The following is a 72,089-nucleotide window of genomic DNA, read 5'->3' as shown; positions in this document are numbered from 1 at the left end:
CAAAGGCAATCAACATTTTTTGGTGGAAATCTTGAGAGACTTAAGTTGCCTAGTCTTCACTGTACAAATAAATGCCACTTGTCCTGTAATTTTCATCATGGGATATAAATATGTTCGGTTTTATATGTTCTCAAAGATGAGGGCTCCAATTTCTATGAGTCCAGCATTTCTTTTCGGTGGTATCACTCATGGCCGCATCCTGTAATGCATTTAGACATGGTGGGGAGTGCTTTAGTCCATGAACAATACCGAGGCAGTCTCTAACTTGGTCACGTGCAGGTATAAACACGGAATCTAATTTCTTTGATTTGCTTTTTTTCAGTAACAAGTCTTCCTAACATATCAACGTATTTCTTCCTGCATGAATAGCAGTATAAGTAAATGAAGAAATTCACGGTAATTTTGATACAAAGGAATCTGCGGGGAATGATGAGGGCATCCATTGACCTGCCCTCTGCCTCTTGCTTTCTGTAGCACATCCCGTACCCTGTTCTCCGACCCATTGCTTTGTGCCTGAGACCGCAATAATGGTTGTACAGTGTCAGGCCAGAAGCCCACCTACCTCCAAGTCTCTTCTCTGACAATGGTGCCGAAGCAGACACATAAGGGAGAGTGAAGAAAAGGGCAAGCATCTAATAATACTTCTCCTAATCTCTAATGATTTTCAGGTTGGGGATTTCCTGAGCCAGAAAACGTATCATTACCTTTGGAAAGTGGGCCATTTGCCCCAGACAAGTGGTTTGTCATATGATTGTCCCATGCATTGGGCTGGCACCATTTAGAGAGCATTTTGATCAACGCAGATTCTTGCCTCAAACTAGAATGCTCATTTGAGTGCTGAATATTTATCGTTGTTGTGAGTTTTCCTGTTTGTGGCCTTCTCATTTAATGATGAGTGCTGCAGATGGCTTATAAATTGAGACATATTTTAAACTAAGCATGAAGCTGGTTGTGTAACCTCAGCTGCCTTGGGATTTGTACTGGGGAAAAAAAAAAGAAAAGAATTTCCCTGCAAGTACTCAACAGACAATCACTACTTGCTGAATGAAGGCATGGATGTCATTTTACATCAGCTATACTTGCTTACATTCCTTGTGGCTGGAGGCAGAATTTAAGAAGCCATTGGATATGGCTGATAGAAGGAGGTAATAAAACAGCACAGAAGGAAGAAAGAAATGCAAACTTAAACAGATAACAGCATCACTCTAAAATGAGCTCTTCCTAAGGTCTGTGTTTTTAGGGGGAAGAAAGTGCTTACCTTCTGCATTATATTTTCTGCTGCCAAAACAGGAAAAAAAAAGAGAAAGATAGCAGTGTAGTTGTAGGTTAATCCTAAAAAAATCAAAGGAAAATTTACACTGTGAGATTCTCAGGATGTGATTGACCAGTGCATTTTCCCTGCTGTGTAGCTTCTTTCATGGCAGAGGGGAATCTGATGGGCAGAGGAAACATTTTTAAGAGCTACTATGCAGCCCCTGACCTCCTTTGTAAAGACCTCCAGTTTGTTCCTCTAAGTGTCGATTGCTTGCTGGTGTTCAATAGCAGAATTTTGTGATAAGACTTTTTACCATCCACAAATGAGTAGAGGATCTGCATCATTCTGACAAATGATGGCCTAATTCATGTCATGACCTCATCGTGTCATGGCTGTATTGCATTGTGTGCAGTAGTGGGAATAATACCAGCAAGGTCAAGGAATTTCAGTCTGGTGGAAAAGGGTGCAGACTACCTTCTCAGTGATCCGGCAGCTCCTGCAATTGCATTTCACTTGCTGACCTAGCTTTACATCAACTTTTAAACAAGATTGTGTCATAACCCTGTAGCTGGCTTGGGCCTAAGCTAAGTACCAGATGGCTGCAAGGAGGGTGGTTCTCAGAGCTGCTCTGCTGGTGTCACTGTCAAATATGTTCTCAACTGGGAATGTTTTCTTCTAAAATTTTTTCAAGAGGTGGGCTGCAATTCTGGGCAAACTCCCTGTGAACTGTCATGCACCTTCTCCTGGGCAGGATGAATTCTTTAGACCTTTCCTTTCTATAACAAAACCCCAGAATAATGTGTCTTTTCAAAAAACTCTCAGAGAAGGGTTTCAAGAAGAAAATTTTTCCATTATAGTGAGACAGTCAGGGTTACTTAGCACTATGTGTTTAGTGTCAGTTGAGGGTACCACCTGGTCTCTAGCTGTCTCTCCAGAGGGGTGAAGACCTTTCATGGGTCCTGTGCTGTATCTGCTAGGTCTGTGGGGAAGTCTTAGATGCTCCAGTGCAGCTGAATTGGTGCAGGTGAAAGTAGCCCTCAGCTGCATCCACTTGTCCCAAGGTGGGACGCAAACGTGCCCACGCTTTACACACGGTGGAAGGTGGTCAGATCCAGCAGTGGCGAGTACAGTGCGAGCACCAACACAGGGGGAGCACAAAGCTGCCCCTGCCCGGTTCTGTGGCCCAGCTGCAGGATGCCTGCAGAAACCAGGCAGAGGGCTGCCAGCAGGCCAGACCTAAATACGACACCAGTGAAAGTTTTACCTAAATAAGAACTGAACTAAAAAAGAAGTGTAAAGTCATTATGGCTTAGATCACTACAGCCTCATTCTTGAATATCCTCTGGCTGCCTTTTGCTGTTTTGGCAGTGCCAAGCTGCTGCAGCCGAGGACAAGCAGCTGTAGTAGGTTACAAATGCTTTTATATTTCTGGAAGAAGCAGAGTGCTGGTGAGGCAGGCTGGTTCAGTGCTGTGTATTGATTTTCACCAACGCAAAGTGGGTGTAAAACACTGCCTGATGGATCTTGGCCTCTCTCTTGCTACGCGGATGGGTAACGCCCCAGGGAGGCTGGGGGTTTAACGGAGCTGTTTTAACAAAGCTCCTAACAGAGGGAATAACTTTGCCCTCACCAGGCTTTCAGACTGGTCCTCACTTTCTCTTTCACAAGGCATGTGCTGTGGAGGATGGTGGAACCCCATATCCAGTGTGGCTTCTGACTGAAAGTACAGTTTACAAAAGCATTTCTAACTGGTTGACAAAACCCAGTCCCCTAAAACCCAACCACCAAATGCTGCCTGAGCAGAAAGAGGCGTTACAGCATGGGCTGATTTGTTTGCATGTAGAGAACACAATGCTGGTGGCAGCTGCTTTCTCATCCCAGGAACCAATTTAGCATCCCTTTCCCCATATGACTCAGACAATAAATTACACTTTAATCTAAATCTTGTACATCATTCCTACTACAATAGCTGGACAATTTCCTCATTTCTTTTTTCAGCATCTCCCTTGGATCCTCTTTATCAGCTATATTGTTTCATATTAAATAAGTTATTTGGTTTACCAGGTAAGGTGTTTATGCTCAGCATGAAAATGAGCAATACACAGGTACTCTCCTGAACATTATTTCCCTGTCAACAGACAGAGCAGATAACCTAAGGTGCAGGTTTACCTAAAAGAAAGAACAAAGATGATGTGAGGAAGTATCCTACTTGGAGGGAGTAATTTCCTGACTATGCTGCCCATTCTTCACTCATCTGCTTTCAGGCAGCCAAACATGCATCTGAAGTCCCTGTGAAGAGGCATGCCAGACAGAGGGGATGAGGAAAGGGAGAGAGGATTTTAATCACCCACCAGCTGAGTTGGGCCCACAGCCTAACTGTGGCACGAGTCCCTGCTGCAATAAGATTATTTATGGACAGGAGCATGTCTTCATCAGGGGATCTTACAATGTCCAGCTCTTGAATATCCTCTAGCATGCTGATCAAAGGATGCTACAGATCATGGAGATGAGGGCTCACCTTGAAGTCACTGAACGAAGTTAGACAAAGCAAGCACTTGAATACCATATTTCCACAATTCAAGTGAATTTTCCAGATTTTGAACTATTACTTGCTCTAGTGAGTCTGAAAAGAATTCCAGTTTGGACCAGAGGCCATTGTCATCAAAGCTGGTCTGTACATTCACACTGAAAGTTTATATGAACAATAAACATTGCAATGAAAAACAGCGAAGGCAGAAAATTCTCAGTAGGCTCTTATGGGATTGATAGCCTCTGCAAAATCCCAGTGACCTGAGAAGCAGATGTTTTGATTCTCCACCAGGAGGGTGAAATGAAATTTTGATTTGAGTCTGGCTGCCATTTGTCTGTGTTCACCTTAGCTGTTGTACATCATATGATGGTGATGCTCTTGGGGCATCCAGAACACCAGAGTTCCTCTCACAGGAGGCTCTGAAATGACTCAATTACAGTTAATGGGATTCCTGTTAGGAATCTTGAAATGTTTAGTTTGGATCAGAAACTGTAGAATTTTTTTTTCAGCATGCTGCATTCATAGAATCATAGAATCTTTGGGTTGGAAAGGACCTTTTAAAGTCATCTAGTACAACCCCCTGCAATGAGCGGAGACATCTTCAACTAGATCAGGTTGCTCAGAGCCCCGTCCAACCTGACCTGGAATGTTGCCAGGGATGGGGCATCTACCACCCCTCTGGGCAACCTGTGCCAGTGTTTCACTACCCTCAACGTGAAAAATTGCTTCCTAATGTCTAGTTTAAATTTGACCTCTTTTAGTTTAAAACCATTACACCTTGTCCTATTGCAGCAGGCCCTGCTAAAAACTCCGTTCCTATCTTTCTTAGAAGCTGCCTCTAAGTACTGGCAGGCTGCAATAAGGTCTTCCCGGAGCCTTCTCTTCTCTAGGCTGAACAACCCCAACTCTCTCAGCCTTTCGTCACAGGGGAGGTGTTCCATCCCTCTGAGCATTTGTGTGGCCTCCTCTGGATCCTCTCCAACAGGTCCATGTCTTTCCTGTGCTGAGGGCTCCAGAGCTGGACGCAGTACTGCACGTGGGGTCTCACCGGAGTGGAGCAGAGGGGCAGAATCCCCTCCCTCGACCCGCTGGCGACTCTGACTTTGATGCAGCCCAGGGTACGGTTGGTCTTCTGGGCTGCGAGTGCACATTGCTGGCTCATGTCCAGCTTTTTGTCCACCAGTATCCCCAAGTACTTCTCAGCAGGGCTGCTCTCGATCCCTTCATCCCCCAGCCTGTATTGATACCAGGGGTTGCCCTGCCCCAGGTGCAGGACACATTTCCATTTCCTGGTGTTATTTTCTGTATTTCCTATTGTTGACATTTGTGTTTAATACAATCATAAAGTTTCAAAGCTTAAATAAAGTGACATGAAAACAAATATACATAAATAAGAGCTGGTCACTGCCTGTCTTGGATCACTGGCTGGTAGGAGGTGCCACAGAACACAATAGACCATCCATGTGTGGCCATAGCAGGTGAAATGGGCATGGCATGGCAGCAGCGCTGACCAAGCAGTGCAAGTAGTGAAGTGGTCTTGTCAATGTGAGCAATTCAGATTATTCCTGGATACTTTATTGTCTTTAAAGCATTAATCTTAACCAAGTTAGACAAGAACGCATATTCTTTCATAGTTCTTTTCATACTGCTGTGTATGATTTTCACTTTCAACTTGAGAGACACAAGTTGATTTATATGACCGCTGTCTCACTGAGATTTTTTTGTAGCGCTTTCCAGGAAAATTTCATATTTGTGTTGCAAGAGAAAGAGCAGAGACCTGACTGAGGCCTGTAAGAGTGAAAGCTAGAAATAAGAAGCCATAGGGGATTTTTTTCTTTCCTTTTATATGAATTCCTGTACATTTATGTATGGGTTTCAGTAGAGATAGTCTTAATAAGCAGTCCCCAAAAGGAGCATGACGGTTGTCATGCCTGATTTCTCCATGAAGCTAGGACTGTCTGTTGTTTCCTCTTCATTTCTCTTCCTCTGGATCATCTTCAGCTCTCCTAGGGCCTCTCCCACCTTCTTCATGGGTCACCAGCAGATCCTTCCCTCTGGGGTCTCCCTCCCTTCACCCCATCCTACATTTTCATCTGTTTTCTCTCACGCACTCCCAGATGACTCATGGCTGACTTGCAGTTACCCTGGTTGAACTCCCTGGATGTGTGTCCCAGCCTCCCTCGCCGCTCGCTGCGGGCAGGTTTGCGGATAGCCCTGAGTGTGAGTCAGCCTGCTCCATGACGGGCGAGCCCACGTTGCCAGCCACCTCGCAGCCTGTCAGTGCCCCGTCAGGCAACATGTGTGAGTAAGAGGGGCTTTTGAGATGGATTGATTAATGTCCTGTGTTTTTAAAATCAATTTGAGTCCAGCTAGAGAGTCTATGCCACAATTACCCTCTTCCTCCTTGCTGCTTATATGGCACACCTGCTTTTTATATTAAATTGCAAACTCTTGAGGGAGGAAAGTTCTTTTTTTTACTCAGTGTATAGTGCCTAGTACAGCTATGGGGATGTTTCATGGGGATTTTGTCTGCTACTGCAATATAATGATTAAATAACAGTGAAAGGAATCTCTGGGGCTAATGCATCTGCCTAAAATCTGGATTTTCACTTGGAATTACATTGTTTCATGCCTAAATCCAGGCTTTTCTGTGCTTGCATAATACCATTTCATGACAAGAAAACTGCACAGCAGCAACCTAAAGGGTATCGATCACTCCAGGAAATTTGAAGAAAAGCAGCAAACTTAGAAAAAACATAATTAAGTTGTTTTTCCCCAGCACTGAATGCAAAATGCTGAGTAAACAATATGGGGAGCTCTGGAAACATGAGTCAAAAAGCATGGTGTCCAGGCCTGTCCATATTAGTATCTGATGTGAACAGCACTGGGGTCTAGAGACTGGGTCTAGAGAAGATAGGTGTTTTCTTCTGCCTGACGATCTAAACAGACAGTGGTTGAGTTGTCTATCATTTACAGCTGTGTGAGGCAAAAAGGTAGTTGTCACCCAGTTTCATAGCTACAGTGCTGAGCATTGCTCCCTAACATGGATATGTGACTGGTCCTTTTCCTCCAGAGGTGGAAAGCTTGGGCACATCTTTGTGGAGCACAGAGCTCTCGGCTTGCTTTGCTTGTGACCAGCTGGTTTACGCTTTGCAGCCTTTACTGCTATAACAGCTTTTTTGTCTCCTTCTTCAGAAGCAAATTATACTTTATTTCAGGTATAGCTTCATGGTAGTTACATGTGTAAATTCATTGTTTTGTTTTTTCTGAAAGTGAGATAATGCCCGGTTTCTGGTTAATTTTTGTCTTTCTCCCCTGCTGCTTCTCTTTCTCCCTCTCTTGGGGGTTAATAAAAGTGGGAAGACCTGAAAACAACTCGACCCAAATTTCTTCTTCTAAATGGGCAAGGTCCTAGGGATATACTTGTGTGCTTGTCTCCCAGCCACCTCATTATGAACACACCAGCTACCAGACTTCTGCAGGATTGCACTTCAATGGCAAAGTCTCCAGTGTTGGCCATGGAGAAAGGCAGTCGTTTCCTAGTGGTTCAATGTCTCTTTTTCAAGTGCTTTCCTCTGTACTTGAGTAATGATAGTTGAACAACAGCCCACTAACAAGAGGGGGATAGTGAGGGAACCCTCTTAAGTATGATATTGGGGAAGTACCAGACCTACACCACCCACATGTACACATGTACACTATTTACAAAGCAGGTATCACACAACCTGGAGAACAGAAGGACCAATTTGTCCATAGAGGCTGCATTATTTAATACATGTCACTGGAAAACTGACCTGAAATGGAGACAAAAGTTCATTCATATTTGTTGTAACCACCTTCTGGAAGATTGGCTTTGCTTCTCTCCAAAAAGATGATATGCCCTCAGTGAGCAAACGTCAGGGTTCAGTTACCTGTAAACTCCTTGGAGCCCATAGCAGGCTTCGACTATATTTAATTTATTTGTCACTCTCTTTAGCAACTGAATGGAGGAACATGTCAGATATTGCCCAGTTTCACAGTTAATGGCTTGAACTAGTTTCCAAGGTAAATATTGGACAGCTTCTAGCTCTTGGTATTTTTCCATCTCTCCCCCTATCTCTTTCTCAATCTCTACAACAGTAAATCAACTCAGGGGTGGAGGGGGCTGTGAACTCCTTCACTTCAACATGCTGTGCTCTGAACGACTTACCTGGAGTCATGGGGCTTTGATGGGATCAGATGCCTTGCATGAATGAAGTCACCCTTAGTCCTAAATGCTTGCAGTACATTCCTACATTGACTGCGTCATATGAAATAGTCTTCAGGTTGCTCAGGATACCTGATTTTGTGAGGTAACTTAAAGGAATCTGGGGATTGTTTTCCAACCTCTGCTGTGTTGTGAGTTTGAAAAGTCATTTTCTTCTTTCCACCTTTTTCTTCTCTGAGTATTTTAGTGTGATCAGTAACACATCTGTGCTACCTGCGATAGCCTGTAGTAATTCTAGGTGTCGTGTTTTCAGAGTGGTTCTACTGATTTCCTCAGTTCCCTGGCCCAACACCTTTGAGGGAGCATTGATGAAACTTTTTCCCACCATTTGGGCATAAAATGTCCACCTCAAATAGGGTCTGCAAATAGCTACGATTTCTGGTGTCCTAAAGTAATGGTCCATGCTTTCTGCCTTGGTTCCTGAGGGCTTGGCTCTCTTCTAAGGCTTGATCAACTTCAGTGGAGGTAAACCAGAACAATATCGTGGAGGATTTCACATCAAGTTTTTTATGTCTTTGTTTCTCCAATGATACAAACTGTATTAGAGATAGTGTGTGGGGCAGACACATCAGATAACCTTTAGTATTTGGGTTAAGAAAGGAAATTCATGTGAGCAGCAGCACACACCCTCGGGAGCACTGCTGCACAGTGCATTGGTGCACCCTTGTTTTCACTTGCCCTGCTGGAACAAGGAAAGCAAAGCACTCTATTACATGAAGTAAGATGACAGTGTTTGCAAATAAAGCAATTTCTGAGCAGTTGAGAAAAAGCACGTCAGCAACAGTTCCTCTGAATGAATAATCCGATCTGAATTTTGTGATATTATAAAATGATAAAGTGACTTTGTACTTTGTTCTCTTTCACTGAAATGAAACAATACATTTTCATTCCAGTCTTCTGTCTTTTAATGGTGTATTTTTTCATACTCTGAGCTGAGATAAATTTCCTTTGATACCACAGAACAGATGATAAAGTTAAAAAAATCCAAAGTCTTGTAGTTAAAAGACTCAGGTGAATTAAAAAAGAAATAAGGCTTAAATCAGCTGAATTAAATTACCCCTTGGTTGTGAAATTACCTCTGAGTTGTGTGTCAGAGGATTTGGCTCCTGTTTCTCATGAACATTTATTTGTGTTTTTCAGCCCTAATAAGTTACTTTGCACTTGCTAATACTGCAGTTTCATCTGAGTTTTGCAGATGGGCTGCTCTCCTTTGTGAGGCAGGTACGTGCTGTCTTCAGTTTACTGATGATTAAGTGGAGGCAGAGAGTAGCTGAAGGTCATGGAGAGGGTGAGCCAGGGCAAATCCACTAAGCAAACGTAGGACACTCTGCCTTGTCTAACCTGTAACAGCTTGACAAGCAAGTGAGCTCACTTCCACGGGGTCCTAAGTGGGGCTTGTAGGTCAGGGCGGTAGGTTTATGTATTTTTCATAAGATTTATCAGTAGATTTGGGTACAGTATGAGCACATTGCTGGATGTTAACCCATTTCTTGATTCCAGAGAGGTTTCAGGCTTCAAAAGCAGCATCTGAAGAGGCAGGATGTATTTTTATTTGCCTTAAAAAGAACAGCCAGCATGACATAATCCCCTTCAGTTAGGCAGGCCCTGATCTTTGCAGTGGAGGGGGAGGGAATACACTGGCCCCTAATCTGGATGTGAATAACATAAGTGATCAAAAGAGAAAGATCTCCAGCAGGAAACGAATAGTGGGGTTGCAGAAGGGAAGCCTCTTGCTTCGGCTTCATGGGGAAGAAAGAAGGGAAATCTGCAGGAGTCATGAGAAACCAAAGCGTGAAATACTCACAGGGAACAAATGCTGGGTAGCTTTAACAACCATTTTAGCAGGGTCAGAGAAGAATAAAAGGACTTATTGAATTCACTTGCTGAGACAGAGTTCACACAGTGCTCATTTGGCTGGCAGAATGGAAAATGGCAGCAATCCTGGGAGTTAAAGAACAACCCTTGGGCTGCAGACACATGATTATGTGCCAATGAAGAATACAGTGAATTAGGGACAGCAGGACAGAAGCAGCTCTACTTTGGTGTCATATTTTGCCTTGTTCTTAATTCTGAATGTTCTGGTTGGTTTTGGAAACATCTAAAATTTGCTATAAAAACATGGTAGTTCCCTCCTCACTTCCAAGTCACACTTCTGTGGGAGCTGGCATACCTATGTTGCCTGAAAACATCTTGAAGGGTAGTAACAAGATGCAGAGGGAGATTGAGGTTCCATTCATGCAAGAGCATTTTTTTCCAAGGCTACCGAAATATCTTCAAAGCAAGAAGCTGTTTCAGTTCAAAGAGTTATCCAACATTTGCTCATCCTTGCCACTTTTCATTCACCAAACAACTGCCATCATGGTTTTTATTTAGGGCAGGAAATCTCCTGGCATCACAGGGCCTGTACAACAATAGTGCCCTGTCTTAATGCCGGCTGTGTTTTTTCCTTAAAGTCTTCTTGACAAAACATCACTATTGGCTGCAAATATTGGAGGAACCATAGGTATGAGACCCTTTTTCTTTAGTGAACACCAAATTATCATGGCCTTCATTCAGGGGCTCAAAGAGCGTTGCCAGAAATCGATATAACTTTCCACTAAGCTCTTCATTGTAGATGGTTGTAGCACAACCCCACTTGGCTCACACACCATGGTCCTCTGAACATGGAGACTGTCTTGCTGAGTTTCCCTTAAAGAACCTGTATTGGAGCTGAGTCAGGCATGTGGAGCTGGAGCTCCATCATGGTCGTGTGTGGGAGCCCTGCCCCTTTTTTTTTCTGTGGTAAATGATCTTGGGATGGAGGCTGATCAATAAGCACTGTATGTAGACCACAAATGATTGCTGGGGTGTATGAAGGCAGCCTGACTTCTTTTTTGGAGGCTTTACTGTATCTCCTTATGAACATACTCAGTGCAAGTAAATTATACTGCCATACTGTGTTTAGACTTGTTAGATCTATCTGGACCCAAATCTAGCCAGCACTAGCCCGATGCCCTCTCTCTGGGGAGCTGTGCTTCTGCCAGGCTTGTGGCCATGCCCTGGAGGAGGCCACAGGATGGGGAGGGGGCAGGGAGGGGTTGGGTTTCAGAACTTGGCAGTATCTTGGCAAGAACAGTTTACAGGGAATCTTACTTAATAAGCACCCTGAAACCTGGTCTGTCTGGGTAAAACTTGATTCTCTAGTGAGAAAATTCCTTGCTGAATATGACAGGACATTCTTCTGTCCCCTGCTCTGAACTGACCCTGCTTCCAGCTCTGTGGAAAATCTGTCAACAAGGCAACAAGGACAGATGTTTGAATCTTGCTGAACTTCAGCTCCTGTGTCTTCAAATAAGTGAAAATACCTTAATTCTTAATTACTTGAAGCCTCTGGGTTGGACTCATTTGAACTGTGTTCAGAATGAAAGCCTGAGGTATTGGAGAAACTGCCCAGAGTCTTCCAGGAAATAAGACAGGAGGGCTGAAGAATAACAGGGTAATACACATGTAAAGGCACATTTGGATCCATGTTAGAGCAGAAGGTAAAGATCTCCAGTTACTTAAGCCAGTGATTATCAGCAGATTTCAGGTACCTCAAATATCTGTGGATAATCAAGACTCTGTTTTGCTGTCATACCCAAGACAGGGAAATGGAGCCACTTAGAAGGTTGCTGCAATAAAAATAATTGTCTTCCAGAGTTCAGAGAAGACATGGCTTGACAGTCCTTAGTTTTACCTGCTGGCACGTGTGTGTGATATTGAATTATTGCACGTATTGAGTGTGAGCTGTATTCAGGCCAATTCTCACCAAACTTCTGAATGCAGGTTCATACAGGTTAAGTCTATTCAGCATAATTTTTGACCAGGTCCTAGGACTTCATAGCTAGGCACCTCTCGCTTCATTTTCCCTCTAAAAGAAGACATGTTTTACTGAGTCAGGCGGCTTGGCCTTTTTTTCTAATAAGCAAACAGGCTGCCTTTCATCATTCACAACTCAAATTATATTCTCCTTGTAGTACTGTGGGGCATTATAGCAAAGTCAATAAGGGCTTTTGTTGCTAACAATGAAACCAACCAAAGCTTATCACTGGCTTTAATAAGAGCATGATAAGGTCAGTGTTGGGGGCGTAAAGTCTCCATAGGATCTGTCATATTGTACTGAAGTTTTTTAGCATCTGCTAACCTTAATTGATTTGCATACAGGACAACAGACTGACTACGATGTTCTGAGATGCCATATTGTCAAGCCCTGCCAGTTTTCTGGACATTGCACTAGAAATGTCTCTTCTTGTTTGCGCATCTTTCATCATGAAAGACCAAGCTGTCTAGAAACAAGCCAGCCAAGTTCAAGCTGTGATCTCTTCTGCCAGGCTAGTGCCCAGCAATTCTATTAATTATGTCTATTCTGGCTAGGGAAAAAAGGGCCAAACAAATGAACTTAAACAACACATGGGGGGGGAGTAATTGTATAACCATTTCTTTAGTTCAGAGCTACCCAGCTCCCTGACATTAGTTGTGTGTTAGCAGATGTGGTTTTGTGAAACATCTGCTTACTGAACAGGGGCAAGATATTTTTAAGTGTTTTAACAGCTTTTCCCCACAAGAAACAGAGTTCCATAGCAAATACAATTCCATATAAAATGACTTACATAGCAGACGGAAAGACTGAGGTAAAAAAGAGCATCTGTGGTGCTCTTCTGTGAATGGCAAGCTTTCTGGTCACCCAGGTCTGGCAGATTTTGTTCTCCACATCACCTTGAAAAGATCACCTTGATTCTTTTCCCTTTCCCAACAGTGGTCCTCCCTTCTAATTGTCCTTGTCTGCCTGTTAGATGAGAGCATGTAGCACCCAAATGCAATGCTCAGTGGCATTGTATGGCCACCATATTTCCTATTAGCAGTCCTGTTGGCGACAGGAGAAGCTTTAACAGCAGTTTCACTGAATGGATTTTTTCAAAGTGATGAAGGGATCTTGAAAGGATTACAAACTCCATTTATGATGTTGGGAACTGCCACTTTTTGGTCTAGGAATATCATCAGAAATCTTGCAGGTTTTGGTAAGATGCAGCCATTCTATAGCATTGCAACAGTATCAGCCCCTGCCAAGTCCAGAAGAAAATCACCATCCAAGCCACTTGGTAGATGAAATGTCATGTAAGATTCAAATTTACCAGAGTTTCAGGTTAGATTATTTGTTAGGCTTACAGCAAATGGCTCCAAAGCTCAGAATGAGTTACAGCATCATGTTGTATGTGGCTTTATCTATCCATGGAATTAAAAACATTTTACAAAAGCTAATTGCTGCCATCCCAATTACAAATGAAGAAGTGGAGACATTAAGAAACTTGCCAAGGGTAACAAAACTAGTCACTGGGAAGAGCTGGAAACAGGGCCTGGAACCCAGGAGCTGGGTGTTACTCAATGTCCTGGGCCACACCACCTCCTGGCAGTTGAGAGGTGAAACCCTAGCTCCTCTGAAGCTGTGGAGGTTTGACAACTGACTTCAGTGAAGCCGAAATACAATCCCATAGGATTATTCTTCCTTTGTTCAAATTATCCAGACTTCTTGAGACAGTCAATCTGTCTGGACTCTTTAAATGTCACAGAGGCTTTGGTCCTTCCTCTGTACTGGGGCATATTTCCTTCAGAAGAAAGCCCAGGCTGGGCAGAGTGATGCACTCCACCTCAGCTGTGATGTGGCCTGCAGGCTGTACCTGCTCCACAGACTAACTCCATTATATACACTGAACAAAAAACACCATTAAATAAACTTACATAAATGTGTATATTTTTAAATACATTAATGGCTTGATTTGTCCTCTGGTAATTTTTTTAACAATATGAAACAAAAATAAGTGGGAGTGAAACTGAGGAAAGTTTCCATTGCTATATTGTGTCGATCAGTGAGTATTGCAGCAGATACGAATGCCAAGGAAACAAATACACAACCATAGCTGGGGATGCAAATAAGCTTCTATTAACTGGAGCTCTGAAGATCAGAGCAGCCTGTATTTCTTGGACCATGTTCCACTCACTTTATTCCTTGAGGATTATAACTGAAAGTATCAAAAGAATTGAAGATCTGGAAGCAACTATCTACTCATTTGTTTATTCAGTGCAGGAATATGTTTGCATTAGGCAACCATCCAAAAGCAACTTCTTCTATTAAAAGGGAATGGGTCACAGCAGGACACTTAGAAACGGATTTACTTCAGTAGCAGGCTGCAAACACCCATTATTTCGTAAATGAATGAGATTTTTACTTTCTCATGTATTACTTAAAAGAAATAAAACACAAGCAAGAGAAATCTTAAATATGTGGAAAAATCAGAGAGGAGAACAGATACATTTTCATTAAATGCAAGTATTAAGTACTGTGATAGTGCCAAGTGAGCACAGAAACTAAACAAGCTGTCTCCTGTATTTAAAGAGCAATGAGAAAGCAAGTTAGTCAAATAAGACAAAAGTAATGCTTTGTATTTCCATGGCTCAAAGGGAGGAATGACCTTTCCAAGATCTTACAGAGCTGAAAGCCACCACCCTCATTCATCCTGAATTGCAACTTGTTCATGTATCCATGCTTCTGAGCTTGGTGGAACTGTTTGTGGAGTTACATGTCCAGAGCTTTGTGGAGGAGTGGGAGAAAGTTCTCAACAAGTCCATCCCTGAAGGGCATTTGAAATTTAGCTTTTGTACCAACTGAATTAACACAGTCACAGCCTGTGGAAAGGAAACAGACACTGAGATTAGGTTTAAGTTGCCCGATGTGCAAACTTGCCCTGTTGCTTTTTATTTCTTCCAGGTTAAAGCCAGCACATGGACCGTTTGCATGAGCTGGCTGGTGGGCAGTACTGTGTAAAGTCATGATAAACTGATTGTGGGTCGGAGTCTGAAGGACGGGGTGTTAGGTACAGCAACAGAGCAGCATCAGGATTTTGCTGTCTCTCTTTGAGACAGTTTTCCCTTTAAGGTCATTTTGGCCAGTTTATATAATGTATAATAGAGGTTTTTGATCCTGCAGAATTGAAAACGAGTGTGCTAATCTGGAACGTAATTGACAGTCTTTCAAAAGGATGCTTAAATCATGCAGTTGCTTTTGAAGGAGGGCTCTGTTCTGTGATACTACCCACGTTGGTCAAAAATTCTTCTGAGAGGATGTCATTCTCTGTTATATTCTCTGCACGTAGAGATTGATAGAAGCAGAAACAATAAGAGAAGGACATTAGGAAAGTTTCAGATTTAAATTCTGTTTTAACTGTTGTTAGAAGGTTGTGTCAGGTCTTATTTCCATATTCAGCACTGGCTTGCTTAAACAGAGTGAAATGTGCAGTTTCTCAAGTATTATACATGCTCATCTCTTATTTGCTCTTTGGGAAAGATGTGGAATTCTTATATGAATAACAGATAAGTGAGACCATATGTGGTATAATAGGTTGTATTCCTATTATGTTGCTCTTGGCACCTCTCATATCCTCTGAGTAAGTATAAAACGTGTTTCCCTCTTCCCCCTCCTCACAAGAGCATAGACTCAGTTCTGCATTTGCCATTGTGCTGACTTCTTATGTATCAAAAAAATCCAGTTGCAAGCCTATCCTCAAGAGTGTGTGTACCTCTTAAAAAGTGATTAATTTTAACATGGCTCACTAGGGTGTTTAGAGAAAGAGAGATGTCATGGTGTCTGGCCCTTTTGCTTGCTGGAAAGGCCAAGCATAAATGCATTTGGGACAGAGAAATATGAGTGCATAAATACAAATCTGTTTATATTTTTAACAACCTGCATTTTGAAGAAGTGTTAAGCTTGTGGGGTGGATCTGGAGATCTTCATCTGAAATCATGTTGAGGGTTCCAGTTTAATTGGTGAAAAATCAGTACATTTAAGAACAAATTAACAGTAATACAAATAATAAAGACAAATTCACATGGGATCAGAGGCATAAAACTGATGCATTACATTGTGGGCAAAACTTTAAAGAAATTTGCATGTAACCAGAACTGGGAGTGGACTTTGAGGGCCACAACTGGGAAGTAACTTGTGTTGTTTTCTGTCTTTCTCAGTGAATAAAACAACAGTATTTTCTAATGGAACTTGAAAGAACTGAAACAGCCAAGCTCCAGGATGTAGGGTACTATCTTAAGGATTGCATCTAATCCACAGCCACTGAAAAATGTTATGATCTTCAGAAGACCTTACTGAAAAATTACGTTTGTTCTCCACAAACATAATTTTTACTGGGAAGGAGGAGGTGGGGTGGGGTGGAAAGGAAGGGGGAAAATCTGGTTTCCATTGGAAATATTTTTAAATGGAAATTTCCAACCACTTCTATAGTTAACGAGGAAATAGAACATTTTGTTGCAAAGATTTCATTGGGAAACAATTTCCGTTTTTCATCAAAAAGCTTTCCAGCCCAATTTTTCCAAGCAGCTTTAGTTGTCTCATGTAGCGGCTGTTTGGAAGCTGATGGCGCAGATGGGAAAGAGCACAACTCTGCTGGTCTCAAGAGCGTAGCGTCCTATAATGGGGGAGCTTCCCCGAATGCAGAGCGGTAGGGGATTAAAGGATATTCAGAGCAGTTCTGATTACACTCATTGGAGGGCAGTGGTGCACACACACAGTGACCTGCTCTGTGCTATATGAAAGGGTTACACAACTTATTATACATGGCAGAAAGATTGTTTCATGCACCAGTGAAATGCAGTCTGTTGTGGGTTGGAAAATAGCAGTGGCTGGACCTCAAAAAAGGCTTAGATTCAGTTTGGGATACCGTAGAAAAGTCAACATTTGCTAACAGTTACCAGCCTATTGGTATCTGAGACACCACATTTTCCATTTATACTCAGAGCAGGAAGTAACTGTGGTCTTTTCATATACCACAGTGTGGTAATTTTTCTGGCAAATGTTCACTTTTTAATGATGACCACTGTATTTTCCATTGTTTGTGCTAGAACTCTTGTTTACAGCTTAAGGCAGTTGTGATGCTCTGTGTTAATCATTCATACATATGGAAACACGTGTAACATGTACTTCTTCAAACACTTAGGAGAATACTCACATAGATCATATACAGAGGGACTAAAAAAAGATCACCCCTCCCAGTCCTCATGCAGTCCTTGACTATACATCTTCCATCATCTAAGTTTGCTGATACATATTTCTTTCTAAATTATCCTCATGTCTCTGACAAGATGAAACCAGGTCAAGACAAAACCAGCTGATAGTTGTTCCCTTCCTTGCAGGTCAGCTTGCTCTTCCTTGCAGAGAAAAGAGCCTGTCGGTGCTGTCTGGTCTGGTGTTTTTGAGGTCTGCTGCATCCACAGCTGAAGCCCTGACTCCAGCCAGTGGAGCTGAGATTCGAACATCACTGCAGAGCAGTGCTGCAGGCCACTGCTGCCGGCTGAGTCACTGCACCAGCGCTGCAGAAGTCTGCTTGCAGGGCACAGCTCTCCCCATTTGATCTCTTACATGGGGTTTATGTCAAAGCCTTGTGTACAGCAGCAAGCCAAGGCCGCTTATTTGACCTTGGGCATCTGTTTTTTGACATAATTTGTAAGCACTTTTAGAAACACAATGAATAGGATGAGGGAAGATTTAGCTATAGCTATTTTCATTTTTGCCTGCTACAAATGCAGCTCAGCTGGGGCAAAGGACCTCGCTGCCAACTCGCAGGTGTCTCTGCTGCTCAACAGAATACAACTGTGTTTCCTTTCCTGTAAATGAATTAAGGCCAGATTTTACCAGTCCTCTGGCAAAGAAGGCAGCAGAAATTTTTCCCCACTTAGGGGTGGAGTAGATCTCAAAGTAGGGACTACGTTCTGTCTGTGTGACTGCTACATTGGTATGGTTTTTAGGGGAGAAGTGTTTGCAGAGAAACTCAAACTCTCCCTGCCTGGAGGGAGAGCCTTTCTTCCTCTGTGAGAGCAAACACCACCAGTGACTGCTCCTTAACGCAGACACAGTGAGGACTTTTAACCAGTAAAGAAGTATTCCCAGCAAAATCACCAGTACTGCAGTCTATTTTGGTCTGCCCAGGGATGCATGGTCCATCCCTTATGTGCAAGATAAGTTAGTGTGGCAGAAGGTCACCTTGGCTGAACAGGAAACCCCTCACTGAGTTTAGTGAAAAAAACAAGCACTAAGAAGAGGTGGAAAAGGGGACGGGACATTGAGGAGGAATACAGAAGTATCTCCTGGGCCTGCAGGGATGGAACAGGCAGGCCCAGCCTCATCTGGAGTTAGAGCTAGTGAGCAGTATGAGGGGCAACAAGGACATTTCTACAGCTACATCAAGAGCAGAAGGAGGGCTATTGCTGAATGGTGGTACTGTGATGAAGGACACTGGAAAGACTAAAGGACTCTACTTCCTTTGTCTCAGCCTTTCCTGGCAAAGTCTACTCTCAGGCCTCCCGGGTCTCTGCGTTGTGGCTCAGCACCTAGATAGCTCCAGCACAGCCCCTCAGTGCTCATGAGATGGAGAGGAGCCTCACTTGAGCTGCTCATGGGCTCAGTGTGTCTCAAGACCCAGTTGTGGCCAGACCTAACACGAGGACTGACACAACACAAATTGTGTTGGGTGATAGCCTCATGCTGTGAAAAGGAAGCTCCTTTTATCCTCCCAACAAGCAGGAAGAGTTTGTCTAATGCTTCAGAGAGTAACAGATTTATCTTTGGGTGATGGTTAGATGATCACAACCCAGCAGCTGTCTCTCACTAGGCAGGTTTACAAGGACTGCTCTCCCTTCTAGGCAAATATAGAAAGCCCAGATTCCACCTGGCTTGGTATTTTGCAGTCACAGGGAAATCAGCAGGGAGCTTGTATTGCTCACATGAGAGGCAGGCAGGAGTCTGCCCTGGGGCTCTTGCAAATGCAGGTTTAGTTTTCTGAAATTATGGAAGTTGCATCTATTTTATGGCATTTGAAGGATCTGACCTGTTATATTTATTTTGCAGATGGCTTCTTTGACCTGCTGCTGATTCTATTTTTTTTAATGAGGTTCTCAAGAAACATTTATCTATTAAATCAGGTCATTAGAAAAATTACATTTCCTTCCTGGAGCCCGTAATGGTTTTTCTGTCTAAGAAAACTGGGTCATGCAACTATCATTTCCCATGTGCATGATCACAGAACATTATCAGCAAAGACCAGGGTCATATTTTATAAAGTGAACATTGTCCCCCCCATCTTCAAGGTGCTAAATAAACAGTGGGTTTCCATAACCAGAGAACAAACCAAGGTCTCATCAAACAAAATATTTTAAACAGAAAGAAAAACCTGACTGAGTTTTCAGGTTGTTTTTTTTCTTCAGTTTTCAGTTTTTTTCCCAGTTTTCCCAAATTATCCATTATTTGTCTGACTGTAATTGTATTTGGAGCCCAAATCTAGGTCATATGGAGTGCTCGTCTGCATGAGCTCAGAAGTAAGGTGTCAGCTTTTCCAGTAGGTGACTCTGGAAGATCTAGGGAAGACTTGAAGACCTTGCAGCACACTCGTAAACTGACCGCATCCAGGGACAGCACTAGCTGCCAAGGGGACTACCGAGAAAAAGCCCATGCTGATGTTGAAAATGTTTTTAGCACCCAGGACAGGGAGACTGCAGACAAACTGCCCTTTGGTGATGGTCCTGGGTCTGTTCTGACTCAGAGATCATGTTTGAGAGAGAGCTAGTTGCAGAGGCTGAAAGCGTAACAGGGAATATTTTGACAGCCTAACCAGTTGTGAGCCATTTCTAGGCACCAAGCCATTGGCTCATTTTTATTGCCTGCAACACCAAGGCACCAAGGATTGATCCTACCAAGCACTGAATATGCTCAAATTCATCGCACTGCCTCCACTACGGCTGAGTCTTCAGTATCTTACTGGCTCCAGCACTAACATGCTCTGAAATGAGAGTGCTGGATCTAGACACGCTTTGAACTTAGGGAATCATTGTGGCTTTAAGTCCCACCCTGTGGGACTGCTGAGGATAATGGTGGCATTGGGTTGGGCAGCTGTGGTGGAAGTCGTATTACTCTGCGAATATCAGAGGAATAGCTCTCTTCTGAGAGCTGTGCTTTGCCCTCCCCTTCTGAAACGAGTGCTGGGAAGCAAACGTGATCCTTTCACAAAAAGCACCTGGTAAGGTTCCTGCTGGAAGCACACAGAAGCATGCACATGGTCCTTACGTGGGTAAACAAAATCTTGGGATTAAATTCTGAGTCTTCCCCTTTCATAGACCCAAGAGTCAGTGCATTTGTCCCAAGTATTGTGAGCGTGTGTCTGGAGAAACAAAAGGATTGAAGGCAGCTTTCAGAGCAGTCTAACAAATCTGAGCTCAAAATTTCCCCTGAAGCCATCGTGTTTGAAAGTGAGCAAAACTATTCTTGTTGAAGAAGAGTCATTGCCAGAGTGATTAGGTTTTGCACACGTTGTGGAGGGCCGTACCTAATGGTGTAGGGCACACTTTGTATGCCACGGCAGTCCTCTCGTTCCCAGCAAGAGGTTATTTTGATCTGAATCGCTGATGATGTTTAACAAGCTGAATCGCCAATACCCTGTGGTGAATCTTCTGCTTCATACTGTGCTGGAAGCACAGAAACAGATGTCCTGGACCTTCCTGGCTCTGTCCTCCAATGCTTGCAGCAAACTTCACAGGTGACAGCATCGTAGCATCACCCACCATGCAGATGACATCTCCGCTGGTGACCATTTGGTCTGTTTTGACCAAGATCAACAAGTGTAGACACTGATCCAGTACAAAGCGACTAGCAAAAGGAGGCACATACCAAAATCCTGTTTAACTTAAGGTCATTCTTCCATGCAGCAACAGCTTGTGAGGGGAGAGGCAGTGCCTCTGTGACTTCGCAATTCCGCATTTTCCCCTTGCTGTGTTTGCAAAAGACAAATCAATAGAGAATTTGCCAAGCTGTAAGGAGGCCGTAAAATTTTACAGCCATGACCACAATACATATGAGCAGCAGAAGCACTGGTGAATTATGCAAGTTATGCCAAACAAGCAGTGATAAAACTTTTATAGCCCCATCCCTTATTTTGTACATGTCACATCTTTGCCTGGCTTTGTTAGGTTTGCTTTTTTAACTTCTTATTGAAACTAATTGATTGCTATGGAAACAACTGTGTCCATCAAATTGGGTGGAGCTTAGTTGACACGCTCTCAAGCTAAGATCAGTTCATCATTTAATTTTAATGACACATTGTAAGAGTTACCGCAGCTTTGTCATTCCATTGTTGTTGCATCCATCCCTCCCATGCCCCTTTTGTTTTTCCCACCTCCCCCAGGGGGGTACGGACATAGCGAGCTTTTTTGAGTAGGAGCTTGTTTTGTTTACACTGGTTTTTAAGCAGTCTCAAATGTGATGCTGAATTAATCCCAAAGGATAGCAATTTAGTTGCAATGAAGCTTCGTTTTCCCCTTTTTCCATGGTCAAAGAGAGGCACAAAAAGGTAAAATGATTTCTATGTAGTCATGCAGTTGAGCAGTAGTAGAGAGGGATTTTATACTGTGACACAGAGAGAGAGAGATACATACATACATACATACATATTCATTCCCCCTCCTATTCCCCCAGCTCTTACAAAACTGCAATTTACAGATTTTCTGGTGGCAAAGGACAGCGATTTACCCTATGGCTCATTTTTCTTTCTGGTGTAAAAACTCTTGTGGTACTAAGTCTAGAGGATCCTCTAAGAGATAAACTGAGAGTGAACTCAAGGTTAAATTGCCGTTTTTAAGACCACTACCATGTGATTTGGACCTGGATTTCTTAGTACAACGGCAGCCAGGCTGAATGTGGATTTTGGAAGGACAGATATATTCCTTTTGGGGATTATATTGGAGTCAATTCCTTGTTTGCCAAAGATAAGTCTGAAATGATGGCAAACATTGAGTCTCACTCTTTAAACATCTGAGGGTGTGTGCTATACATAGAAACTGGGGGCTAGGGATTAGGGATTACTTTAAAAGGGGGTGAGCTGTCATTGAAAATACAAAGGCAACATGTATTTATCAAATGTCTATACTCTGGAGGGATAAAATTATACAGAAATTATTTTCTCCCATTTTTTGAGGTGATAATTTGGGAGGTAGAATGTAATGACTGTTAAACAGCATTCAGCAATATAAATCTGTGGCCTGCCTGATGATTTTATGAAAGGTGAATAGTTGCATTAAAGTCAACAGTATTTTTAATTGTATATAAAGGAAAGCATGTAGATACATTTTTGTATTTGCAGTGAGTTGGTTGACTTTGATTTGAAGTGGAGATTCACCGGGTTTGAGATATGGCATCTGCCTTGTGATTCCCTAACCTTCCGTCTTGTGCCTTAGCGGCATGATTTAGAGGAACGTAACGTGACTGACAGATTTGGGAGCAGCTTCCTCGGTTCCTGTTATTATCATGTGTGTCACCGTGGGTCCAAGGACCTTTCCTCCACCCTCACACCGAGCACCGACTTGGTGAGCATCAGCCCAAGCGTCTGCCATTTATGAAGCATCTTCTCTCCCGGCACATGCTTTTTCCCAGGCAGCGTTCAGTGCTGTCGGTGTGGCTGAGATGGCAGGGGCAGCCAGGTGGGCCAGCAAGGCCTGCCCTCGCAAATGAGATGGGACGTAGAAAATATACAGGGGAATGCACTAATGCCAGTCTCTAGATGAAGAGCCATGGTATGTTTCTTGCCCACATGGTGCTGGGTTTCATCTAGAGCCTTCCCTCCCGCCAAGTTATGTACAGCTTGTAAATGGTTTGAGATTGTGAATGGTATGTTTCTGAATAACTGTGAACGTTTTCGTGGGTACATCTTTAAAGTTTTCCACAGATGGTTTGGTGGTTAGGCTGTGATTTATCAAATATTTGAACTTTCGAGACATCTTTTCATACATAGCAAATCAGAATATTGTTGTGAAAAAATTTCCTAACTTTCTAGCATTTGTAGCGTTGTTCCTTCCGGATGGATAGGGTTGATTTTGTTATTGTTTGGAGTGGAGGAATTCCAAGGCTGATGAAACAAATATATAGGCTTGTAATTTGTTGTCTTCAGGTCCTTGGGATTTATTTCCTTGGATGTTTGCTAGATCTAAAGTTATACATGTATCAAAATACCTGGCGAGGAAGAGGCAATGCTGAGAGCAGTTGCTCGAAGCAGGGCGGCTTGTGGGGGGACTTGTTGGCAAGTCTGGGGGTGCCCCACGCTCTCCGGGCAGCAAGCGTGGCCACTCTTGGTCATCCCTTGCCGAGAAGCGTTTGGGAGCTCTGGGTGATGAACCAGCACCGCAGTGCACAGCGCCAAACGCAGCTCCTCTCACTAGCCCCTGTGCAGACATTTCATCAGTGCTGCCGCGTTGACGTGCTGACATACCAGACAAGTTGAATGCCTGCGTTTCAGCACTCTCTTATCTGTCACCTCTCCCTGTTGTTTCTAGCCCTGCCCTCCTGGTGGGACATGGCTACCAAGTAGAGGTGTGGTAGTGGAGACCTCTGATGTTAATTTTACCCTGGTTTTGCGGGAGCGGCTTGTGCTTCTGTGCCTGAAGACCTGCAGCAGAGCTTCATCAATGCTGCTCCAGCCTTTCCTGCCGCTGCTCCCCTGGACGCCTGGAGTGGGGCAGATCTGCATGTTAAGGGGGGAAATGGTGGTGTTGGGGATCTCTCTGTCATCCTCCGCAACGCCATCCTCAGCCAGACTGGGCACCTGCGGACCAAGCGATTACACAGCTCTGGAAAGAGATGTCCCCAGCCGCACAGGGGCTTGTGGGGCCAGGAGCACGCATGCGGCTCCAGGCCATCTCCAGGTGCCCAAAAGGACCTACGACCTACCTGGGGTATGTTTGCCATCTGGAAAAGCGTACCACTTGTTTTGTTGTTTTACAGGCTGTTTTCACTGGCTCACTGTTTTAAAGAGCTCTACTTCCAGTCCCTGGTTTAAAGGCGTTTGGTTGGGCACTGTCTCTGCTCCTGATGGGAGCCATCAATCGGCTTTGCTGGGGTGTCGCAGTTGATAGATACTCTGGGAGCTGCAGGCCAAGGTTCAGGCTGAGGGATGGGAGGACCCTGTTGAATTTCTTCTTTTTTTACTTTGAAATAAAAAAAAAAAGTGGGAGAGAAAAACTGAATAACCACGTTTCTCAAGTCTCGTTTAAAAAGGAGCTGCTTTACCAAAGCATTGTTGCCTGTAAAGAGATCCTGGGTCTCCTCTTTTAATAATACCTGGCTTGTCAGGGTGACATCTGGTAAATAACAAAACTAAGCTGTCTACTGCAAGGAAAAGAAAGGAGGAAAAGACAAGACCTCAGCTTCTCAAAACCACCTAAGTTTTTCCTTTATGAAAAACATTGATAAATATAGTTCAGCTAGCACCCTGCTGGTGTTATCATGTCTGAGAGCTATGGCAAGCTTTCAAACAAAGCCAGCAAAACCTATACTTAGAAGCAACCTTCAGATTTTTCATGCAAAGCACAGAAAAGAAATGGGAGCGATAACAAAAGGGGGAAGATGCTGGCTCGCCTACTTGTGTCTGCCAACCCAGCTGCTGTGTCAGACTTTCCTGTGAAAACTCTTCAAATTGTGATTTCCAAGAATGCAGCTGTGCCTGTGCCTCCCTGTGCACCACCAAGGGTGCATGCCCTCATGTGTCTGACCTTTTCAGAAGTGTGTTGACATGTTCAGAAATAAACTTTGCGATGTAAAGATAACGTATTGGATTGGGAAGGGATGGGAATAAACAAATCAGCCCCAAGAGAACAGGTCCTTTAAAAGCCATGGCCAGCTCTTTCTGGGTGCGTGCTCAGGTCTGGCAGCTGCTGCTGGCATCCTGCTTCTCTTGCGTCTGCGGGGCCTTTCTGGTGCTTATCACTGCAGGATCGAGGCACTCCACTTGAGTTCACCGACTTATCCTCACGTCACCTGTTGTGGGGTGGGTGGGGGGAAACTGAGAGAGGGGGAAATGAGCTCACATCCCACTCCTCTCACCTCAGCCGAGCCTTCGCACAGAGCGAGTGAGTGATTGCCCAGCCTGGAGGCTGCTGCTACAGCTGGGAGGGCACCACGTCTCCTCAGCCCTGGTGTGGGGCTTCACTCCCCAGACCACCTTCCTCGCCACGTCTTTGCAAGCTGTGTGGTTTTTAAAGCCTCGCAGGCTGCCGATTTCCCCTTCACTGCCCCTGCCAAAAGTAAAGGTAGCACAATGACTTTTCTGAAAGGCTAGCGCCTTCTCACAGGTGCTCTATTGCTTTTCATCAGGCTGGCATTGTGAGGAGAGATAAGCTTCTCTATCAGTTCACAATAGCAACAGGACAAACAAAAATCTTTCACCGTAAAATGGAGATTGTTATTTCCCTGGGCTGCCCAGGTAAAGGCCTCATTGGGAGCCTTGTGCTCTCTGCAGGTGCCTTGGCGATACTCTCAAATGCCCCCATTTGGGAAGGACTCGAGGTCTGCGTGTGGTGTCCCCCTGCACATCACCACGGGCCACACGTCAGCAGTGACTGGTGGCACGTTTGGTCTAACCTGTACGGTCACGATTCCCTCATGTATCTTCTGGACTTTGGCCTGGCTTCATCAGGCAGGGAGGTAAGGCTGCCACGAGGTTAGAGTACCAGACAAGTGCTCAGAGGTTAAATTCCTGCTTTGCCACTGACTTCTGGTGCTACTTTGGCCAAACCATGCAAAACATGGTCTCGCAGCCCTTCTAATCAAACAAGTCATTTTTAATCCTCAAAACATGTCTTATGATGTAAATGGGAGTGGTTCTATTCAGTGCTTCCAAAGATCAGCAGCTTTTGTTTTGCTCCAGAGGTATACACCTAAGTCCATCAGGAGGGGCGTTTAAACTCCGACTGGGTTTGGTTGGGGAGGGATGGTTGATTATGTTGGGCTTTTTTAATTAAAAATCTTGCAGACTTGCTTGCATATGGCAACATGGTGTGACTAAGACTACTTCTGTAAAATGAAAAAACTGTATGGTCATATCTAGTCATCTGGGGCAACTACAGAAATGGGTTTAGTCATTTACTGAAAAACTTTGATTTTTCCTATCAGGCAAGTGGGAAGCCACTGATCTGAGCCAACAGTTGTGTGGATTTCTCCATGGGACAGCAATTTTTTTTATGTCACGTTTAACCCATTGAAGAGAAAGTTCCTCTAGCAAAGCCCTGAATGATATACCTAGGCAAAGTTTAACTAAGTTTTCTCCTCATTTTCTTATTATCTTTCCTGCTTTTGGAGCAGGTGTAATTTGATTCTCACTGCTATTTTGAGAGAGTTTCTCAGTGCTCTTTAATCAAGAGCAAGAAAATGGAAAAGTGCCAGAGAAGCACATGAAGATTAGGACAAACTGGATGGAGCACAGTATAAATGCTATCCCATTTTAAGAATTACCATTAACTGCAAAGCAGCCGATGAACATTTTCTAATGTAAGCTCCACTATTAAAGCTTTATGGAGGATTTATCCAGAACAGTGACTTTTTTGGTAATTTTCTGACCCAGCTCACCAAGGGCTAAGCTGTGAATACCACACCTTGCTGACTGCTTTCTTTAACATTTTCTGCTGTCTTAGCTAACCATTGTTATTTCTGTCACCCATCGTTCATTGATCACTGAGTCAGAGAATGATTCAAATGTTATTTGAACACCGATGTTTGAAGATTGTTTATCAGTGACTCCGTGTCTGTCTGTGGGAGGCACATTTTGCAATATGTACTTCACATTTTTTCCCTCTGATAATCTGGAGACCTGGTGGTGTTACAGGTCTGCCAGCTGACCTCACCTCAGTGTGACTCAACTTCCCCAGGGATCCTACGCTTTTCTGAGCTCCCCCAGTGAGATGCACTAGCAGAGTGTTAATGTTGCTGAGCTCTGGCACCAGTGTGCTTGCCTTCGCTTAAATGTATAGCAGGTATGAAGATGCCTTTAGCCCTCAGGAGCCAACAGGTTGAGATGGGTCCCACCTCCTTGCAGAGAGGGGGAGTGCAGGACGGGGGAAAGCAGCATATTGCCAGCCCATGGAAACGGCAGTGGATGAGGCAGAGTCTTTTTGGTCGTCCTCATCCTGTTGTGAAATGGCCCTGAGAGACATCAACCTTGGAGAAGAAGCTCGCAGTTGCTTTTCTCCTGCTCCTGGGGCTTTTGCCAGCTGCTGGTTTAGCTGAGCCAGGGCCCCGAGGTGTTGATTGCTCTCTCAGGAGGGTGAAGGGCTATGTTCACCTTTTCAGTGAAGGGCATGGCTGGAGGTATTTTCTGTGCACTGTCACTAGAAAGCCACACCATCAATCAGGCTTAGCTTTGCAAGGTCTACAAAAGAGCCTGGTGTGTACAGCTCTCTTCATTCTCCCACGCAGAGGTTGGGCCATGCCAGCCCATGTAACCCGATAGTTACCCCATGGGTAAGCAGTATTGGTATCATATTCCTTAGGAGAATGATCTGACCTTTCTTGTTTATACGGTAAGTGTGTCCAGGAGGCTTCTTTGTCAGTCTGGTAGTCCCAGCTGCCAGCTCGCAGTGCGTCTTGTCAGCTCAAAAGCTCTTGCCAGCCCTTTGAAGTTAACAAAGAGTTACTTGGAGTTATTTGGGGTTACAGCATTTTATTTCATACTGAACCTCTTTGCATGGCTCAAATAAAAATGTTCTCCTGAGTCAGAACCCACATATTTAGCAGTGCTGGGGTGATGGTGACCAGTAAACATAGGTCAATTTGTTTCCGTCTCTAAAACCTGACAAAGCGAGCTGGTCTGGATATTTAAGGACAGAGTATGGGAGTTTGCTGCTGGAAGAATCAGCAAGAGTTCAGAAGGGTTTATTTTAGTTCTCACTCAGTTGTGGATCATGAGGGTAAGGACAGTCTTTGTATGGGACCAACCTTCCTCATCCAGGTAAGACGGTAGGGTCTTCTTGGGTTTAGCACTGGCAAAATACTTGAGTGATATCTGCTGTTCTCCGAAGAGAGGCTCAGTTGGCTCAGGTTTTCCCACACTGCCACAGCATCTGATCCCACGGCTCACTATGGTAGATAAGTAACTAAAAGAGAGGAACTGAAGTTCTTCAGAACATTCACAGCACATCTCTGCTCAGTTAACAAATGTGGACGCTTACCCAGTAGATCTTTCCAGTTCCCAGTATGCTAACATGGCATTTTTCTGCATAAACTATCTAAGGAAAAAATATCTAAGAAAAAATCATCTTGCTTAATATTACACAAGCAAATGAGTTTATGAGATAGAACAATATAATTCATCTATCAGAGTAAATTTTTTTCTTACAATTACAGAAGCATCTCAAAGCCCTTAACTTCTTTAAGGTGCCTGTGTGCTGGCTTTTAGACGCCTGCACATTGTCAGAGACTCTTCCCTAAACTGATAAGAGGAACGAAGAGAAGGAAAAATCCCCATTGTACAGGGTAAAAATTAAGTGATTCACTCCAAATCACAGATGAGGTCTGCGGTAAAGCTGGGAACAAAACTCTAATCCTCCTCAAGTCTCAGGCTCTTCCCTGCAAACACTCCCTTGCTTTATTATGCTTTATTTCATCCATAACAATAAAATTATGCTGACTGTGTGCTAAGGGAGTCCTTTCATGATTTTGGTGTTGATGGCCCAATGAGACATGAATGTATCTGAGGAATCTGCCCAACCTTATCCTGCGCTGCATCAAAAGCAGCGTGGCCAGCAGGTCGAGGGAGGGGATTCTGCCCCTCTACTCCGCTCTGGTGAGACCCCACCTGGAGTCCTGCGTCCAGTTCTGGAGCCCTCAGCACATGGACCTGTTGGAGCAGGTCCAAAGGAGGGCCACAAAAATGATCAGAGGGATGGAACACCTCTCCTGTGAGGACAGGCTGAGAGAGTTGGGGTTGTTCAGCCTGGAGCAGAGAAGGCTCTGGGGAGACCTTATTGCAGCCTTCCAGTACTTAAAGGGGGCTTATAAGAAAGATGAGGACAGACTTTTTAGCAGGGCCTGTTGCAATAGGACAAGATGTAATGGTTTTAAACTAAAAGAGGGTAGATTCAGACTAGATATAAGGAAGAAGTTTTTTTACAGTGAGGATGGTGAAACCCCGGCACAGGTTGCCCAGAGAGCTGGTAGCTGCCCCATTGCTGGAGACATTGAAGGTCAGGTTGGGGCTCTGAGCAACCTGATCTAGTTGAAGATGTCCCTGCTCATTGCAGGGGGGGTGGACTAGATGACCTTTAAAGGTCCCTTCCAACCCAAACCATTCTATGATTCTAATAATTGCAACTGATTAATTATGGCTGCAGCATACCTGGCACTTCTGTTATTCTGATGCTGTACTTGGCTTCATTCAGGGGCAGACCACGCTGGTGCAAAACACCTCCCAGGATCCACCACTCTCTGTGATTGCATGAATGTGCATCTGTGTTTCCCACAAAGCAAAGCAAAAGGCACAGGTCTCTGCAAGAAGCAAAACCATGATCTCGTGGGCTGTTTTGGGTCAGGCTGTCCCTGGACCTGAGCAGCTGTAAGAACAAATTCCTTTCTTGTGGCCCTGCCACAGGGGCTCAGGCAGGGCTGGGCTGCCGAAAGGGTGGGAGGGAAGAGAGGCACAGCTTTTTTGTGTGTGCCCAGGCCATCAAAACTGTCTGGCCAAGGGGGAAGCAGATGAACAACCTTTAAAGGGCACAACAATGGTGTCCTTTCTGTCTCCTCTTCATTTAGCTCATCAAAATAGTCCTGTGTCTTACCCAGGGCCTTACAGGAAATGATTCTCCATCTCATACCACTGTTGTGGATTATAATTCTCATTTCACTCCAGGACTAACTTGAGACCTTTTAATGTTTTTTTTTCACCATACAGCAAGCTTGAGGCCAACCTTAACAAGCCCAAGAGACTACGGTGCTGGCAGTTGCTGGAGGTGGAGACAACAGGCTGCAGTCCATGACCTAGGAAGCCCAAAACTCTAGGAAGACCTGGGTTTCTCAGGACCAGAAATATTAGCCAGACTTTGGGCCGTTCTTGGGAGAAACTTATTTTAGCCATTCTTTTTTATTTGTCAGAAACTTACTCAGTCCAATCCCAGGTGAGTTTCCCAGTGCATTTTCTTAGACACCTTTACTGGTTCTTCGGGCAACATTGTAAGGGAGGAGTATTAACATTGAATTACTGCTGAAACAAGGTTTAATTAGCAAGTGTGAGAAGTGAGTCAGGCTCTCTCCATGAAACCTTTCTTGATACAATTAGATGAAGAGAAGGTAGGTAGCATTCAGCTTTCAAGATTTCTTTATCTTTGGTAGCTTTCACAGTCTTCCTCCAAGGCCCAGACTCTGGCACGAAACTCAGAATTTTAATTGATAGATGCAGATAGTAGTGGCAGATACACAAAGGTGTGTGTAGCTATTATCAGCATTCGTGTGGAGTGACTGGGACACTTTTGCCTTTGCAAGCCTTCCCCAACGAGTGCCAGCAGAGTCTGCATATTCCCACTAGCCCCCAGCACCAGGCGTTGCTGAAAAAAATTAAATTACATGCAGCAGCACAAGTCAGCAACGGGTGGCAGGTGGGGGTGGTGGATAGTGTCAGACCCACTCAAAAGGGTAGGGGGAAGTTTTGAGAAGATGCTCACACTTCGAGTTAAGTTTTCAAGAGTTTGGTCCTCAGCTAAAGGACTTTGTAGAAACAGTCCCTTTTTAAAAAGAGCTGCACGTCTCTTGAAAGCAGTGACTGGTGGTTGTTAAGCACATCTGGAGCCCTGATCTTTCATTCAGGCCACGCTTTCTGTCTAGCTGAGGAAAATAAATCGCATGCTCTTATTTATGTCTCTTCCTCAAACACTCAGAGATTTGAAAGCTGCAAATGTTGAAGTAGCAGAAGGAAATATTTTCTTGCACACAAGGCATAATTCCCCTGTGAAACACAAGAATTCAGCAGGGTTCAGGGAGGGAAGGGAATTTTATGGTTGGACCTTAGAGGAATTATGCAGTCAGCTGTAAAGGAAAGTCACGGGTTTGATGTCTGAGTTTCTCAGTCCTTTTGAACATCACATGCTGTCTGGAGAACAAGACCATTCACATATATTTTAGATGTTTTATTTATTCTTTTGGTTGTAATGATTGGATATGAATATAACGTCACTTATAAAGAGAAGAGCCCAGAAAGAAACTTGTGCATAGGCACGTGCTTCTATTGTTTTCTCTTTGGACAGGAGGAAGCAGAGCCATGCGATTGCAAAAGAAGGGTCATATCTCTATGTACTCCTGCCTGTGTGAATAGGGCTAAGTTTATGTTCATGTTCTCCACAGATAGGCTTTAAGTGCCCTGAAGCCCCTATGTCATGTTAAATGAAGTACCAGATCAAGGCTGGCTGCTGAAGATGATCTCCCACTGTGTCAGAACTGAGTGTTGCATAATCTCTGGGTGAAATACCATTCACAATTATGTTCTGGGAGGGTATTATGTCTACTGTACTCTTCTAATTGTACTATGTTTTTTCCACAAGAGACAGTGAATGTCTTTTGTAAGGGCCAGTGATTTTCTCAGTGGTATGGTATACCTTTCATCTTTAGGAATCTCTGCTAGCTTACTGTCGTGGCTTATTATTCCAATTAATCACTGATGACAGTAATACTCACAAAAATTATAATGCTTATTTATTCTCACTTTCAAAGAAAGATGAGCCAACATACTCATTCTGTTTGTAAATGACTCCAGTAGAGCTGGCATGTGAGATTATTGCTTTACTATCCACATTGATAGGGTGTATATGTAGTAGTACATCTGTTACAAAGAAGATGCTCCATGCAGAGAGGCTTGACTCAGTTCTCAGAAATCTTTTATCTGTCAATCAGATGTGGAGATGACAAACCTTCTCCACATGATCACCCACAGCATCTCAACCCTAACCAGGTAGGGCTTATTTAAGGAGCACTTGTACACTTTATCATATCTCCACACTCATTTTAATTTCTCTGTTGGGCCTCCTTGAGGACTGGCCCAGATCTTTGCATTGATTTGAATAGGTCCTTGTGTTGTGCTCTAAGTAACTTCACAAACATATAAAACAAAAAATTATGTATTTTTTGCTGCCGGTTTCCTGAGTGCACTAATGGGCCTTAATGGCCCTGACCAACTTCACCTGGGGCCTCCAACCACACCCATGGGCCTCAGGGCTCTATTTAAGTTCAGCCCTGGGGCTTTAGTCTTTCTGTGCCAGAGTTTGTTAGAGTAGTGTTGATCTACAACCACAGCCATGGAGTACCTTGTTCTAGACCTTAACCTGCAGACTGACTTCCTGGCTTGACCTAAACTCTGCCTTCTTGCAGTGGATCTCCCTAGCAGTCATTGGACCTGATACTTAGCCCTGACTTGTGGATTAACTTCTGAGCTTCACCTTGGACCTACCTCATCACTGTAATATTGCCTTATGGTCTGGACTCCTGATTGGAGCTAGCTGCCATCTCCAGGTCTGTACTTAGTACTGTGGGATGATGGGCCCTGGCTGTGAGCTCCTTTCTGGCTCACCACTTCTCAGGGAGCAGCCTTGTTCTTTCTGCTCCCTGACATTTGCAGACTAGCCCACAACTCCTATGTGAAAAGTCTGTAAATGATCTTATCTGGTTCACCCATTTGTCATTATGGGAATGCAGCCTTTCTGGAGGGCAATGTGGCTGCCTGGTAGAAAATCAGCTTACAAAGCCCAACACAAGAGAATATGCGAAGGGTTTTTTCACCAAAGAATCTGAGGAAATTTCCCCTCTCTTCTCCAAGCCTGTGTGCAATACAGATCTTGTCTCAGGATCTCATCCAACGTACTAGACTGTCTAATATTCAATTTTTTTACTTCTTTGTTGTGACAAGTCAGAGTCCAGCAGTTAATGAGCTTGTTAGCTGCCTCACTGTGTTAGAGATGAATGTAGAAGAAATGTCAAATGGGTCACACAGATGTAACTGAGAGCAGAACTAGGCCCTGTATTTTTGAGAAAAGTCAAGGAGTTAGCTTTTGAGGTGTCATTCCCACAAATCTGAAGAGTTTCCTATCTCTCACTGTGTTTGCCATGGTGGCAATTGGCCAGGAAAACAGAAAACATTCAGTTAACAAAATGACCCATTTTGCACTGCCTGGACCAGGTTTTCCTGGATGCGAGGTGTTTCCACAGTTAAGCAAGTAATGGGGCAGTTCAAGCAGGAGAGAAAGCTGTCCTGTTCCACTCTGAGTTTCCAAGGACCCCATGGCAAAGCACTCCTCTGGAAGGCACGTGAGGGGCCACCAAAACTTGCGGTTGTGTCTCCTTGTGGTATATGCTTGATGTTTTCAGTTTGCTGCTTACCTCTGCTGCAGTCTTCCTTCTGTGTCTCTCCCCTGTATGAACATGCTTAATGAAGACGGAGTGTGGGATAACAAGTAGTTTGACTCTTGGTGCTGATAAGAGCTGTATTTCGTACAATAGCTTATGAGCTGCTAAATTCCTAAGCTCCCTGTATTAGGGATGCTTAGAGATCTTCTTGTAGCTGGAGTGGAAATAAAGATGTAGGTGGCTTAAATGTCAGGGAGGTTCACAAACAAAATGCAGGTGTTCCCATTCCAGGTGAACGTGTCAGGCTGCCCCCTTTTATAGTTCCTTCCTTTCTTAAATGTTTGTGAATGGCCACAGGTAGCCCAGAGTGGTTTTCATCGGTTACCGCTGATCTCGGGTACTGCAATACTGCCTTTTTGTCGAGTAGTTCATCGTTTGCCCTTTGCTATTGCCCTTGTAATTATTTCTAAGGAGTTTCTGCTTTACTTGCTTGCAGCATCAAGGTGAATTTAGTGCATCTCTGGCAGCTGCAAACGTGGCAACAGAAATGAGTATTTAAAACCAGTGCATTGTGCATTTGTAAGCCCTCTGTGGCTTATTCCCTCTACTGTCAAACTAATTGATGTTATATCATTGCTACTTCAGCTTCATACAAGCACAGATTTTGAACTCGACCTTAATGTCCTTGTGAATGCTAACAAAGGATAGCGGCCTGCTCTCATATGAAATAAAAAAAAAAATCTTTATAGATGCAACATACATATTTGTTCGGCTATTAAGTAGTGAGCTTCAAAAAAAAAAAAAAAAATACCACCACCAGAGATTTTTCTGTTCCTACTGGTTTAAACTGGAATGTGCTCAGATAGTCTAGTAATGAGTAACAGCATAAAGTCTTAAGTCCGACAGATAATTACTCTTTCAGACAAAGAAGCTTTGGGCTTTTATTTATGTCTATAGACTGTAATCTCTTCCATGCTGAGACTTTCTGGGTGTCTAAAGGGCATCCAGTCTACTGCTAGCACCATAGGGTTGTACACAATTACCTCTAGGCACTGCCTGTAACATATAGGCGGTGTCTACAGTACTGGTTCTCTTTTGGTGTATGTAGGGTTGGTTGTCAGTGTTGACGTAATTTGTTGCAGCAGGACGCTGTAGACTCTACAAGTTACCTCTCCCATCTGAGGAATATGTTGCTGGTTGTTAAAATTATACTGTTTCATGATACCATAGCAAGCACCTGAGAAGTAAATATTGAAGGATAATCTAGTGAGGGAAATTGAGTTTCATACCAAGAGAGAGCATGTTTCAGTTAAATACCCTCAGTAATGCATAAGCTCCTTCGGTCTGGTGTGTGCTTTGTCCTTGGGACCACCAGCAGCACTTTCCCCAGTGTGGTGTAGCTGTTGCAGAGCACCAGGCCCTCCTTACGCTTGAGCTCAGCACCCCAGAAAATAACTCTGTTCAGGAAGGAAAGCAGTGTGAAGTTCTTCAAGGGACAGACTCACTATGGCTGAAAGTGAGAAAATGAGAACTTTGAATTGGTATACAGCAGAAAATCACCACCTAATGCACAGTGGTTTCAAAATTGGAACTCAGGTCAAAATCTTAGATTTTACCCATCCCCCTTCCTAGCTAGTCCTAATGCCTAAGCTTGTTTGGCTCTTTATTATTTGAGGGGTAGGGAGGACCATCACAAATATAGTAATTTGCGCAAAAAAAAAAAAAAAAAAAAAAATCTTCTGTTTAAATTCAAATTCTTTGAAGATTCCGTGGGGAAAATTGTAGTGATATAAACTGTGAGGGGAGGGCAAATGAGAGAAGATGGGGAAAAAGGAGAAAAACTTTGGTAGGTGTATGATAAGACAAATGCCTGGAAAATGCACTGCACTATGAAGCTTCCTTACTAGTGTCCCAGACAGTCAAAAGCAAGGGTAGCCCATAGGGGTTCACTTAGTCAGCCGTGTTTTATAATTTGACGCTTCTTCAGAAGGAAGAGCCTCAGCACTGTGGGAGTCCCTCAAAGCAGCTTGAATTAAAGAAGGCTTCAGTAATTTGAAGATCACTTGATGTTTGTGAGCAAGGCTTTGTGACATAGGGTGTGAAAATTCATTAGAATTTTCAACAATTAAGTAGTCCTCTTTGTCTTGAGAATGGCAGTTCTTTCCCATCATCTCACCATTATGAATACAGGGAAGAAAATATTTTTCTGGCTGAACATCACACACATGTTTTAGCCAAAGGGTTTCTTTCTAAGAGATTGAGGCACTCACAACTAGCTTTTGTCCTTATTGCCTTTACTCATGTGGGTGTAAACTTGGTGTTACTGCATAAGTGAGCAACATCAAGTGAATATTGCCATGTATCCGTTAATCCCATTTGTGTTCCCCTTACTATCTGTGTATGATCTTGTATTTGGTTTGTTGATGGCACTGTGGGAATGAGATTTTCCATTTTGTCCAAAGAGAAGTGTAAGCATATTTGTTTATTCAACTTTCACATGAAAATTAATCATCAAAAGATTATACCAAGAGACTATACAAAAAGCCATTGCAAAAAAGGAAATGCAAATGTTACGTTTGGCCTGTCCTGGAAATCTGTAGTCTGATATTTTTTTTTTTCAAGATGAAATGGTAATTGGAGCTGACACATTTCACTTCCTATGAAATAGTGTTTCCTGATACTGCACTAGAAGACTCCAATCGGTACTCATTGGGAGGCTCAGTTTGCATGCATGGGCAGGATACTGGCTTCACTGGATGAAATCATTGACCTGTGTTTTACTAGGAGTTGGGCTTGATCAGTGATTCTTCCTGGTTTTGAAGTCTGTTAAAAAGATGTCTTTCTCTTGATTTAATGGTAACTTCTTAAAAAAAGAAGTGAGGCTTGGAAAATTTCTTTCAATCTTAACACAGAAATGAACATTTTATGGTTACTTTCTGCTGTCTGTCCGTGTTGGGAATCGCCTATCTTGGGGAGGCATACTTCTTGAAATGAGATATAAACCACTCTGGCTCCCTTGCGCAGAGGTGAAGATATAAAAAACGTGATAGCTGTGACAACTATATGCATCTATGGAAAGAGAAGGGTCAGGGAGCAAGAGCAAGCTGCCATACTGGGCACTCATTTGGTGTAATCTCTGCAGAATCTGGCCAACTGTTAGAGCTGCTAGGCAAGCAGAATTACTCTTGCATCCTACGCTGGTCAGGTGAAGGTTTCCAGTGATAACTGCAGTGGAAAAGATTTTTTTTCTGTAAGATCCTACTTGCAACTAGCTCATGTTTGCAGAGTGGTGACGGAAATGGTTTCAAGTGTTGTTCCTCTGCAGTGGCTTGCCATTTAGGTAGCAGAATGTGGGCTCTGGCTGGTACATTATCATGAGTGATAAAAGAGCTACAGGACTGTGCAAGGAAGATAATTCACCATTGAGCTGATGCACAGTCCTTAACAGGAAGGAGGTCTATGCTCCTCAGCTATTCTCACAGTTATTCCTGTATGGAGGGGAAAAGCATCAACCCCATTTCACAGAAAGGTGAAACAGAACAAGCTCCAGATGAAGACATAGAGCACCTAGCTCCCTCCAAAATCAGGAGGGCTGGTCAGGCATCCATAATACCTTTGGGAGGTCAGCAATAAGCAATATGCCTAGAGGTAGTCTGCAATGGAGCAGGATGCTGTTCTAACATATCCTTAACCTCATCTTCAGTTTTGTCTCCCCACTCGCCCCTATGGAAATGGTCTTCCCCAGACCATCCCTGGACTTTAGCACTGCTTGAACAATCATCTGCTTGAACTTCTAGAGCAGGTTGAACACATGTATTAATGAGTCTGGTCCTCTGATCTGTTTGGGTAGGAGCAGGAACTCTCCAGGGCTCTCCATGCCTTGCCTGCAAACCCAGCACTCTGGAAGGGTCACCACACTAAGCCAGGGATAATCTGTGAGCAGAAAAATAGGGTAGGCAATTCCAACAATCCCTGTTCCCATTTTATTTGGGACATTTGGCTTTCACACTTCTTCTGGCATCTAGTACCGTTTTCTCTTTTCATGCTTTAACTTGAGGCTAGATTCTCAGCACAATCCAGCTGAAGGGAAACAGCTGTTGGCTGAAGTCCCCTGGAAAGCTCTCCCTTGAGCTCAAATCTGACCATTCTTGGCAAGAGCTCCCACAGACAACAGGTGACTCATTTTGCTTTGGAAAGCACAGCTGTATCCTCTGCTGTCTCCTCAAATGCTATAGGCAATTCATAGAGCAATTTCAGCTTTGCCTCTTCTGCTAATTGAAGAGAACCTCTGTGCTTACTCTTTGCAACAGAGCCAAGCCAATCCTGAATACTCATTTGATCTAGATTATCCCTTTACTCTTTGGTTTAAAGTAACACACAAATAGAGCAAATGAACAAGGCTCGCTTGCCTGCTGAGAGATTTAGTGTACAAGCCACGGCCACTTTAAAGAAATACTGAGGGCTACTGTAAATGAATTGGTAAAGAGTCAAATGCCTCCACTAAATTAGACTCATCTTGAGTGACTATTGAAATGCTCAGACTTACAGTCCAGACCTACCTGAAACACTAAGGAATTAGCAAAGAAAGCTTGGGTTTGTGTGGGGTTTTTTGTATCCCCAGTTGCCCTGCCTCCCACACTTGCAATGTCTGACACTGGAGGCAAACAGGACAAGCTTTTATTTATCCTGATTTATAACAACGTTTTCCAGAGTGGCTTTCTGAAATTGTAAACAAAATGCTCATACAGTAAGAGAGAGGAAATGCCAGTATATTAAAATCAATGGACCAAATTGTGTGCTATCCTGAGGGTACTTTTTGGCCAGGGGATGGAAGTGACCTGTGTTTGGCTGAACAGAGATTGATTCTCCCCGTCTCGCTGCTTACGCCAGCACAAATGGGTAGAGTCTTTGACGTCAGTCCACAGAACGGGCATGACTACAAAGGCAATCGGGCCCATGAGGTTTCTGTTTGATCACTACCTCAGGCAAGGGGCAGCTGTATCTGCGAGGGGCTTCACCTCCTAAAATAGACCATCTGCAGAAATGCTAGGTCTCTGTGTGGAGTCTCTGGCTCCCATGACAGCGTGATCCTGTAAGGAGGGAGGAGAGAACAAGGAAACTTGGCTCAGGCATGTCTTAAATAAAAGCCACCATTGCAGATGAGTTTACCCCCCAAAAGTTCCTCTTTCTGGTTATATTTTTCAGTTGGAAGAGTTAGATGGAGTATTTGTGTTGGCTTTCTGCTATGGCTGTGTGAATTCTCAGGGTTGGGGAAAATGTTAGTAAACTAGTGAGTATCCAAGAACTGGAAGAAAATAGGTTGGGTTGTCAAAGTCTTTTTAATCTCTTCTGAAAAATATTTCCTCTAGGAACACTTTCCAGTTTGGCACAGGTGCCAAAAAAAAAACCCCAACAAAAACAACCCCACACCACAGAGGTGACACTTCTTTTGTTGCCACTGCAAAACTTTTTCTTAAATCTGGCTGATCACCTGTATCCCTAAATCCCCACCTATATATGTAGTAAATCTTGCTGGGACTCTGCTGCTACAGTCACTGAGTCCATGTGTCATGCTGTCCATGCTCTGGCTGTTCCTGCTCCCTGATGGTGCTTGGTGTGCTTTCACCCTCCAGAGTACCCAAAGGTGCAGGTTTGAAGCCAAAGTTCAAATCCAGCTGCTGGAGAGAAGGGGAATGTGTATCAAAACCAGCCCAGGAGCCCTACTGCTCCACTGTTTCCCATAGCTGCATGGATGTTGCTGCTGAGAAAAGCAAAAGGGCAGCCTCCTCTGCGTCCCTGGCACTGAGATGTGGTACACGGTCCCAGCCCGTGGACTAGGCTCTGGTTGCTAGCGTGGCAGGCTTTGCGACAACTTGTACTGAGGCTGGTAGCTGGAGGGGTATGCTGCTGGTCTGAGAGGGAATAGAGGAGTTTTGGCTTGTAGCGTTGGCTTCTTGTGGTGTTTTCTGCTGCCTTTTTGAGCACAGAATCAGATTTGGATTTGGGACGGTGAAGGAGTTGTGGCACAGCTCTGTCCTGGGTGGGCAGGGGGTGATAAGATGTTGCCTCTCTGGTGCCTGCGTGGGGTCCCTGTTGTGAGGAGGCTCTGGTCCACTTGCATCCTGCTGGTCTCTCCCCAGTGGGGCACTTTAACCCAGGAGAACAGCGGAGCCTTGCCTTGTGCTACAAAGAGGGCACAAGGCCTTTTCTCTACCAGCTGTCTCACCTCAGTGGAGAGCAGATAAATGAGTTAATAGCCTAACTGCTGTGAAACTGAGACCTGCTGCTGAGGATGGGGCTCCTCTCCCAGCTATGTCATGGTCTTGCTCTCTAATGCAGGCCGGAGCATGCTGGCGTATATACACAAGCCATGAGCTTATTTCTCCATGGGGTTTCTGTGCAGCAGCACACAGATTCCAGAATGACTCAATATTTCTCGACATACGGGTCTTAGGGTGGCCACCCAGCCCTATGATCTGTGTAACCCTCATCTGGTGCAAGCTGGTGAAATGGTGGTTTTTCTCCTCTTTCACCAGGGGCTACTCTGATCTGTGCTCTGAGTATTTTTGGGGTCCATCAGAGCCCCAGCAGCCCTCTAAATGATAAATAGCCCTTTCGTGCTGGAGTGCAAATAGAGGCTGGTTTGCTGTGTGGGTGTCCCACCTCAGTAGGAATGGGAGATGAGGTCACCTCCTGCCCACCAAGCCCTTACTGGATATACAACCTCCCACTCTTTGCAAGTCTCAATGCAGGTGGAACGTTCATGTTGCTTGTTTGACGAACTGTGTGTGTTTCTGAAGACTAAAATTAGGAGCTCAAAGTATCTCTTTGGAAAGATATGTTTCTAAACTGGATGCTGTGAAGTCCTGCTTGGAGAAATCACTGGTTTTGGAGCTCAGCTGTCTGTCTTAGGGGCAGTTTCACAGGCAGCAAAGCTATGGCATTGACCCTCGTGATTCACCAGACACACAGGTCTTCAGTTCTCTTTCATCTCCCTTCACACTTCCTCCCAGTGCGCCACCCTCCTGCTCCTGCCCTCTCTTTAGCTTCAGGTAATTAAAAATAAAAAATGCTGGGTTCTGCTTTGTCACATACTCTGGGAAATGTGTAGTGGGGACCATATAAGTTTCATCAGTACCTTGCTAATGACTGTCCTCTGGTGGGTGGTGACAATGCAAATAAATAACACTTCAATGGAAAATTCCATGGACAAACTGAAATGGTTTCTGAAATTCCTTTCAAAGTGAGAAAACAACTGTACCTCAGCGGACAGCCTGCAGTGAGGGGATCCATCATGCAGAAAGGAGTAGAGAGCAAAGGGAACATCTGTGAGTGCTGAATTCAAATGCTGAGGGTCCAGAAAACTTGGTGAGCAAGACTGTATTTTATGATCTGGAAGTGTGCCAAAGAGTAATGGAACTACATAGGAAGCAAAAGATTTGCTATATGTGGCTGCTTACCCTTTATGGTACCTGAATTTCCTGGGTAACTCATCATGAAATGTCAGCATCAGAAACGAGATACACTCGCGTATGAATTCTGGCTTATTCTGTTATTGCCAAATGTTATGCGGATGCTGCAGATGAGAAAAACCTACTTTCCAAACAAAGAAATATTCACCATGATTGAAATGCATTTGTTTTTTTTCAAAACATGATTAGCAATCCACCAGAGCTTTTTTCGTTTTTGTGTCCATCTGGGGATTGCCACCTACATCCTTGCTTTTTCATTATATGAGGATATAATAGATTTCATATGCTGAGAGAATGAAATTATCTCATAGGCCTTCTCTGACACATATGGCAGATCGTACCTTCTCCCTCGGTGACAGAGTGAGTAATTTTAGGGTAAACTTGGCTGGTTTATAAAGAAATGAGCAGGGAATATTTTTTTAAGCAGTCTGAAAATGGGCTCAAATAAAAAAAGTTCAGCTGTTTGCATCATGGCTTGTTTCTGTTCCATGACTGTTCTAGCAAATTCAGCTGGCAGCTCCCAGCCTCACTTGCTGACCGGTGCCTTACGTCAGCCCTGCCGCTGCCGGAGCCAGTGCCGCACTGTGCGGGGTGAGGGACTGCTTGCTGTGCTTGGGAGGCTTGTGACCAAGCCCTGCCCGTAAATCTGGGCTCACCCCGTGAAACTTCTCCTAAAAGTTGCAGCTGAACAATAGGGGAACTGAACCAATCCCATGTGAACTGCACCACAGACCTTCAGAAGTGTTTAAATACCAGACTCGTCATGGTTTCAGTTCACTTATTTTCCTGCTTAGTTTTGAATAGCTGCATTGAAAAACTCATAAAATGTGCTGAGATGAAAGCAATCATAAAAATCATTGGCACTGTGTTATGATTTCTGCCCTTGTACCCATAGTCCAAGACTGTACTCAAATGGGACAGGTAACTGGAGTAAGATCCCCATGGCTGTGTTTTCAAGTCCTGCTTGAAGCCCAGTTGATGTGGTTAAGATACTCCAAAACACCTCCAACCTAGCACATCTTCACTGTGGTGTTTGTCAAGGGTTTGGAGCCTGCTGTATGTGAGAGCTCTAGAAAATATAATGATAAATTTAGGTGCCCAGATCTCAACTTCTCTTTATTTTCTAGACTGCTTTGGTTGTAGAATCCTCTGGAAATTCTTAGGCACAAAGATGTCCAGCATACAGGCTCCTAACCCATCTCCCTAATCTCCACTGGCACGTTTGACATCAGGGCTATCAAATCAAAAGAGAAAAGAAAGACTTTCGTGAACTTCTTGCATGCTATAAGGCAAAGACTTTTGATCAGTGAAGACTAATGCTTTTTAACATGGGACAGACTAGGTGCTATAGCCTGTTTTGCTTTTGCTAGCTGATCTGGGGCAAATTACTTCCATGTAACTGGACCTCCTTTTTAATTTCCTTCGCCTGTAAAAGAGGGATGCTGAGCATCATGTGTAGTGAGGCACTCTGTCATCAGAGTCAAAGCCTTAAGAAAGTTTCTTGGAGAGGAAAAGGTAAAGATAGCAGATTTGGTAATGCTTAGATATGTGTATTTTCTAAGTTCGGGTGTTTTGTTTAGCAAAATATGTAAAGATTGAAGGAAAAAATCCCCTTAGAGTTTCAAAACAAAATATTTGGATTTTTTAGTTGGAAATGTCTTGTTTTGTGATATTTTTTCAATGTGGGATACTAAAAATATTTTTAAATGGCTGGAATGAAACCTTTCACTTTCATAAAAACGAAGCATTTTGTTTGATCTTAAATATGGTTCACTTAAACTTCTTCAGTAACTTTTAAAATGCCACTAGATTTTTTTCTAGTTGTTGCTGAAATACCATTTTCTCATATCTTTCATACACTAAGAAATCTGTTATTGCTTCAACTCTATCCATAAACTCACTAGATATATACACTTGCTGTAGAGAAACAATATTAAATTTACTGTAGAAATTGGCCACTTTGACTTATCTGGTCAACCCTGTATAAAGCATGTATAAAACTGAAATCAGACACTTTACCCTCTAGATACCTGGTAAGATTGATCTGTGCAATCTACAGTTTAAGAGGTGAGGTAGACCTGAGATCGTGGCTGCAATTGCCTCTCACTTAAAATATGATGCTTTGTTGTGAATGATTAATGACTGTGAATCTCTTGCCACCTCTGTTTGCGGAGCTGGGTTTGGCTTTCGTGTGTCTCCCTGGGACTGAGCTCTGGACACAGTTGTTTTTGATAAGCCCTGAAATTCCCAAGCTGCATTTCTTTTCTGCAGAGTGATGCTATCAAGATTTATGAAAAAAAATCAGCTCTGGAGTTTGTTTTGCTTGGCATGCAGACAAAAGACTCCAAACTCATTTTTTAATAGAGAAAGGTTAGGTGGGAGGCTTTATACTGTGCTTCTTGAGTGGAAAACTTTGCAGCTAAATTGAGAATAATATTTTTCCATCTAAACTGACCTTTATGCTGATGTCCTCTGTCATCCTCTTTTAAACTGTGCCTAACTTCTACAGGCTTACAACTGTCTGTTATCACTTGCGAAGGAGACAAAAGTACTAAGGACCTTGTCAAAGAGGGGCACCTTCATTCCTCTTTGAAATTAATGGGCTTTGGCCTGGCTTCCAGCACCACCTGTGTCCCTGCCATGTCTCCACACTGCCCCTTCATCAGCATGGTCTCATTTGGACATGCTGTGTCCACCTGCTTTGTGTTCCCTGAAGGCACTGGAGGCAAATTTCTCCTCATTGGCATCTCTGCCATGTATTGCTTGGCCTGTTCCTCGCTTTTGGCGGAATTGGGACATTTAGCTGCTTGTTCAGGGAGAGGGAGTTGCGGGAGTAAGTGAATTTGTGATGGTCTGAAAGGGAAGATGCTTTGCGTGGTTTTGAGGAATGGACATTCTGACAATACTGTAGTTCATGAAAATAATGGAAACTGCAGTAAAATAGTGGAAGGAATTCTAAAGAAAACTAATAATAAGAACTTGGTGAAGCAGAGTTTTTTTAAAGTGGACTGGATCTTTCTCCCCGTTTTGAGCTCTTGGCAATCTCATAAGCAACAAGTATGTCTATGCAGTGGCAGAGGCACACGGCCCTAGCTGTTCTGCATTATAACCTCCATACAGACCATGGGGGGATATCCTTCATTCTGCAACAGGGTAGGCTTATCAGTAGGGTTGGTTTGTTGTCTGTTTTTTTTTTTTGTAGTGGTGATACTAACTAAAAGACACAGATAGTTGGAGAATTGCAATTCCTTTCATCACTGGAGCTGATCCAGAAGCTTCTGACGCAACTTTTGCTTTTTATTCACATCAGAAAGGGGAATTAATTGGAATAAAACCTTTTTACAAAACGGTCCATCTCAGAAAATGGTCCTGGGAAAACTGAATGGGTGTCTCCGTTCTCTGCGTTGAGCTGCAGGCTGGTGGGAGGCTGCACCCTGGGAGCTCCCAGCACACCAGCTCACTGGGTCAGAGGCACCCAACCCCAGAGCCCTGGGCTCTGAAGCAGCGAGTCATACAGATGACTCCAGGACTAGGATTTGCCGTTTGGGAATTTCAAAATGCTGGGCTTTTCTGTTTAGTGGCTATTTTTAACAAAAGTGAAAACAAATTTCAGGAACGCATAAAACTTCTACAAAGTGGAATTACCACAAAGGTCTGGAAAATGTTGGGTGCAGATTGTGTCATCTCCAGGGTTAATATCTGCCCTTGGGACCCTGGGACGTAATTACCATTCTGTGTGGGCATGTATGGGAGCTTCAGGTCAAATAGTCTGAAATAGTGTGTCACAGCCCCCCCAGAGTGGTGTGCTTACAACGGCAAACAGGAGGTGGCTAGAATAGAATATTTCAGTTGGAAGGGACCTACAAAGATCATCTAGTCTGACTGCCTGACCAATTCAGGGCTGACTGAAAATTAAAGCATGTTAAGGGCATTGTCTGAATGCCTCTTAAACACTGACAGGTGTTTGGGGCATCGAATACCTCTCTAGGAAGCTTGTTCCAGTGTTTGACCACCCTCTCAGTAAAGAAATGCTTCCTAATGTCCAGTCTGAACCTTCCCTGACACAGCTTTGAACCATTCCCACATGTCCTATCACTGGATACCAGGGAGAACAGATCAGCACCTCCCTGTCCACTTCCCCTCCTCAGGAAGCTGTAGAGAGCAATGAGGTCACCCTTCAGCCTCCTTTTCTCCTAACTAGACAAACACAAAGTCCTTAGCTGCTGTTCACAGGACATGCCTTCCAGCCCTTTCACCAGCTTTGTTGCCCTCCTCTGGACACATTCAAGGAATGACATATCCTTCTTAAATTGTGTGGCTCAGACGTGCACACATGAGGGACCCTGGGAGTGTCTGAGGCCTCCAGGCTTGCTAGGGGTATTTTGGGGTACAATGTTAGGAAGAGGAAGACTGTTGATGTCACCTCATCCCTCTTGCTTTGGGGAAGCAGCCTCTGGAGTGAATAATCTCCTAAAAAATACCCAGGAATTGTCTTCAAGCAGTCCAAACAAAGCCAACTGTCAATTGAATGATGTGGATGATGAGGGTCCACTTCTCTGACTTTGATTTAGCAGTAACACAATACCCTTCTTTACTGACAGTGCTCAGCCCTAGGCTGTGTGTTTGACTGCAGCCCTAAGCAAGAGCCATTCATCAGCTGAGTTGACAGTAGTGTGTTGCTTCGGAGCAGTGGTGCAGTGAATTCCCCACTCGCTACTGCGTTGGTTTGGTTCGCAGAGCAGTTCTGGTGTGTGCAATCAAGAGTCTTACTGGAGGAAGCACAAGCTCTGTACCTCCTGGCATCAATTTTCCCAGCCTCTGTCATCCAACCCTGTCAAAGCCATTCATAAATGTTAACTGAAGCGGTCTGCATTTCATGGCAAATCACATCCTATTGTTTTGAATTTAGCAATCCACCGTGCTTTGCTACTCATCCCTAAAGACATGGTAAAAATCTACCTCTTCCAGTGGTGGTTTAAAACTGAGCAGAGGAGAGGGATGATGGCAATCATGTGGGATTAGCTGTAGACGTAGAAAGTGTTACTAGCTTTACCTGGTAGAAATGTCTGAGGAATCCCAAGGAGCAAAAGGTGTTCCTGCCCAAACCCAGATGAATGCCATGGGATTCAAGTGGTCGATTTCCTTTACGTTCATTTGCAGATCCCACCATCCATAATAGTAACTCTCCTAGCAGTTGCTACAGAACTCTATAAACTCCGTGAAGGACCACTGAAATAACTCATTTGTGGATCACCACCAGGCAAAAAACTCTTAATTGGTTTGTCCATTTTTTGGAAGTTTCCAAATGGCCTTTTCCTTCTTATTTTCCCAGCACAACTGACTTTTATGAAACCTGCTTGAGAGCCTCTGACTTCTAGGCCAGAAAGAAATATATGAACAACTTTCATTAGGATTGCATCTCAGCAGGCAGTTTGCTTCTATAAGGTCAACCTGACCGGGGTTGTTCCAGCAGGCAGAAATGTTTTTTTTCATAAAGGAATGTTAATCAACCTGTCTCAGCTTTTCAGGCTAGAAGCTGACTTCTTCCAGCCTTTTCACATGTATAGTTCGCAGGTAGAGAGCTTGATTCTTTATCTTTTATATCTGACCAGCTCTTATTTACGTAAGTGTAAATTGAGTGATTCGCATTAATGTAGTTTCAGTGACATGATAATGGTTTCAAATGGGGAGGCTGAGATGTATTGCTTATTGGGGATTCACATAATGTTTGGAAATAACTTAAGGTGTGGTTTCCTAAGATTGGCAATGTGCATCTCCATTACTAAAAGAGACATTCCACCTTTTGGACTTAATTTGCGCCTCCCTTTTCAACATGTTTATCTTAGCTATTGATAAAAATATTTGCGCTGTCCATGTCAATACTCCAGCAGGGCCATATTTTTCCCTAGTGTATTTTTTCCTCACTGGCTCCTTTGGAAGGGTGTCAGGAATGAACTTCTTTCATTGTTTGTTTCCAGTTATTTCTGGGATCATGCATACAATCCCCACAGAGCCTTTCTTAATTTTTCTCATAGGTAAAATAATTTTCTTGCTTGCTCTTACATGAAGTTATTTGCTTCACTTTTATTGAAATTATTTTGCTGGCTTTCACACATTTTATACAGTTGTTACCCTGCTGTTAGAGCTTGCTTGCTTTAACAAAGCAAATGGTTTGCAAAGCATTCGGCAAAAACATACCGGCATTCGGTGTAACACCGTTAAACTTCCCTAACAGTTCTCACTGATGAGCTTCACTGTTTTCTCTGGGCCCCTCACATTAATGCTCTTGTAGGCTGTGCAGTGGTGCTGGGCCAGTGGCCCATGCAGCGTTTCTGTTGGCCTTGTAGATGTATTCTGTGGATCACCAGTCTGCGTAGCAATATGTATAAGCATTTCCATACCTACCGCTAATGTATATGGAAAATTGTTTTTCTTCTCCTGGCTATGTGAAAAAATAGTCAGTACTCTTGGTTTCCAGTGCCCGCCCTTAGCTCTGTCACACTCCAGACTTTGGCTTGCCTGCCTCTGCTCTTGTCCTTTTTTCTCCTCATAGCTTCTAAAGAGCACAATATTTTTGGGGTGCATGCTTGGGTCCAGAGGACACTTGGGTGCATATCTTTTTCAATCTTCCCTTTTCCTTTCTCTTGGCTCCTGGCAGACCTGTGATCAGCTGAAGTCAAAATAGCCACCTGAATGGCCACAAAACTCTGCGATTGCTTGTGATGACCCTGTTTGTACCAGCCCCGTTCCTGCTGAGGAATATCTTTTCCCTGGAGGGAGTTACCGTGGGAATGAACTGGCACTTGTTTGGATCACAGACACCAGTCAGGCACTGTGGAAACTCTAGGCCCTTTCTTGTAAAGCTTTTCTGTTGCGACTCGGGACTCCTGTGCACTCTGCACAAGGTGGGACAGGGTACCTGGTGCCTCTCGTGTCCTCTTCTGTGGCAGAGCTGATGGTGCCCTTCCCTGTGCACCAGGAGTGAACCTCAGAGCAGCGTGGCTTTTTGCTTCAGCCAAAGCTGCCGCAGCTCTGGAGATGGCTGTTGGGGTGGGATTAGCAGGCCAGGGGGAATGTGCAACACCGCAGCACATTATCATGAGGCAGTGTGGAAAGCCTCTGGGGAGGTTTTTGTGGTGTGGCTGGGACAGTCTCATGGGTGACCTGGTCTAGCGCCAGTGGTAGATAGTGTTTCTCCAAGTGTGGGACTGGACTAGAGACCACCAAAAGTCCCCTCCACCTGACATTTCTGTGAATTTATGACACTTGTCAGACAATTAACTAATGTTGCAAATAAATAAAAAGAACAACAAAGCTACAATGTGAAGTAAAACAGAACCATGAAGGAAGAAATGAGATGAGGGAACATCCCGATGTTTTGCAATAAATTCTAATGATGGATTTAAGCAGAAAAGAAAGTGACCAAAGACAGGCCTGTGAGCATCTTAAAGGAAATAAGTTAGTTATTGAAGTTAATGGGACTTTACAGCAAGAAGATTACAGCAGCATCTGTCAAAAGCTGTAATGGCAGATGTGGTAGTAAAACAATAGCCAGAGGTGAAGGAGAAACAGAAATATATTGCAGCTGGAGCAGTTGTAGGATGAAATGGGTGAAACATGAGAAGGTTGTAAAGCACTTTTTTTTTATAGCTATTTTCCAAAAGCAAAATCTCATCTTCAAAGATCTGTAACTTTGAAGATGAGTCATTTTGGCTAAGGAGTCCTTGAAATGTTGCTGTACAATCAATGTAAAGGCAAATCCCCATTGTTATGACCCTATAATGTGCTCTGTAGACCAGCTCCAGGGAGGTGACATCCCGCTCTGCAGCAGACAGTGCTGACCTAAAGTGCAGGTTGGCTTGTGGTGCCAGCATATAACACTCTGTGGGTCGACACTTGTGGGCACTGATTGTCTTCCAAGGACAGAAAACTCTTTCCTGAGAGCTATAGCCAGGAAGAGTGGAACAAATGTTCAACAATTATGGGTAATGGGAGGAGAGAGAGCACAACTCTTCCTCTTCCACTTGAGGGTAGAGTCATTCAAGATGCATTCTTCATGTTATTTTGGACCCTGAGAAAGTTGGGTTTCTCTTCTCTTCCTCTTTTATTTATTTACTTATTTTTGGTTGCCACATAGGAACCCCAGGGAGGGCAGGCTTCTTGCAGCCCAACCCTAGGAGCTGTTGAGTGAAAATTATGTAAATCTTGAGAACGTTGTATGTGTGACAGAAGCTGTTCAACAATGATCTTCCTCTGGTATGACAAGGATTTATTAAATGTAACTGCTTGGGGTCCAAGAAGGGCAAAACAACAGGTGGAAGCGCTTCAAAAAGCAGCTGGAATGTGGCAGCCAATGTCACCCGAGCCTCATTTGCTCCAATAGTGAGGCGCACAGTGATACAAAACCAACATGGCATTTACAGTTATGGCATGATAAATGTTCTCCTGCACTTAACAGAGTATCACATAGTTTTTATTCCTGTACATGGAGATTAAAATAATTTAATATGAGACCTTGGTTTTTCTCATCCCAGTAATGGCCAGGAAGTGTTTGTAAATTGGTCAAGTGCATGAGTGAACTGTCCATTTGACAAAGCCCCTGAAATTGCTGTCATTTACTCAGCTGCCCACTGTGATGAAATGGTTGGGCGTAGCTATGGACACAGCATGGCAGAACAAGGATCCGTGGCACACTGCGGGAAGCATGGTACTTCTTGTTTTCTTTAAGCAGAGAGGCAATCTCTTCCTGGCCAGCTGGCAAACATAGGAAACTGTATGATGTTCATTTCCTACAATGGCCATGGGCAGGTGTATCGCTTCCAGGAGATGTCCTTGATTATTCCATGACAAGAACAACAAAATGAAAGTTATCAAAAATCCTGGTGTCCAGGAGTCAGGGAGCAATGCCTGAAGAGCCTTCTTAGAGCATGTCCTCCAAAGCTAATGCTTGGACCTGGTGAAGGATGTATCATCTGTGACCAAAGAGACTGAGCTTTTCTGAGATTATTTCCATGAAGAGTTTGTCACTAACATATTGTTCTATGAAGATACACTTGGAAAAGTAAATGGTTTTAAACTTATCACAGACTTTGGAAGGAAAAAACATCTGGCCTTCATGGAAGAGCAAGAAATAACCTAAGGATGCTGATTATACCATTGTGACCTAAAATAAGTTACTTTAATTCAGTGCCTGTCTGGGTCTTAAACCAGGCATACATTAGGTACTGTGGTTATGGAGAAAGTAAACTCTTTTGGTGAAAGTACAAGGGGACATACTGTTTCACAGGCTGTCTCAAAATATGTTAACATTTGCTTTTGCTCCACCTGAACTTAAAACGGCAAGTGTCTTTGCAGCAGAGAAGAATAGTGCAACAGGAATAGAAAACCCACAGCAGGTATTTTCTGCAATGCTGTCTGGCTTGCATTGTAACAGTTGTGTGTAGAAGTAAGGCTTTCAATTTCAGCAATTAAGAAAGCACTGTTTTAACAAAAAATAATTCCCATGTCTGGAGCTAAAGCAGCTGATTTGTCAGAGTAATCCAGAAACTCTTCCAGTGCCAGTGGGTCCATTTGCCCCGATATTTATTGCATCTAAGCTTTCAAGACACTATGGTCAGAACCACAAATGGAATAGAAGAGGAATAAGTCTGTGGTGAATTCAGAACTGGGGAAAAAGCAAGCAAGCACAAAACATCTGTGGTTTGACATAGCAAAGGACAGTCTTTGCTCGGGGATATTCAGGTTGAGCATATTGATTTCTGAAGCAATTAACACATGGTTCTTCACGATCCATTTACCCTTCTACCAAGATATGTTCAGGCAATGACAGTCCAAAATCAGGACTGCTCTTGCTTTTACTGTGGCAAAGATTTTGGAGAGAACAAAAATTATCATAGCGATTTCAGACAGCACAGCTAAATTAATAAGCATGCTATAAAAATTAATTTATCTTTTTTGGTAGGAGAGCTGGAATTTAAGGAAAATGTTTAACAGAAGTGTGAAGGTGAGCTATGGCCAGGTAGCACAACTGGTGTATGAAGCTAATTGTTCCACAGTTTTGAACAGACCTGAGTGAAAACATAAATTAGAAGAATTTCATCCTTAGAACTTAAAATTGTCTTCAGTATGGCACAAGTTTGGAACCACAAGAGAAAAGGCCAGCGAAAGAGTTATCCTGAAATATAAGTTTGGGGCAACATATTGTTGTGACTATGCAGTCAGTTGTCTATATTATTGAAAAATGTATTTAATTTAAGTTAACAGTAATATGGTCTTCCATTGGCCAGGCCTTTACTGAAACTCCACTGAAGTAAAATTGAATTATTTATCTTAATGATCCCTCTTAAAGGTTTTGGATAGTTATATGAAGTTTATATAGGGAGAAGAACAAAGAAATAAAGAACTTTTAAGGTGTTTGTTCTGTTAAAGGGTATCTGTGTATACAATTCTATGTAGCATACTGTAGTGCAAATAAACTGGCAGATGTAGCTTAGACAAGAAAGGAGATCTGACATCTGTGAAAGGCTCTGTACTCAGAAAACAAGTTCTAAGACCAATAGGCTGCACTCTTTGAAACTATATTTATAATTGCTTTTTCCTGTGGCATGGGAGAAAGCAGACCATGAAGGTACAAGGTCACCCTCCTCCTGTTTCATGTGTATATCAGCAGTTGTCTTGCAGCAGAGAGATTTTAAGATGCAGCTGGGTCCTGCCCTCCAACCAGACTCAGATTCAGGCTCTTCTCAGTCCTTAACTTTGATTTTTACTTGGGCACCTATTATTGCAATGGGTGAAGATAAACAGGAGCAAATCCTCTTGTTTTCCATGGCTTTTTTTTCCTTTCAGCCAGTTATAGACTGTGAGTAACCTAGTATATGAACCAAGAAAAGGAAGGGAGAGGGGTTAGGGAAGGAGAAATAGCACAGTGAGTCACCCTGTCCACTATCTGCCTGAAGATCTATATTCTGCTCCCTTCTTAAATATAGAAATGATTTCATTCAATTATTAACTCTTGCCAACTAAACATTTGGTATGAAGGGGGCTCTTGGATGCTGATTCATAGTGATGGTTCTCTAAAAGAAAACTGGAGCAATCATATATAATCTCTGTAATAAGTCTTGACTAAAGCAGAAGATATGTATTTAAAAATGTTTTTATTCAGTGCCTGTCACTTCTGTGTCTGTTAAACTGTGAGCAACGCTAATGACAACTGATAGGTGCTTTTCCACAGAGATTGTCTTGTGAGCTCTAGATCCCACTCAAACAATGGGTCTCAAAGGGTAGCAGGACTTTCCTTTAACCTGTGGAAGCTCTCTCCCACCCACGTAATCTCATAGTGGTGTAATATTCCATGTTCGGAGGCACACACTGTACCAGCTGCTCCTGGTAAGTCCTCATACCCCCACAGACTACCTCTTATTTCAAATGGCGTCTCACCTAGGCAAAGGAGTAATGATGTCATCTTGAAATCAAGTAGAGGCACAACCCAAAGATATCTAACAATAGATTTTCCTTGTGATGTGGGACACTAGCGCATCTCTGTAGGTCAGTAAGCAGAAGCACATACTCAGTGGATCTGCCTTGCAAGGATGCCACACTGTTAAATGTTTCATTACCTGTGTGCCGAGGTGTTGAGGATGCCGTTGTGTCAGTAAGGTGGTGTAAGGAAGCCAGTGAGACTTTGCTTTTAGCGGTTTATGCTTCTCCAGCATAAGATATTTGACAGGAACAATTACTCTTATGAGTAGATTAATGCAGAGTCATGAATTTGAACCAAGAGGTGATTTACACATTACAGAAGAACTTCAAATATCTGAGCTACCCTAAATTGTCATGGGAAGAGTTTTGAAACTCCAGGAAATTTCCCTCCTTATTTTAGGATCTGAAAGCTAGGTGGGAGTCAATAGTGGGAAATATTTTATTCTTCCATGTGAAACAGATGACTTGATATCTGCACATATTGTATCTGTGATGGTGATTGAAGGTAGATACTCATTTACTGCTCCCCTTGCAGTCTGATGAAGTGCTTGGTTGCAGGGGGCCTTAGATGCTGACATCGGAAATCAAACAATACATCCTTCACTCAAAGGCACTGTAGAAAAATATGGTTGCACTTTGAAAACTATATGTTACCATGTTTCCTTTTACCTTGGACAAGCCAATGATACATGTTTCATCTTAAGTTTAAAGAAATTATTAGCATTTGTTTCACCTGGCTTGAAAAGCTTCATTGACAAGTGCAACTTTTTCCTTTTGTAACAAACCAGTTTTGTATTTCCAGGATCAACTTTCTCATTCTTTTTTTTCAGGAACTAAAATGCCATGAAGAAGGGGAGGGGAGTAATAGCTCTGACTTTCCTCAAACAAGAGCTGCGTGAACTCCTACCATGCAAGTGACCAAGTTAATCTAGGGTCTTCATTCATAATCTGCTTTGGTCATTTGAGTTCAGTCTTAATTGTTGGTTTGGGCTTGCTACTACTGTGCTGGAGTGCAGCAGACCATAACCCAGAGGAGACTCCCAGACTCCTTTCTTCTCGTGGCTCATCACTTTCTATGGCTTAAGCTAGGTGTGAGCAAAAGACATAGTAATATCTGAATCTTCATATCTGAAAGTTTGCCACTGATTCAGAGATGTCCATACTTTGAACCAAGTGCAAAGAGAGACGGATGTTGCAGGAGCTCTAGAGGCCATGACGGCTTCACTCGTTTTCCTGGTGTTTACCTGCCTCATGTTTGCTGACTTTTTTTGCCATCAGGGACTGTGACTGAAAGCAGTGAAAGCTGCTTGGCCATTGGACCCTGTGAATCCCATTTGTTCCTGTTCTGGGAGGAGAAGAGGGTCCAAAACCTTCTAGAAGATGGAGTGGTGCAGCACATGTGGTCAACCTGCCACTGACTCCCGGGTCAAGGGGCTGTGAAGGAAGAGGCTTTATTTTTTCCCTCTAATGCTGTTCTGTTTAAAGGGGAGAAATCTCCACAGGGAGACAAGGGAGAAGAAAGATAGTAAATGGAAATAACCATTCAGCCAGAAGTTCAGAGACCTCAGAAGAACACCCAAACCAAGCTGCGGTGTGCAAGCGAGCACTCGGCAAAAGGGCTGAGCTGAGGGTGGTGGGAGTGGAGGAATACCATGCTCCTGAAAAAAGGCTTTAAATATTTTAAATATTTTGTTCCCCAAACTCAGACAGAAAGGCAGGAGAAAATTTACCTATTTTTGAGGACACAACTTTACGACCTAAATCCATTCTGTCCTGCAAATGTAGCAGAATCTAACCTATTTCTTGAAAGCCATTCTGAGTGGGTGCATGAGAGAAGGGAGCTTATTGGCATTCATGCTATTATTCACTTAAATGCAGATTTGTGTGGTGAGGCAATTATGTATTGATTAGATTGCACGGCAATGAGAAGCCTGTGAGCATAACCTCACCTAACCAGTAGCATTGACTTCTCAAGTATGTCTTGATATGTCAACGTAGACAACAACTATAGACAACTACTGTCATTTGCACTGCAACCAGCCTGTTATAAAAGAGAGGCAGTGGGGTGAAGCCAAAAGTAATTTAATCTTTGCAAGCATTTGTTTTGGACAATTATTGCCAATTACATTTATTAACAACCCCCGGGGAGCATGCAACTCACACTTTGGATTTACCTTCTGTGGGAAGGAGCACTTTTTGAAAGCTGCGCCTGAACTTGAAACAGGAAAATGAGAAAACATAAATCTGGATACCATTTGTTTCTTAGGATTCACGAAGAGTTTGCAACAAACAGTGGAAGCATTGGGGCTTTCTTTAGCAAGGAAGACAGAGAAAACAGTTTCAACTTGGAAGTTTCACAGCCAGCACTTGATTTTTATAACATGCTGTGGTTGTACACAGGGAGGAGCTGAAGACCGAAGAAGTACTGACCCTGAAGAGGGTAATCGTGAACTGTGAATGATTAGTGCAGTCTGATTCATCTACAGCATTTATGTCTGTCTGTGGAAAGATCTAAGGACATCAGATGGTACACTCACCCAGTAATACCAATTATTTGTTAAGGAGCAGGTTTGTCACTGTCATTATTATTATTACTACTACATTAGAAAAGCAATGTCCTAAATGAGATCAGGGTTTCCTTATGAAGATGAAACACGTAGCGTTGGCCTGCCCAAGGTAAAAGGGAACAGAGTAACATACGTTTTTCAAAGTACAACCATATTTTTTTCTACAGTCTTGGTACAAACACACAGTAAATCCTTGCCTGCTCAGGCAAGTTTGAATAAGCGTACTTATGAAGATACACGTTATATATGTATCCCTTGGTGGGAGTCCTCTCCCAGCCCTGGCTGACAAAGGAAAAGTTACCGGCAAAGCTCTCCAATGATGCTGTGCCAGTGACATGAATATATAAGTCCTGCTTCATGTAGAAACTACTAGTTTGATGCCAAGCCCAAAGAGGAAGACCTTAGACCACAGAACTCACAACCTGAGCAGATCAGGTGGGAAGATGGAGGTACAAAAAATTATTTGCTTTACCCGACACGTGGCTGTGGGGTGCAGCAAGGACCCCATGCCCTGGGACGCACAATCTCCATTCATGAGCAAGCATGGTTTCTTTCTCCGGTGCTGCGGGGACGGGCCAACGGGGCAGCTGCACCCCCGCCAAGGGCTGCGGTGGAGAAGGAGCCTGGAGAAATGCTGCTGCATTCGAGGCATCGCAGAGCACGCCTGGCATTCAGCAGGCACTTGGTATATTCCAGTTACCGTGTGAACATTAAGGGAATATTCTTTGCTGTGCCATAGTGAAGGGGGATAATGACACTAATAGAGCTGATCCTTGTTTTTCTAGCATGTGTGTTTTCCTTTGCATTTGGCCTTCCACTGACAGTGGAATCATTCACAAGAATGTTTTGATTTGTCTTGCAGTTTCCTATCTAATGGCATTTTTAAGACATTTGTTAAATGGAACAAGGTTGCCTGCTGCTTGTGGCATGCTTTGTTCTTTATCTTTTTCTTTACTCTTTAGGGCTGTTTGGTATTTGGGTCTGGGTAGTGCTGGTTTTGATTACTCTCCTGAGTTGTTTGGTGGAAGCTTGGAGATGTTGCTGGCTGTTAAGCTGCTTGCCTGTCGTATTTGGTTGCGTAATTACCTTGTGCCTCAGTTTCCAAATTATTGCTGGGTTGTGTAGCATATCTGACATATTCAAAATATTTGCAAAGAAACAAGAAGTTGTATATCTTATACTCCGGACTGGCTTATCTGAGTGCTTAGGCAATATGAATATGGGCACTTTGATTACCCCATCACCTTTTAAAAGAAGCTGACCCGGGGGTGGGGATCACAGGGATGTGCCGTTTGGAGCCCAGCCTCAGGCAGTCCTGCATCTGCCATCCGGAGCTGGCACCGGGGCCCGCTACCTCCCCTCCGCCCACAGAGCCGGGGTGGGTACCTGGAGCCGCACCGTCCATGCATCTCCCCTGCACTGTGGCGTCTGGGGCCAAAAGGGGTTTTGATATTTTGAGAGTGGATAGGACCAGAGGCGCTCTGTTCCGATCTGTACGAGTTCTTCTATAGAGAGGGACATTTTAAAATGAACCAGTGGAATATTCTCACAAGACAAACTGGGCCCACACCATCCTTTCCCCGAACAGGTGCAATTTCCAGTGCATGCAGGGGAGGATGGAAAGGACTTGAAGGCTGGTTTTGTAAGGGGGCCAGGGTCTCCCCCAGCTGCCCTGGTAGAGCACGTACCTGGAGCTGTGCCCTTCCTGATGGCGTGAGCCTGAGCATTCCCCCAAGGAAGGTAACACATTTGTGTGGCATACTAAGGAAAGGGAAACTTGCTACTTGTAGGTGATCTGGTGCTGTAAAAGCTGGGAGAACTTAGCTTGAACGTTTTTCCTGCTCTGCAGTAAATGGTAGGCAGTCAGCTTCCACAGCGAAGGCATCGCTAACCTGGCAGAGCCATCACTGATGTTAGCAAGCACGAAATTATTCTCCATATGCATGTACTCGGTTAGCGTGTCCCCTAATTTATTATCTGCTAGGGTAAGCTAGTCAAATTACAAGGACATCACTACGAAAGCAACATCATCATCAGCTAGGTTATGTGTCCTTGGTCCTGCAACCAAGTTCAAGTTAACGAGGAGCTTGGGCTGAGCTGCATACTCTGGCTCTATATGTGTGGCTGGTTTAACTGCCTAATAACCAGGCCGCTGCTTTCTGTGTGCTGCATGTCTGCTCAAGGCTGCTGCTGCAGAAAGGACAGACAGCCTTCCTGGGCCCGTTTCAGCACTGACTGCCAGAATAGGCGTCTTTATGGAGTCCTGCTTTTCTGTTTTCCTTTTATTAATCTCATAGTCTTTCCTTCAGAAGTTCATTTAGACTGTGCTCATTTGTTTGCTTGCTTGCTTTTACTGTAGACAAACAATACCCTTCTCCTCCAAAACTGAAAAACAAGCCTCTTCTATTCCCCCAAGCCCACCCCTAAACTCCCGCCTTTCAAACCAGAGGGAGAACGAACTGCCTCAGGATTCAGCAGTATTTTGAAGGGGGATTTCAGGTTGGCCCATTAAAGACATGGAAGAATCCCCAAATCAGGGTCGAAATGAGGCCTCTGTTTCTCCAGTGTGACTGAAGTTTAGGTCTAGAGTTTTGTCCTGAGTCCTGATCTGTTCCTCTCGGGTGGCACTGACCTGGTAAGTGCAAATGTGCTTTTTTTTTTTTTGTCCTGTGTAGGAAACAGGAGTATTTGGTTTGTATCAGAGGGAAAGGGACAGTGTTCCATTGCTCAGATCCCACTGGTTTGCAGGGAAATTGTACATTTTGTGCAGCAGAGCCTGTAGCTTGTCATGAGCCCAGGTAGCTGAGGTGAAGCCTATGAAGATGTAGATGGCAAAAGATTTGTTAAAGTATCACATGACAAGCGTGTATTATGTGTCTCGCTGTTCTGCTGGTGAAGGAGCCAGAAGATGAAGTCCTGAGGGATCAGTTACTGTATGTGTAACCCTTCTGCCAAGGCATGACTGGCAGCAACAGGAGCCACATTCACATTTTACCCCATCCAGAGACTCTGTGTTTGGTGGGCTGATTCTCCTGGCACAAACAATTGCCTAAAGAAGCAGAATTTTGTAAAGGCAGGGGAAACAGGAGAATGTCTAAATATACCGTGCCTCGTTCCTTTTTTCCTAAAGAATGTCTAAATTAAAAAATTTAAAGCCAACCATCCTCCTCCTCCTGTTCCCCCCCCCTCCCCCCCAGGCTATCAATCACTTCTGCACCCTTGTTCTGGAGGTAGTTGGGAGATCTCTTCCTTTCCCCACACCTTGGAGGAGCTGGATGAATGAGAAGCAGAGCTGACCGGCTCAGGCTTCCCTACACTACACTGACTACAAACCGATCTTGACTTCATGCCAAGGCATGTTTAAAAAAATGCCCCCCAAATGCAGTAAGAAAATGTATATAAAATAAATGTCATGCAAGCCTTTGATTAATTTTCCTCCCTTCCAAAATTGAGAGGTTATTCTTTTCTCCAGGCCCACTGCAGTCAGTTGGGTTGAACATTGTCCAAGCATCCATACAAACTCTATGTAGCAGGAGGCAGGTGATGGAGGCCACCAAGCACAAAGATTCACAGGATGGTGCCAGAAACAAAACCAAAGATGATGTCCTTTAGGAAGAAGGCTTTGCTAGGTTTTGGTCTGGGGTGTGCTTGAAGGAGAGAGAGAAGTAAGAGTGAGAACAGAAAAATAAGGAAAAGAAGGAGAAACAGCTATGAAACCCTGATGGCAAGAAACAGAGAAAAAGCCTAAAAGTGGCTTTTGGCAGCAGATTCCCTCTGGTGAATGGAGAAGCAGGGCACTGCATATTGTCCCCAAGTTCTTCAAAGGTTTTTAGTTTCTCTTCATACCTGGGACAACTCGCTTGGTGTCTGCATGCAGATGGGTAACGTGTTCTCCTGGTGTTCAAAACAGTCAGGAAGTGACTGGGGTGAGAAGGGAGAGAGACGTAGGGAGGCAGAGGGAGAGACTAAGGTGAGCCTGTTCGAGCAGAGCTCAGCTGATCTGCGGTGAATCAGAAGGGAAAGAGAAGTTGGGCAGTGAGGGGAGAAAGGCAGCGGGGCTGGGAAAAAACAGGGAGATGTGAGACTGTGGGCAGGAGGTGTGGGGGTGGCTTTGGGGGACTTTTTGGGTCCCTAAAATACAGCCCAGTGACGAATCCAGCTGTCTTTGCCAGCTCCACGGGCGGCATGAGGCAGGCTCAGCGTCAGCAGCAAGCGCAGAGTCAGGCCCCAGCTTCCATTTTATTTGAGGCGCTGATCGTTCGGGGCTGTTTGAGAGGCGAGCAGTTCTTTAATTCGTACGTTTTACTGCTGCCCTTTTTCATCTTTCAGAGATTAAGAAAAACGTTGTCTGGGAAATGAGCGTACCTAAAATCAGCCTTTAATTGCCCTCTGCGTGACTGTGCTGCATGAGGTCCCCGCATCAGGTGCTCGGTGATGCCTCCTGCCTGTATGAGATAAAGTTTGGTGGCAGTATTTTGGCTGGGTCAGGGATGTAACCCTGCAGGCGTTTAACATCCTGGAAGCTTGATTAACGCTGAAGGGAGCACAGAGGTGCTTTAGCTCACTGCCGTTTTCACTTGTGCATCAAATGCATGGAAACGTGCCGTGAATGCATGAAAAAAGAGTATTTAATATCGATGGTGTAATACTATGGCGTTGGTTCAGTGGCTCTCCGGTGTTATTCAACACATCTTCCTCAGCAGAATGATGTTAGTTGAAATGAGATTTTATTAGAAGCAAGGAGGTCAGTGTATCGTTAAGCATTCAGAGCGGTGTCTCCATTTCCTTTCTAATGCTGTGGTGCTGAAACCATGTCCCATTTAAAAAGTGAATGTTTAACTACAAATGTAATTTGTGAGAAAACATTTCTTTTTTGGGGTTTTTTTTTTTTTTTTCTTTTTGAAATCTCCTGAAAGCATACATATTAGCAGGGCAGCCTTTCTTGGAGGGTTTTCATTTTCTTTTTCTTTCAAAGGAGCTGCATAAGAAAGTTGTTCGAGTGATTTCTCCCCAGCTATTCTGCTGAGCGATTCCTAATTACCCTCAGCATTTGAAAGGTGAATGGTACTCTTATATAATCAACATTAATAATTCAACTTAGTCCAAGAAAGCTTATTGCAGCTAGTTCTTTGATGCCAGAAAACCTCTACTAAAGCATTCATTCTCAATTTAATTCATAAGCTCCTAATAAAGCCAGTGCAGCCAAAGTATTTTAACTTGACTCTGATACTTAAAATGTAGCTGAAATTATTTCAGGTGGGCTGTGGTAAATGGGTATTGTAAATTTTAGTAGAAATTTACTTTTCCACTCTGTTTCTAATCATCAGGATTGTCTTCTTTGGGGTAATAGAAGATTACCTAGAAATTATGTGTATGTAAACACACTTTCTCCTTCCTTTCTTTCTGTCTGCCTTCTTTCTTTCTAACTGCCCTCTCTGGTGGAAATGCTGCTATAGGAAGTGATCAGCATAAATGGAGGTGAACAGCAATGATATTCTTTATAACAGGAGTGAGCCACCACAACCTACTATTACAGAACCAAAACAGTTACTGGAAGATAATGATCTTGTGCTCTTTTATTAATGGTAATTACAGGAAGAACGCACTGACAGACTGGTCCTATCAAAATTGCAATGTAGAGAAACTCCAGAGAAACAGAAGTATTTTGCTGGCCTTCACCATTTTATGATAGAGAAGACTTTCCATAGGAGTGAGTTTTATCAGGTCTGATGGTGACATATGTTTACCTCAGCACGGTCCATGCAGTCTGGTATGAACAGAGATCCTCTGACACCACTGTGCTTTCTAAGAGCAGTTACTAGAGGCCGGTGAATGGATTTCTGTCAATCGCATGTCAAAGCTTTCACGTCTTAATTTATTCTATGCTAGCTAATTTCAAAGCAATGAAGGTGGTCATTTGTCTTCTGGGGGCAGAAGGGGGCACTGGTGACGCGGCAGGCAGGTGGAGGTACAAAATGAGATTGGCAGGCTGGAGTCCTTGAAGGTCAAACTGCCCATTTGCAGCTGGGAGCATGTCATGTGTACCTGTCCTAGAGATTCTCACTGGCTAGAGAAAGAAAAATAGCTCTCTTCTTTCATTCTGTCCTTTATAATTATTACTGGGATTTTTGAAAGTTGGGAGAGTCAAGGGATGTGTTCGACTTTTGAGCACCTGCAAAAACAGTCACTCCAACATAAACAATGAAAAAAACATTGCAGGGAATGTTTTTTAAAGGAAAACAAAAAAGGTGCCTCTGCTTGAAATGCCTAATCCTGTGAATGTGTTTGTGGGAATGCCATCATTTCTTAAAGATATTGTAAAGCTCAGCTGTTCGAAGCATTTTTCGAGAGCTTCTTCACATTTTCCATTTCAAGACTCAAAATAACATATTCACTCATAGTGGTTGAGCAAAGTAATTTCTAATAGGTAGAAACATCATCTTTGAATTTCTCAACTTTTCCATCTCTCAGATGGGCATAATATTTGCAAACCCCCTAGGTGCACCGGGGAGATCACTGGGTTGTAAAGCGCTTTGATACATCGGGATGTGTGATGCTGCAGAAGAAAATACTTTGATTTTTCTTTTTCGCTTGTGTAATATGTCCATGAGCATTCTTGCTTCAGTATTAGCATGATTCTTGGAGTCTGTCAGTGCTTAAAAAAAGGTAGTGTTTTTTCACAGGTGATGCTTTTCCTGCCTTCAGAAATTTGTGATTGTATGTCTCGGGATTGGAAAGTATTTGTCTGATATTGAGGAAATTGTACTTTTGTCCAAAGAGGGAAAATTATCCACAGAAATGATCATCGCTGGTAACACAGAGGCAAAAGTAGCATACAGTATCTTAGTGAGGACAGTAGACAGCCAGCACTTGAGTTTCCAGCTAAAGTAAACCTGCATGGCTCGTCACAGACCGGGTGCTCCTGGAGTCCGTGGGGTGGTGGCCCATCTTCCGCAGACTGGTTAACGCTGCGTATTCAGCGCTGCCCCTCTCCTCTGTGTACTGTGTTCTGTACTGACGCCTTTAACTCTTTGCCGGGTTGGGAAGTGGATGGGTTCCCCAGCTGAGCCATTTACTTCAGCCACTTGGAAGTGGCTGTGGCTGTTTGTGCTGTCCCCAGCGAGGTGGAAACCAGCTGAGAAAAGGCTGGAGCTAGAGCCTCCACCTCACCGGCAGCTGCCACGGCTCTCCCTGCCCCAGGAGGGAGTTTCTGCCATAGCCAAGGTGGGATGGTCTTGTACAGCTTTTCATAGTTCATCTTGTAAAGAAGGAAGGGCCTGGGGTTATTTTGAGACAAGGGAGTCCTGTCTGCTCCAGACAATGGGGCTTGCCTGGCCCAACTACTTTTTTCTCTTTTTATTGCAACAGTTGTTATTAAGTTTTTGAGAGTTCATTAGCTATTTTGTAGCAGTCTAGGTATTAAATATTACTGTGATTTTTTTTTTGGTTTTTAAAAGAGTCTAGAAGACTTCTTTGGAACAAAATATTTATTATAGGCTATTTAATGGAGTTCGTTTCATGTTCGTCTATTCAGCATTATGCTTTATTAGCTGCGGGCTTGCTGTATGGTGACATGTAATCAATCAATCATGTAACATTTGTGGTTATTCTGCACATAAAGCCAGATTTCTTTGTTTTAGTGTCCAACTGGTATGATTTTTCTTGTGCTTTTCCAGCACTGAACTGTAGATAAGACCAGTTGTTAGACTCCGAGATATCTGTCTGCCCAGGAAACTGTGCGAAGAAAATAAACCGCCTCCTTAATTAGAAGGCTGTGGCTGCTCCTGATTTGAATGACTAAATATCCTTTTTCTCTCAAATTAATATGTTATTACTTACATGAGAAGTCTGATTGTTGTCAGCAGGAATTACTAGTTAGTGCTGTGTGGGAGGACCCAGCAGAAAAAACTGTGGTTATCGCTGGTTATCTTTGCAAAGGAGTGTCTTCATGGAGGTTTGGTGGCCTTGAGGGCTGCCATGTGGAAAGAGCACAGTGCAAGATGGAGCCCTGAATCCACTGCACGTTTGAAGGGGTAGCATTGCAAGCCCTTTTTTAAAGACAAAATGTTAGTCAATCCTTATAGCTACTTTTTGTGAATGATTTGTAAGTGCTATAGCTGTTGGGAAAAGAACTGTGAAGCATAGATTTCAGGAGGAAAGGGGGAGGGATGGTAAGGTTATGTGGAGGAAAGATGTAAATTAGGAAATGTTGTTACTCCAAGAAATCCTTCCAAGGATGTGATATTTCTACCTACTCCTTTCCACTATGAATTTATTTCTCTGGGCATGTGACATTTTTGAGGGTTGGAAAATATGAGTGCCTATCAGGAAGGAAGCTGTGGAGTTCCCTGCAACAGTCAAAACCAAAGGTAATTGTTAGCTCTGCATGAGCTAATCTGGAGCCTGTGCTTCATACCAGCTCTTACTGACCAAGAGCAGCTGTGAATAGACAGAAAATGATACAGTGCCGCAGCCAGTGCCCTAACTATACTAGTAGTTAATCATCAGCTCAGAGAGAGCTGCTCTTCTTCCATGTAGCTGCATTCTTAGCTCTGCTCTTTGCAATCTTGTGACTTTCTCTTTGTGCCGAATAACAGTTATATTTTGTTAAATCCAAGTGGAGATGCATTGAATCCTCACTACTCAAGTCATATGATGTTGAGGAAAATGCCAGCAATTTTGCTGCTGGAGAATGGGGCTGTGAAATACAGCATTATCATCTGAAGCAAATAGCCTCACTGGTTTTCTATTTGTGTCCATGTACACATGACCTCTTTTGACTTTGAAGTGTAGTTGAAAAGAGAAATTCATTTGCTATTATTTGAATTTCAGTCATGCCTAGAGAGAGAGAAGAGTCCCTTTGGGATGAACCTGTAAGCAGTCACTACCTAAAATATAAAATAGAAGAAATGGTGAAGTTGAATGGGAACTGGTGGGTAAATGGAGTTGCTCAAGGTCATAGGAAAGAGGTAAGATAAGCAAGGTCTCCTGGCTTATGCCTGGTAGAATAGCTGCTAGGCCATCATGCCTCCTTAACATGAGCATCATCTTTTCTGCCGCCAGGTCATAGGCTCTCTTAGTCTGTGAAGGCAAACTCCTGCTCCCAATCGCATGGCAAGGACTTGAGCAGGGGTCTCACATATGTAAGGGCAGTATCCCATGCAGCAATCTTGGGACACACAGGTCCTTGCTCCCCTTAGCCAAGTACCATCCAGTTTAGCCATGATTCAGCCATTTGGTACATTTGTACCACACTGATAAGCATGACACAGGAATCTCTCTCATATCCAGGGGAGAGAGGAACACATGGGGACATGACATGGGATGTTGATTTAGACCTTGAGTCAGGGTCCCTGGTTTCTTTCTTTTTAACTCTGGTATGGTATTTACACCTGTGGATGGGTGGAAATGACAGCTCCTTGTGTTAAGCAGCAGCTTAAGCCTGGTAGTTTTGATAAGTCATTCGTATCCACAGTGATAGATGTAGAAGTAATTCTAGCACTGGCATCCATTTGCTATCCGTCTGGATAAGGGAAATGCTCCATTTTATCCATAGTTATGTTAGTTTACACAGGAACTCTGTTCAAAGAGTAACCATCACTCCATCTGAACAAAAAACGGGCCAAATGTTGTCTCAAGTAGTAGCATGGGCATGGTCAGGAGACCAGAACATGTAAGAGTTAGGATGAAAGGCCATCTGTGTATGCTCACACAGATACGTGCTCACACACCGTTTTTCCCAACATTTGGCCAACTCTATTGATGTGAGCTGACCACAAGTGAATGGGACAAAGTTTTTGTCTCTCCTTGTGTGCGTTTTGCTCAGCTCCACTGCAAAAGCTTCTAAAAGCTATTTGCTGCTAACCATTCTGAAGCAATGAATGAATGGAAAAGTATCTTACTAGAATGTTTTACTGTTCATCACACATAATAAATGGAGTTATTCACTGACAGTCGCACATCTCTGGCTAATCCTTTTGAAGGTCACTTGTACCAGTCACCAGTCTCTCATCACAGCTACTGCAGTAGGGAGCAACATGTCAAGGGTAGGGAGTTGTTTAAAAAAGTGGGATCAGATCCATCCACCAGTCTGGATTTGTTCTTCATCCTGATTCCTACACCTCACATCACTGAAGACTAGTAAAGGGAAGACCAGAAACAGATGCAAATGTAATAAAACTGAATTATTAAATCATCTCAGCCCAAAAGAAAAGAGCTGTCAGTGTTAATTGGTTTCTGGGGAAGTCGGAGCAGAACAGTTTGTTCTGGGATGTCCTCTCATGCCCAGATATTATACTAACCAGGTTGCAGGGCATCTGCAATAGCTTCCTCTTGGTGCAAGACCAAGACTGGAGGAGAACTGGATTGCAACATATAATTAGCATTTTTATTATGTACTACTGCAAGTTCTTAAAAAAAATCCCCTGATTTGAGTTTTGTGTTGTAATTTCCTTCCTCAGTTCCAGAGTCAGACACCACCAGAGGAGAATAGCAATGTGACCTCACCAATAAGAAACATCCAAGGAAATTAGGCTATCATAATGACCTGGAAGGCATACTTGGGCACTGCTCACTCCCTGGGACTAAAAGAGACTTTAACTGTGTTCGTACCCTCTCACTGCTACAACAGAGTCTGCTGGTGAGACTGTTGCCTGCCTGAGTGGGTCTGTGCACTATGGAAAGTGCTAAATGTCTACAGATCATTTGCAATGTACTAAAAATATACTTTATGTTTCAACCTAAGGGAACCCAGACTGTACCACCCACCCAAGGGCATACAGCATGCCCAGGAGTGGCACGAGGATGAGAGCTGTGGATAGCAACACAAGCAACACGTTGTCCCAGCTTGACAAGATTTTTCCCTGCCAAGGGGTCTGTGAGTCATCTGATGTAGACAGGTACAGTGTTGCTGGAGAAGGCGATATTTCTTTCCCATTTCCCATAGGTGTGAGGTGATCGTACCACCTGAAAGGCAGAAAGTGATTAGAGAGAAGCTGAGAAACTTGCTGTCCCAATCTTTCTTTCTGCCTCCCTTTGTGACTTTAAATAATCACTCATTTTTGGTTCATTGCTCCTGGGCCTTGTCTGGCTTCTTTTGTATCCCTGCAGAGGCCAGTCTTGAGTGACTGGCTTTCTTCCATGGTTAGGGCTTGGTCTTTTGCCTTCTACCAACAGCTGGGCCAGGTATTGATGCTGATCTTAAAGATATCGAATATTCCTGCTTGACAGCAGGCCACTGTTTAGATATGCCAACAAGGAGAAGTGAGTGAATGGTACCTATTTACAGCACATACAGTGCCTCAGTCTTTATAATGCTGTTGTCTGCGAGGCAGAAGCTTAGCCTGTTCACAAGGGTGAATCTAAAGTCCTGGGACTCTGAAGCACTGTGGTTATCCACTTCTTTTCACTCTGGATTCAGAGCAAATCCAGGTGAGTGCAGACTGCTGTTATCCATTTCAGGAGCCTTGATATAGTTCCATTCTATACTTCAGAAAGTAAATACAGGAGTGTTGGCTGAGGTATCTTAGGGAGGAGGATTGAGCAAATCTACCTTGAGAGAAATAAAAAATGTACATGCAAGGAACATCATTCTTGTGGAGACTGTGCTTAATCCACAAAATTACTCTCTTCTGTGGGTTAGTCAGCCCCCATGGTATCTCCTCTCCCGGAAAATTTTCCCCAGATACCTCCTGTGGAGATTTCAGGCATGGGCCACCATGGTGGTTACTCACTTGCCCACCTCCCATCCTGTCTCTGGGAGTGTGTTTGTATCACGAGTGCTGTACTGGTGCATCCAAAATACAAGCAAATTTCAAAGGGCCCATGTTGCTGCTCTGCAGCGGAGCCGGCTGAGGATTTATTTTTGGCAGGTTGTTAATAAATAAAAGGACATACAGGTCAGAGTACAGTAGTATCCACTCCTGCTCTTCTCCGCTGGGCTCCGTGGCATGATGCTAATCCAGCCTCTTTCTCCTTCCTCTGCAGTCTTCCATTTCAAAACCATTTTTGCATGCATTGAGGTTGTAGGGATGTGGGAGTTCAGTTTGCTTGCTTGGCAGCTCTGAAACCTGAGCACCCCTTCAGAACCAGAACCGAAACCACCTCCATTTCCTCCCACACATGCCTGTTTTCAGCTGTGGGGAATAAACCCATGTGCACATTTTAATTTTTTCTTTTTTGCTCACAAAAAAGATACCTTCCCAGCCCTGAAAGTCCCAATGATACTAAAACCAACCAAGGAGCTCAATGCCATGAGTCCTGCTGCACACACAGACTTCGGCTATGATGTCAGCCAAGTTGATCGCTGCAGCTGTGCTTCAGAGGCTTAGCTTGTTATTATCAGGGTCTAGCAGGCAAGTGGCACCCTGAACTTGGCTGCTGCTCAGCTCCAGATCTGAAATCCTCTTTCTCACCTACCTCCAAGTTAAAACAACACAAGCTCCATGCTAGTTAGGAGTGCAGTTTGGAAGTAGGCTGGACTTTTTTTCTTACAATGCTTAATTGCCCTCTGGAAGTGCCCTCATTGTGTTAAGTCACATCACTGTTGTTCCACTTTCCCATGGCACCTGGCTCATCCTTCTGCTTCAGTGGCACTGTCCTTCCTTCCTCTCCCCTTGCCACACCACAGAATCATTAAGGTTGGAAAAGACCTTTAAGATCGTCATGTCCAACCATCAACCCAATACCCCCATGCCCACTAAACCATGTCCTGAAGTGGTTGGATGCCATTGCTACTTCATTTGCCATCATAAATTCATCTAGCTGTGCCACTGGTGGGTTTCCCTTGTTGGGTCATACCAGCTTTCCTCATATATCCTTGATTATCCAAGGTACACTGATGGGGCATGCTTTTTTGTCAGACCTCTGGCCAGTTGGTATCTTTGTGATGCTCTGGCGGAAGAGTAAAGGGCACAGTAGATGTAGAAATGGGGCTGCTTTGCCCATCTTTCCCTTCTTCCCCACATCTGCTCAGCCTCATCCTGCCAGACTGGCCCAGACATCTCCCATTCTTCCGGCCATCACCTCTCCCTCTTAAAATCCCGTATCACATGGTATTTTATTACATGATAAAGTAAGAGGAGGCCAGGTGGAGGAAAGAGTGAATTTTCTCAGCATTATATCAGACTTTAGTAGGAAGGGGTGATGGCAGGAGCCCAGGTGGAAGAAAAACATAGGACAAAAGGACAGAGAGAGGGAAAGGGAGAAAGTAATTGTAACCTGCCACAGCAGTGACAGATAGCAAAATCTAGAGTCACGCTTACAGTGCAGCCAATTATTCTGCCAGTAAAGATATGAGAGCAACTAATATAATCTTTTGCCCCAGGGTTTATTTCTCCTTATTTATAACACCATTACTGTGAGAGACATGACACTGAAGAACAACTGCTTGCTTTGTTTCAGGAGCAAGGAATGGCAAGTTGCTCTGAGGAGAAGGAAGGATCCTGAAGTGGGATATGAAAAAATGGTTCTTTTTAGCCTGAGTTGAGCAAAAATGCAATTGAAAGAATCTGAAGTGGACACAATAACTAATTCAAGATAGTGATGTTGAAAGAGGCACTCTTTCTCCGTGTGATTTCTATAACAATGGAACGGAATCCATGCCCAGTCCTGGAATCTCTTACTTAGAAACCTTCTAAATCATCAATTACTGACGGTATTCTTGTTTTTTCTTATTTTAATGAGGCATCTCCCCCTCAATGGTTGGGTTCTATTTCTTTCTTTCTTCTCATGGCAGAGTGGTCTAGATTTTCCATATACTAAATTTTCAGTGGGAAAATTATTATTTACTTAAGCTCATTAAAGAAATTCCTTTGCAAATTTCAGGGTGGTAACTGAGAGCCTCGGATTTCTATTTTGAACAGGGAGGAGTCAAGAATATTCCAGATATTCCTCAGCCTCCAGGCAGGATGAAACGCCAGATTAACAATGTACTGGGGATGTTAATGGAGGAACTGGAGAGTGAAGACAAGCCTTGAGCCCGTTTCTAACACTGTTTGGGCATTTATAAAACACTTTGCGCAAATTTGAATTCCTCTAGGATGTCGTAGGCAGTGCTGTTCTTGCTAAAGACTGGATCCGTTGACCACATGAGGCCATGGGGCAGCTGGACCACCCATGACTCTCTGTCATTTTCAATCATTTTATTATTTACCAGAGGGTAAATTTTACCATACCAGCATGTAGAAAGTTCATTCTTCTTGAGACAATTTTATAACTGTCTCTTCACAGAAATTATACTAGCTCTCAAGCCATTTGTTCGGATTTGAAGTGATGCTGTAAGAGAAGAAGTTTTATCAGCTCAACTGTGCAGTGGCTGATAAACTCCTTTAAGTCAGTACAAAACCATTTGTAAATTAGTATGGGCTATGTAAGAAAACTAAGAGCAATACTGAATTACAAGAAAACAAGTTCTGCCAGACATCTCCTGTGCTGTGGAGAGGTTGCCTGTCTGCCCCAGATTTTCAAGTGCATGTCCAGTTTGAGGCTTTTCTTAGGTATCCAGGCTGAAACTTGATTTTTGGAAGTGCTGAGCCTCAGAAGCTCTTATGGACTCCTGGTGGGCTTGCAGACCAGGCAGAGTGTGTTGGGAAATGAAGTACTCTTTTTCTCAATATTTTCCAAAGTTAGGACATCTGTTTTGAACGCTCAAGCTTTTAAGTACTTTTCATGAAAGAGTGCAAGAGACCACCCAGAATATCCATCAGGCCAGTGGTTAGGAAACTCATCTGGTTCTTCTGGTGTGAGTCTTTCTCTGTTTCTGGTTTTGAGAAGAAATTCAGCCTGAAGCTGGAAGAATTTAATCAAATCCTATTGTGACAAACAGCATTGCATACCAAACATCGACACAAAGAAGGGACGTCTCAAGTTGTAATGGCAGCAATGAGATCAGTAAGTTGCTTTTTCTGCAGGGATTACAAAAGTCTTACCAACAGTAGTTGGAGCATCGTAACTCTGCTGTGAGAGATGGTATATAAACGTTCTTGCAGACATATTGTAGATCAATAAATTTGCTGCCAGATGTTAGTGACCTGTTTTTTGGAAACAGCTGACTCTGGAAATCAAGCCACCTGCAAGATGATCAAATTTGTACAATGAATCGGCAGTGCAGGGAGAGAAAGTTAATCCCTGTGGTCTGAGACATGGCGGTCAGGCTGAGCTTCCTCTCTGCGTGCATGCTGCTGCTCCTTGATGGAAGAATGGGAAGAGGAATTAATGTTAACATAACGCTCGAGTGCAGCTTTACAATTTATAGTCCCCTATATTGGGAGAAACCAAATGGCACGGACCATTACCAGCATCTGTAAGGAGCAGTTGTGCGTTGTGATGGAGATGAGCTGGACTGGTCCCTGCGTTGTTCTTCCCCTTCTCTAGCTTCCCTCCCTGTAAATCGCTCCTGCGCGCATTTTACGCCAACACATACGGAAATAATTAAACAGCTTTGGAGAGGAAGTGTTTCCCGTGATAAACCAATTCTCTCTTGGTACTTAAGCGCTGTGGAAAACTGACAACAAATTGGCTCTGACGGGATTAGGGGTCCCCGGTGAGGGATTGGGTGGAATCTGGAGAGACGTCTGCTGCCCCCGCGGCATTCCTCCCGCCTCTCGCGCCGCAGCGGCTCGTCCGGGCTGCCCGGCCGCGTGCTTTCTCGTGCAAAGCGGCGTGAAGGCAGCTTTGCGCAACGGAACAGTCGCCCTGCGAGGCTGGAAGGGCTCGCCGTGCGCCAGCTGGTGTTGGAGCAGGGTCACGGCCGGCTGTGCTCGGTGCAGGGCGAGATGCTGGCCAGGAATAGTGCTTTTGCAGCCTAACTAAAAAAATGCCATTGAGTCGTGCTTTCTTCACCTGCAGCGGTGACAGGCATTTTTTTTTTTTTTTTTTTACTTTCTTGATCAGAGTGTTGGGAACCTGGAGGTAACAGTACAGCAAAACGAGTGAGACTGTGTGCAGGGAGAGCAGCTAATTTCATCACGGTACCAGCCTCTAGGCCCTGCCTTATGTACTTGTGTTCAGGCTTCTCTAACCAGATGTGCTAGATTTTGTCTTTTAAGCCTGTTTTCCCCTTCTCTCCTCAAACACTGCGCTCTTCTAGAGCAGAACCCCGCTGTTTGAGTTGGATGCATCTCCCTTATGCAGTGAGACAGGCTGTAACAAAATTTATTAGACTGCATTATAGAGCGGGTCATTCCCTTGGTAGTTTTGAATTCCAAAAGTACCAAGCAAGAGCTGGAAGGCAGTGGCACTATCTGCAGCTTAATGGCAGCCACCTGAACCTACTAATTGCTAGCCATATGGGATTGGCAGGGAAATAAAGGCTTGTCACCAATCGCTGTCACAGCTGTGACAAGCCAAGGTGTTTTAGGTCATAAGTCCTGGAAAATACTGGACTGTTCAGCTCTGGCTGTTTGCACCATCTCAGTGATGTGACTTGTGACCGAGGGCAGTGAGCAACCTGATCTGACTAAAATTTACCACTGGTACCAAGTAAGATTTTGTGTGCTGTGGGCTTGTTACGATCCTGAAGTCGGCAAACCTGCTGGTGCACCCAGGCTGTTTTATCCTGGGAGAGAAAACCCAGTGAAACATTGCTGTCTTCTGCAGCGGTTATCTCAAACAAAGCTCTGCTTCTTTTGGCCGAGTTTTACCTCTATGTCTGCAGCTGAAATGGTCCTTGAATGCTGTCAGGGCTGTGGGAGGGCAGCAAGCGTTGTTGGGGGGAGTTGAGGGGGGGCTTCTTTCCTGTAGTCCATTTGAGCCCAATGAGTGAAGCCAGGACTGGCAGTGTGATGTGGGAGCAGTTACTGTGTGTGATGGCTTTGAGATATAAGGCCCTGTTACAAATCTTTTCCTACTTGCATTATACTTTTTTAAGGCTTAAGGCTTGTTGCTGTTATGTTTAACTGGACACATGGCTAATGTCTTACGAATCTGGGGGACAAAATTACACCTGTTGGAGACTTGACCTCCTAAGCCTGTATTTTAGGTGTTTAATGTAAACTACTGGGGCACGTGCAGTCAAATCTGGACCTTTGTTTGCTTTTGACAGTGTGCCAAACGAATGTGTTTGAGTGTGCTGTTCATGAACTTTGGTAACTGACTTCTGCCAAACGGATTTTCTTTTGCTTTCTTTGCTCTGTAATGCTCCTCTCTTGTTTTATTAGCAAACCAAAGTCACCTTGGGTGTAGACAACCTTGTATGTGTAGGATTGGAATTGGCAAATCTGCCAGGTTTTCCTGGGAGTAGTTATTGCTTGGTTTTAAAGTTTGTTAGAGACAGGCTAATAATAGTTTTTAAAAGCTGACCTTACTAATCAAAGGCTTTTGCTGCCACCTGTGAGA

Source organism: Phaethon aethereus (assembly GCF_964289735.1).
Source record: "Phaethon aethereus genome assembly, chromosome: 3".
Taxonomy (NCBI): domain Eukaryota; kingdom Metazoa; phylum Chordata; class Aves; order Phaethontiformes; family Phaethontidae; genus Phaethon; species Phaethon aethereus.
The sequence above is the reverse complement of the archived record's forward strand: the minus strand, read 5'-3'. Positions refer to the sequence as shown.